At 44.2% G+C, this 70,408-nt stretch overlaps 4 protein-coding genes across 4 annotated transcripts; 1 reads left to right on the forward strand and 3 right to left on the reverse strand.

The window, feature by feature from the left end:
• Positions 1 to 7,824: 7,824 nt before the first annotated feature.
• Positions 7,825 to 25,659, reverse strand: actr1b (actin related protein 1B). Its single transcript, XM_083638651.1, has 11 exons — positions 25,490 to 25,659; positions 24,180 to 24,244; positions 23,983 to 24,058; positions 23,283 to 23,408; positions 23,038 to 23,162; positions 20,122 to 20,338; positions 19,903 to 19,995; positions 19,575 to 19,749; positions 11,543 to 11,604; positions 8,304 to 8,344; positions 7,825 to 8,165 (listed from the first exon to the last, which is right to left on the reverse strand). Exons 1-11 carry the CDS (start codon positions 25,535 to 25,537, stop codon positions 8,063 to 8,065), a joined length of 1,131 nt encoding a protein of 376 aa, XP_083494777.1. The 5' UTR covers positions 25,538 to 25,659; the 3' UTR covers positions 7,825 to 8,062.
• Positions 25,660 to 34,987: 9,328 nt separating this feature from the next.
• Positions 34,988 to 37,630, reverse strand: LOC310777746 (uncharacterized protein; the record flags this gene model as incomplete). Its single annotated transcript, XM_083638111.1, has 2 exons — positions 36,858 to 37,630; positions 34,988 to 36,096 (listed from the first exon to the last, which is right to left on the reverse strand). The coding sequence occupies exons 1-2, from the start codon at positions 37,537 to 37,539 to the stop codon at positions 34,988 to 34,990; spliced, it is 1,791 nt and encodes a 596-aa protein (XP_083494237.1). The 5' UTR covers positions 37,540 to 37,630.
• Positions 37,631 to 38,213: 583 nt separating this feature from the next.
• Positions 38,214 to 40,861, forward strand: LOC310778989 (uncharacterized protein). Its single transcript, XM_083639470.1, has 2 exons — positions 38,214 to 38,960; positions 39,415 to 40,861. The coding sequence occupies exons 1-2, from the start codon at positions 38,291 to 38,293 to the stop codon at positions 40,416 to 40,418; spliced, it is 1,674 nt and encodes a 557-aa protein (XP_083495596.1). The 5' UTR covers positions 38,214 to 38,290; the 3' UTR covers positions 40,419 to 40,861.
• On the reverse strand, positions 40,860 to 49,615 carry marchf5l (membrane-associated ring finger (C3HC4) 5, like). The gene is made up of 7 exons (XM_083639471.1): positions 49,533 to 49,615; positions 49,084 to 49,154; positions 48,267 to 48,469; positions 47,990 to 48,120; positions 47,336 to 47,510; positions 46,805 to 46,971; positions 40,860 to 44,543 (listed from the first exon to the last, which is right to left on the reverse strand). Exons 2-7 carry the CDS (start codon positions 49,140 to 49,142, stop codon positions 44,379 to 44,381), a joined length of 900 nt encoding a protein of 299 aa, XP_083495597.1. The 5' UTR covers positions 49,143 to 49,154; positions 49,533 to 49,615; the 3' UTR covers positions 40,860 to 44,378.
• Between the last annotated feature and the right edge of the window lie 20,793 nt (positions 49,616 to 70,408).

Consider the following 70,408-nt stretch of genomic DNA (forward strand, 5'->3'; position numbering starts at 1 on the left):
ATATTGGGCAGATCTGGTATTATAGGAATGCATTTCACTTGTTCTTACAACACCCTCCTTGAGATAACCAGGGCTAAGGCCGTTCAAAATGCGATATATGTGACACAATTTAAGTTGCTTCACCCTTAAATCAATCGGTAACCAACCAAGTTTACTAAACTCAGTAGCGCCAATATGAAACCTATTGTGAAGATTAAGCACACATCTTATGGTTTTATTCTGTGCAGTTTGGAGTTTCTGTTTGAGATTTGCCTTTAGGCCAGAGTACCATACACTGCAACCATAGTCATAATGGCATAAGATTAGACTGGAGGCAAGTAATTTCAGAGAACTAGCATTAAGAAACTTCTTGTTCCTATGTAAAAATTTTACTCTAGAGTTAACTTTACCAATAACAGATTTGCCTGTATTTTCAAAGCTGAGGGTACTGTCAAGTTCAAGTCCCAAATAACTGACAGATGTTTTGTTGATTATTACTTGGTTATTGCACATAACTTTCATAACTGGATGCAGCCGGAGTTTATTCATGATGCCACGAATCATGTTGGTTGAAAATGGCCTTCTCAGTGAACACAGAGAAACTTTCCGCTTTCAGCAGACGATTGTGAATACAGCCTTCTAGTGTCAAACTCTGCACAGACATCATTCTGCACAGTGAAGCTCAAAGATCCAATGAAAGAACAAGACGTTTTTTGTGTAGTTTTTTGTAACTTTAGAGGCTCTTTAAGTTGGTCGCCATCCACTTCTATTGTTTAGGAGAATTCTGCAACGGTGTTTTGCTGTGAAACTCCACAAATGTTTTGTGGACTAAAAAACTTCCCCCGACCGATGACTCAATTTTCATTTTTGGAGGAACTTATCCTTTAACACATTCAGTGCCACAGCGCTTCAGTAAAATTGTCTGGAGCCTGTGCCAGATTCACTTCCATTCAGTTGAAAACAGCTATAGAATTTTTTCTATTATGGCTATATTAACGGGGCTGGACTTTAATGAAAGATTGAACACTCCTGCTTCTTCCAAAGAAGAAATTTTGTTTCTAGACAGTTCCATTATGAAATTACAGCCTCTCCAAAAAGTGCACTTTCAAGGGTTTTCTGTCGTTTTTTTTTAGTTTCCAAGATACAGGCCCTTTTATGAATACCTTTTGCACTCTAATTTCGACAACATTCACTGACTCTGGCTGGTGTTTTCTGATGTGGTGGCGTGTGGTGTGGTTTCTGTGCAGCCTGTGTGTGTCACACACCCCTCTCCCCCCCCCCCCCCCCCCCCCTCCCCCCCCTCCCCCCTCTCCCCTCTCCCCTCTCCACCTCTGAGCTGCGGGCTCCTCCCACACGCACAGTTTGTTTTCTCGTTTTTGCCCCGGACAGATCCCAGCGCCCCGCCGCCCATCAAGGAAATGATGCGCGCTGGCAAACGCGACTGAACGAAAAGGCAGGCATGCTGGCTTTCTAGGAAATCGTGTGGAGATAGATAGAAGAGCTCAGTTGTGAGCGCGGATGCAGCCGAGCCCACTCTCCGCTGTAGACAGAGCAATATATACGGCTCTGGCAGAAATGGTCCAGAAAGCATGCATCGGTTTCCACTTTCTCCGCTGTCTCCTGTACAAAGTAAAGGATCTGAGGTGGGTGGAGCAGCTCCTGTGACGATGTTTAAGGTGGCGCCGTGTGATCCCTTGAAGGGATTCATGCTCACTGGCTGGGTACGACCTTAAACAGCAGAATTATGGAATAATATGAATTATGATTTTAGGACGTCCACAGACGTCCTTGGCACTGAACGTTACTTTTTTTTAGGACGTCCACAGACGTCCTTGGCACTGAATGTGTTGTTAAGGTTCCTTACTTATGTTTTCCCTGTAGATACAACTTTGTTCATCTGATGCTCTGTAAAATGTTTCAATACAAGAGTTTAAATGCAGTGCTCTTGGTGTGTGGGCTTCTTCTTTACTGATTCACAGGTGATGCAACACACACATGCACACGCACACACACACACGGTCTGTGATGTGTCAGTGCTCTACACGTCATGTGATCAACACGTCATGTGATCAACACACACTGCTACATAACTAATAACTCTTCGCTGCTTTTTCCCCCACACATCTTCACTCCATCCCTCTTCCTCTGTAGTTTTTCACCCCGAGTCATCGATGCTCTCTGATATCTTTCTGATAATTCATCCATAATTCATGTGCTTATTTTTTCCTTCAATAAAAAAACAAGACGTGCCAACTGCATATTTTATAAGGAAGGGAACTTTTCTACTGTTCGCTCACTGTGTATCTTCTTTACCAGAACTCTGCGTTGCAGGAACACTGCACCTCCTTTCCAAAAGTCAAACAGATTTCAGGGTTATTTTTGGTATTGATGACGGTTCTCTCTCGGCGGTGACAAACTGGAAGCTGCTATCCATTCAGGCAGTCATGCAGCCTCAATTCCAGTGGCGTGCACAGAGATTTTGGGGGGCAGGTGCTGGAGTGAAAAAAGGGCACCCCTCTCATAATTATTTATCAAAATAAATAAAGTGACATACAGTCAGGCCCGGATTAATACAGTGTGGTGCCCCTGGGTGACCACATATGTATATATATATATATATATATATATATATATATATATATATATATATATATATATATATATATATATATATATATATATATATATATATGTTATGGCAATAAAGACCACATATTTGCATGACCTTATTACTAAAGTACAGGCTCAACACACATACTACAGAAACATGTAAGACAATGTAGTACCTAAAAAAAATTCATTTTATACAGTGAGGTCAAGTTTGTATATATATATATATATATATATATATATATATATATATATATATATATATATATATATATATATACAGGTGCAGCTCAATGAATTAGAATATTGTGGAAAAGTTACTTGTTCCCCATAATTCCTTTCAAAAAGTGAAACTTTCATAGATTATACCAGGGGTGCCCACACTTTTTCAGCTTGGGAGCTACTTTTAAAATGACCAAGTCAAAGTGATCTACCAAACATATTTATTTATATATATATACAAACTTGGCTGCCACAGCAACGTCAATCAAGTGGCAAATGCCATAGTGAGGATGGATGATAGGCTGCTAACTTTTGCATGCGCAGTATAGATGAGATCTGACTGGCTACCTGTACGTCAATCAAGTGGCAAATGGGCCTATTAGCCTATCATCCATCCTCACTACAGCACTATGTAAAAAAAAAAAAAAATCTTTCCCTCAATGCCATGCGATCTACCACACTACGGTCGATCGCGATCGACGTTTTGGGCACCCCTGCATTACACACTAAGTAAATTATTTCAAGAATTTATTTGTTTAACTTTGCTTAAGTTTGGCTTCCAGCTCATAAACCCCCCAAGACAGTATTTCAACAAATTAAATATCACACACAAAAAACTATTTTCAAAATAGAAATGTCGATCTTCTGAAAAGTTATGTTCATGCCTGCACTCAATACTTGGTCGGGAATCATTTTACAATTACTGCCTAAAGAAATAACTTGTCCATGTTATTTCCACAATATTCTAATTTTATGAGCTGCACCTGTATATATATACTTATAAACTTATATATATATAAACTTATATACTTTAGTAATAAGGTCATGCAAATATGTGGTCTTTATTGCCATAATATATATATATACCACATATATATACCACATGTATATATATATATATATATATATATATATATATATATATATATATATATATATATATATATATATATATATATATATATATATATACACCTGGATGGGACCACCAGAACTTCTCCTATCTCCTCTTCTGTGTGATAACTTTGGTGGAGGATTGGATGGTCATGCCAGTCAGTACAAACACTCATGAAGAACGATAGGATCTTTAGATTTCACAGGTTTGCTTTCCCTTCCCAAGTCTGCTGACTGAAGCTTCACACATCACAACACTAAGCTGACACATTTTCACTCCATTTGAAGCACATAATGATGCCAAGATTTACAGACGAGCTTCTCTCCTTCTAGAGGAATGAATGGAGGCTGTCAATTGACAAGCTTTCAACACCTGACATGGAGGTGAGTAATGATCAAATCAGTGATGATGATGACATGTACAGACAGAGGCATGTACTGTATGCTCAAGCTAACATGCTGAGGAAGAAGTTTTATTTTTGCTCAGATGATGTAAAGGTTAACCTGTTTAGAGCCTACTGTACTCCTCTGTATACTGCCCCCCTGTGGGTCAAGTATAAGCAGGCTAGCATTAAAAAGCTCCAGGTTGCTTATAATGACTGCCTGAGGATCCTTCTTAGGAAGCTAAGGTGTAGTAGCGCCAGTGAAATGTTTTGTGGAGCAGGAGTGAGCACCTTTCATGCCCTGTTGAGAAACCTGATGTATAGGTTTATCTGTCGTCTGAATATGTCTCAGAATATGCTCATTATGTTGCGGTCTCAACCCAATCTCAGTGACACTAGATACCTGTCTTCCATCTGGAAACATTGGTACAGTGCCTTATTGTAGTATTGTTGATTTGCTAGTGTTCTTATTGTGTTGTTTACCTTGTTCTACATGTATTGTGTGTTTGTTATTGGACCTTGTATCTGACAATAAAGTGATGATGATGATGATGATGATAATGCATCACTGTCGACACGTTTGTTTTGCTCTGTACTTTCTGTTTTTATTAATTTCTTTGTAGAGATAGTAGCCTATTAGTGACAGCTTCCTGTTGTTGTTTTCTTCAATTTCTGAATTGGACCCTGATGAATATAAATGTGAGTGTAAAACAAACCAATAGAGTTCAACAGTCACGTGACTTTCTGTGATGTTTCCAGCCCCGGAAGTGAGTTCCCCATTCATTTTCTCCATAGACATTTCGAGAAATCCGTATACAACGAGTTTTAAGCCTTGATTCACACAGGACGCCTAACGTAAGCAGAGCTGAAGCTTGAGGCAGGCTCAAACTGAACTGACGCTTAACCGTTCAGACAAGAAGCCTTATTTTTTCCTCTCGGCGGCAGCGCCTCCTCGGCGCGCCTTGAACCCGCCCACAACTCTCATTGACTTCATGCCTGGCAGCACACTTGGAAAATAGAACTGAATCCTGAACGATCCTGTGAGCAAGGCTTGAGCATGCCTTGAACGTGACATGCGTGCGGCTGGTGTGAATGGCTTCGGCAGTTAACAAGGACGCATACATGAGACTTGAGGGTTCAGCGTAGGTTGAGCGTTGCTTCAGCATATGATGTGAACAGCCTGGCTGCAACAAAGCCAACCCGTAACCTACTGTATCGTGAGTGACCATAAAACATTTCACTTGGAGCAAAAACAAAAAATAACAGGGGGGGAGGATTTCCTATTTTTTGTTGTTGTTGTATGGTCACTCTCTCACGATTCAGTAGGTTCCGGATTGGCTTTGTTCCAGCCTTAAAACTCGTTATATAAGGATTTTTCAAAATGTCTATGGAGAAAATGAATGGGGAACTCACTTCCGGGGCAAGAAATATCATGTGACTGTTCAGCTCTATAGCCTTTACATTGATAAGACTGACATCTGGTGGTGAGCAAACATACTGCATGACACCTACCCTGCACCACTTACAGAATATATAATGCTTTAATTCTTCACAAGTCCCATCCCCCATCCTTTCAGGATCATGATGAGATGAGATATACTTTATTGTCCCCGGAGGGAAATTTGTCTTGGGCATAAAAGTGCACATTAGCCGCAACCCGGCGTTACAAAATGTCAAGGACAGAGACAGACAGGACATTAACATTGCACAACTCCACAGTAGAGAACCTGTTCATCACTACCACACCACTGTCTTATTGACAGCGTCATCTCGTTGTACCACGCTGTGTGGTCGGTCGCTTCCTGTTTGTGCTAGGGGCGTCACACGCCCCGCGTCACGCTGCGGCGCCGGTGTTTTGGGGTGCTTTAACAGCAATCGTACAAGCACAGGTTAAGCAAACCGAACAAAGCTGAGTGGAATGAGTCAAAAGTACAAGAGATATGAAAGGAAAGACGAGACACCGAAGCAGCAGCCATTAACTTATTTATTATATTGAATTTTACGAAAAGTAAAAGCAAACACTTGAACAGTATTGTACATTTTTAGTCTGTTATCCTAGCTTTTTTTTCTCGTGGTGGTGGTTGTTTTTGAAAAGCATTCCACTGTACAGAAGGCTGATGACGTTTACAACCTTTTTGTCTTTTTTAAAAACACCCAAAAACAGATGTGGACGCTCCGGCACAGACGCACAAGAGTAAGGCGGGCACAGGTTTGGACGCCACCCCTTCGCTGCCATCCAGATGCAGGGAAATCATAAAGACACGACCCCTTCACTGCCATCCAGATGCAGGGAAATCATAAAGACCCAGGCTTTTACTGGTACATGGGGGTAGGTAGGGGGGGTGGGAGGGCACGGTACAAAACACAAAATCTGATTGGCCGCCTTGAATTTCCGTGGCCATCTCCATTCGTGTTTCGCCATCCAGACTCCAGAGCCTGGTCTCTACACCCGGTCACTGCTGCTAACCAGAGCACAAACACCAGCCCAGGGAATAAGAGAACAATCAAATAAAAATAATTCACCATGTCTTTGTGGCTGACTGTGGGTATCTTAAACCTGTACACAACTAACTGACATGCAACTGAGTAAAGCAAACCGCTGATAATAGACGACTGGGGTAAAGTGGATAACCATTTTAGAATTTCAATTGAAGGTTGCACTCGACAAATGCAAATATTTAAAGGAACACTGCGCCGATTTTCAACCAGCGTCGTATCATTACAAAATCAGTAGCATATCACAAAACTGTAAACAGTTTTGCAGTCATTCATTTAGTTTGAAAGTTATTGAGATGATTGTGTATTGAGAGATTTGAGTTAGGGTGTGTGACCAGTGATGTCATTCATGCACAAAATGGTTAGGGTTAACTCAAATCAACTCAATAACTGTCAAACTAAATGAATGCCTGCAAAACTGTTTAGTTTTCTGACATACTACTGATTTTGTAATGATACAAAGCTGTGTGCATCTCAACGATTGTAAATGTGGAACCCCCGTAATGGATTTCAAGGGGAGATCCTATCAAAGCATTTCCTATACTTCATTTTAGTCCCGTCCACTGAGAGGAAACCACAGCGAACAAAATGGCCATACTGTACATCTTCCACATCAAAGGTGGAATGTCGAGTACACGTTAAAACATTTTCTTGGTAATGATAAACATTAATAGGAGATGAAATCGGTTAAATCAATTTGATGATTCGGTTCACTGCATAACATGGCGTCAAGATTGTAGCTCATTGTAGTGCGGTTTAGGCCACACATAATACAGTGGTTATCTTTGACTTTGAGCTAACTAGCACTATATATTGCTATAGCACTTACAACATTTGATCCATACAAGTTAATCCAACAACTGCAAAATGAAAACAAATCAGGAAAAACAAAGAAAAGAAAGTGACTAGAAAATGGACATGGCTACTTCAAAACTGCGACGGCAGCTTTAAAGAAGAAAAATCGATCTCTTCGGTTTGGAATGGAATTTTCTACAGTAGCAAAAGACGTTCACCTTCATGACAGCTGATGATATTCTACGCTGAACAGGGGCCTTCGTAGGCAAGAGAGCAATATGAATACTTCAAAGTGGACTAGATGACAGTATAGCGTAGCAGTAAGGGAAGTAGCAGTCCACGGCGCTGACGCTCTGAGATGCCCTGGCAGACCGCTCCATGTGAATGTTGGGGAGGTTGGCGGTAGGCCGTCGCCTCGCCCTACACCAGGGGAGAGGGGGGGGGGGGGGGGGGGGGGGGGGGGGGGGGGGGGGTTGGGGAAAACTCCCCCACCCAAACGTGTGTGCTTATCTGGGTGGTGGGATAAAGGAGTAGCCCAACAGTAGATCAGAAGCGGGTGGATTTAATTAGGGGCCCGGGGATGACTGGTGCAGGTATATGGGACTCTCCAACAGTATGACGGGGGAGATTTGAGGGCAGTTCTGGGGGGGGTGGGAGGGCGATTGCGCTGCACCCGCCCCCGATTAGAAGGTCTTCCTGTGGATGGCACGTGCTCGATCTTCCTCGTATTCCCTCTTGGACACCCAGATCTTTTTAAAGGTGTCGAGCGACGCCAGGATGGAGCCACTGCAGTCAAACAGGGGAGGGGAGGGGAGGGGAGGGGAGAGGAGGGCAGGGCAGAGGGATCCACTGAGTTACTACCACTGTTATCGAATGGCACATATCACAATATTACAAAAAACAAAAAACAGCAGAGGTTCTTACCCAATCCACGTGGAATAGAGCCTCTCTTGAGGAGCAGAAATCTGGACAGGAAACAACCGCAGGTCAGAGAGACATACTGTATAGGGATGCACCGATTGCAATTTTGTTGGCCGGTTCCGATTTCCGATTTTTGAATAGTCTGACTTGCCGATACCGATTTTTGCCGATTCCGATTTTCTTTCTAAGAACAATAATTGACAGCTTACACAAACATTTTTGTAACTTTGTTTGAAAATTAAGATTCATATAACAATTCTTATTGTCTGCATGAAGTAGGACCATCTCACTCAAACACATCTCAAAATAAAAGTGTTCCAGGTTACTGGACAGAGCTTTTTTGTGCAAATACAATGAATAACAAATTTAATAAAATCCAATAGCCTATATCCCACAGCTATCATGCATTTACTTTTCCAAAAGAAAACAGGTGCAACAGAACATCAAAATGTGATCCACAAGGAGTTTATAGCCTGGCTCCAGACCAGTCCTCTTGAGTAGTAGGGGAAATGAGTTTATGAGTTAAAGTAACGATCTTCAGTCTGAATATCAGGCGGAGTTTACACACAGTCCGAAATCCGCATTTTTTTTAAATCTGCCATCCGAAAAAAGATCGTCACGCACAGAAAACCTTGCACACTTGAGTCCGATGCATTTTTATTATTATGTCCGTCGTTCTATTTGCAATACGAAACAAATAGTCTCTCCTGTATCCACGTTACAACATGACTGACAGGCTGAGGCAGCAGCAGTGATGTAGAATGGAGAAGGCAGGTCTGGGAATCATACTAGACACAATGCTCAGGTTCACCTCGCCAAGCCGGCTGTGCGCGGTGGCGAAGCACCGCTTCCCGGGGAGAGAGAGAGCAGAGAGAGAGGGGGGACAGTGAGGTGAAGCGAGCCGCTCAGACTGGACTCCAGCTGAGCGGGACTCGGCCCATCTCTGTCTCCACGGCTTATTTTCGACTTGCATGTGTGACAAACTGCGAGCTTTGTCTTCTTCACCGACGGTGAAAAAATTCCACAATGAGGAAGGTATGCTGGCGTGTGTGTGGTGTGGTGGCTGCCTGTCTCGGTGCTTTGGTTGTGCGCGCACATCACGTGAAAAAGGGGGGGAGCCAACCGGCACACAGAATCGGCTATGTACTGTAGACTGACCGGCGCAGGTCACTGGTCACGGCCGATCAGCTGAAAATCGTCCATTTCCGGTCACGTGCCGATCGATCGGTGCATCTCTAGTATCTATACAGAGCTATCATCATAAGCAGGTGAATAGCGACATGCATGAAACTGAGCAGGACATAAGATACGTATCAGGGCTGTACAGTGCTACATATACTGTATGTAGCACATGCTACATACAGTATGTAGCACGTGTAGTCCTTTTTAAACACATGGTCAGGGTTGTCTGTAGCGAAGCCGTTTTATTGATCCAGTTCTTCTAGAGCGGAGCTTTCTGTTCTCTCTCTGTCTGGAATGAAACTAGGAATCGGATAAACTAGGATGAGACATGACGTCAGCGCCGTGTACGGATGAACGTGTTTGTGTCAAGTAATTCTCCTTTGAGGGAGAGCCTGGTGACGCGAGGTTTAGTGTCAAGTGTAAGCTGAGGGAACTCGCACTCCTGCTTTATTATGTTGTTACTGTGATTGGAGTTGTTGTGAGTTTAAAGTAAGTCTCCACAGCCGTATCTTGATCATGTGCCCAAGTCAGCACTAGATTGAGCATGTGTGTGTGTGTGTGTGTGTGTGTGTGTGTGTGTGTGTGACAGCCTGAGCCTATATACTTGTTTGCATGTGTACACACACACACACATACACACAGATCAACAACACTTTGCTTAATGTTAATAATGTCAATATGGAGTGAGACGTAATTTCTTTGCGAGGATCTTTGCTCCTTGTGTGGGAGGGAAAGTGAGATGACTGCTGTGTGAGCACCTTTATTCCCTGCAGGTGTGTTTGCAGTAGGGGATTGGCTGGCCAGTGGAGATTGGCTGATGACATCGTCGCTGGGGATTGGCCACTCCAGGGACAGGCCCCTATATAACTCCTGTGCTTTCAAGATGGCACTGGTGGGGATTGGTGTTAGCTGAGTAGTGCTAACACTGGCCCTCCATGTTGCCTCCTTGCTCCTCCAAACTGTGATTTTTGTGTTTATCTTTGTGCTTAAGACAACTGGGAAGCTGTGGTAGCTTGGTAGCTCTGTCTTAGCCACTTTGTCTTTGGGCTTAGACAACTGGGAAGCTGGGGTAGCTTGGTAGCTCTGTCTAGCCACATTGCAGTAATAATTTATTCTATTTATATTGTTAATCTGTTTGGTACATTTTGTCATGTGTTGTGATGCTGGACTCAACCTCCTGTATTAGCTGCTGCTTCCAATGCCTGCTCTAGCCTTGGCTTCGGCCTACTCCTCAGGCTTAAGTTAGCTTGTTCTGTTAGCGTGAGAGTAGAGAGTCCAGTGTCCCCGTTTATCTTTTTTATGTGTGAAAATAAAATCACACATACCTTTTCATTGTTGTCAGTGTCTAAGTTTATGTTGTGGTCAAAACCCCTAGACCGGGTCATAACAGTCAAGTAATTCTCCTTTGAGGGAGAGCCTGGTGACGCGAGGTTTAGTGTCAAGTGTAAGCTGAGGGAACTCGCACTCCTGCTTTATTATGTTGTTACTGTGATTGGAGTTGTTGTGAGTTTAAAGTAAGTCTCCACAGCCGTATCTTGATCATGTGCCCAAGTCAGCACTAGATTGAGTGTGTGTGTGTGTGTGTGTCAGCCTGAGCCTATATACTTGTTTGCATGTGTACACACACACACACACACAGATCAACAACACTTTGCTTAATGTTAATAATGTCAATATTTTCAATTAATATTGCAGTTGGATAAACTGAAGAAAATGCATTTCAACAACTGGTTGTCTTATTCTAAATATTGACACCAAGATTTTTATTTTTACTGCAAAGGTATATTGTTTCCAAATATTGGTTTTCAGTCTCTTTGATTACCAATAATCTATATCTGTATCGGCCGTGGGAAAAAAACATATTGGTCGATCCCTACTACTTGTGGTTTTATACATATACATTGTATACGTGTGCTACAATTTTATGGCCTGTGCTACAAAACTACCAACCTCTGTAGCGGCTGTGCAAACAGAGTTAACGTACAGCCCTGCATATAACAATAGGGAGGCTCTTTCAGTCCGGCCAAATTAACAACAACAACAAAACGAGCAGGACCTACCTTGATCTTCACGTCTTTGGGTGCGAGCTTCTTGACTTCAGTTAGTAGTCTTTCCCCGAAACCTGTGAGGAGCAAAACGGTTAAAGACAGGTTTCCCACACCTTCTCAAACATCAAATTCAATCACATGTCAATGACTTTCAGGGTTCCCACACATTTTCATGGATAACATTTCAAAAATGGTCCATCAAGGATCCAATAGGATTTGCATGTGACGTGAGGCGGTGGCTCTGAATCCAAACAGAGCTACGTTACGTCAACAGCTATATTTACATGGAAGGTTATCCAATGGAAGATTACTGTAACAATTTCATTAAGCACAACAAAGTTCCACGACTTTTCCAAAACTTTCAAGGATTTTACTAATTTCATGACTTTTCCAGGTCTGAAAAACAAGATTTTGAAAGTCCATGACTTTTCCAGGTTTTCCATGACCGTAGGAACTGCGGATTTTCTAGGCCCAATTCCCTCAAATTCAAGGACGCAACACGGCATAGCTTAAGACACGGATCAAGGTTTACAGAAGCGGATCAAGACTTTACAGAATCGCAGATAACAATTAAAAAGAGAGAGAGGCTTGAATGTTCAGTAAAACAAACAAACAAAAACCTAAAAAGAACTCCAATTTCTATTCTTGCACAAAATATATAAATTCAAGCACTTGACCCAGTAATATCACATGCACTTGACCCAGTAATATCACATGCACATGACCCAGTAATATCACAGGCACATGACCCAGTAATATCACATGCACATGATGACCCAGTAATATCACATGCACATGACCCAGTAATATCACAGGCACATGACCCAGTAATATCACAGGCACATGACCCAGTAATATCACAGGCACATGACCCAGTAATATCACAGGCACATGACCCAGTAATATCACAGGCACATGACCCAGTAATATCACAGGCACATGACCCAGTAATATCACAGGCACATGACCCAGTAATATCACATGCACATGACCCAGTAATATCACATGCACATGATGACCCAGTAATATCACAGGCACATGACCCAGTAATATCACAGGCACATGACCCAGTAATATCACAGGCACATGACCCAGTAATATCACATGCACATGACCCAGTAATATCACAGGCACATGACCCAGTAATATCACATGCACATGACCCAGTAATATCACAGGCACATGATGACCCAGTAATATCACATGCACATGACCCAGTAATATCACAGGCACATGACTCAGTAATATCACATGCACATGACCCAGTAATATCACAGGCACATGATGACCCAGTAATATCACAGGCACATGACCCAGTAATATCACAGGCACATGACCCAGTAATATCACAGGCACATGACCCAGTAATATCACAGGCACATGATGACCCAGTAATATCACAGGCACATGACCCAGTAATATCACAGGCACATGACCCAGTAATATCACAGGCACATGACCCAGTAATATCACATGCACATGACCCAGTAATATCACATGCACATGACCCAGTAATATCACATGCACATGACCCAGTAATATCACATGCACATGACCCAGTAATATCACAGGCACATGACCCAGTAATATCACAGGCACATGACCCAGTAATATCACATGCACATGACCCAGTAATATCACATGCACATGACCCAGTAATATCACATGCACATGACCCAGTAATATCACAGGCACATGACCCAGTAATATCACATGCACATAACCCAGTAATATCACATGCACATGACCCAGTAATATCACAGGCACATGACCCAGTAATATCACATGCACATGACCCAGTAATATCACAGGCACATGACCCAGTAATATCACATGCACATAACCCAGTAATATCACATGCACATAACCCAGTAATATCACATGCACATGATGACCCAGTAATATCACAGGCACATAACCCAGTAATATCACATGCACATAACCCAGTAATATCACATGCACATAACCCAGTAATATCACATGCACATGACCCAGTAATATCACATGCACATAACCCAGTAATATCACATGCACATGACCCAGTAATATCACATGCACATAACCCAGTAATATCACATGCACATAACCCAGTAATATCACATGCACATGACCCAGTAATATCACAGGCACATGACCCAGTAATATCACATGCACATAACCCAGTAATATCACAGGCACATAACCCAGTAATATCACAGGCACATGACCCAGTAATATCACAGGCACATGATGACCCAGTAATATCACAGGCACATGACCCAGTAATATCACAGGCACATGACCCAGTAATATCACAGGCACATGACCCAGTAATATCACAGGCACATGACCCAGTAATATCACATGCACATGACCCAGTAATATCACAGGCACATGACCCAGTAATATCACATGCACATGATGACCCAGTAATATCACAGGCACATGACCCAGTAATATCACAGGCACATGACCCAGTAATATCACATGCACATGACCCAGTAATATCACATGCACATAACCCAGTAATATCACATGCACATAACCCAGTAATATCACATGCACATGACCCAGTAATATCACATGCACATAACCCAGTAATATCACATGCACATGACCCAGTAATATCACATGCACATAACCCAGTAATATCACATGCACATAACCCAGTAATATCACATGCACATGACCCAGTAATATCACAGGCACATGACCCAGTAATATCACATGCACATAACCCAGTAATATCACAGGCACATAACCCAGTAATATCACAGGCACATGACCCAGTAATATCACAGGCACATGATGACCCAGTAATATCACAGGCACATGACCCAGTAATATCACAGGCACATGACCCAGTAATATCACAGGCACATGACCCAGTAATATCACAGGCACATGACCCAGTAATATCACATGCACATGACCCAGTAATATCACAGGCACATGACCCAGTAATATCACATGCACATGATGACCCAGTAATATCACAGGCACATGACCCAGTAATATCACAGGCACATGACCCAGTAATATCACATGCACATGACCCAGTAATATCACATGCACATGACCCAGTAATATCACAGGCACATGACCCAGTAATATCACATGCACATGACCCAGTAATATCACAGGCACATGACCCAGTAATATCACATGCACATGACCCAGTAATATCACATGCACATGACCCAGTAATATCACTGGCACATGACCCAGTAATATCACAGGCACATGACCCAGTAATATCACATGCACATGACCCAGTAATATCACATGCACATGACCCAGTAATATCACAGGCACATGACCCAGTAATATCACAGGCACATGACCCAGTAATATCACATGCACATGACCCAGTAATATCACATGCACATGACCCAGTAATATCACTGGCACATGACCCAGTAATATCACAGGCACATGACCCAGTAATATCACAGGCACATGACCCAGTAATATCACAGGCACATGACCCAGTAATATCACAGGCACATGACCCAGTAATATCACAGGCACATGACCCAGTAATATCACAGGCACATGACCCAGTAATATCACAGGCACATGACCCAGTAATATCACAGGCACATGACCCAGTAATATCACATGCACATGACCCAGTAATATCACTGGCACATGACCCAGTAATATCACATGCACATGACCCAGTAATATCACATGCACATGACCCAGTAATATCACTGGCACATGACCCAGTAATATCACATGCACATGACCCAGTAATATCACATGCACATGACCCAGTAATATCACAGGCACATGACCCAGTAATATCACTGGCACATGACCCAGTAATATCACAGGCACATGACCCAGTAATATCACAGGCACATGACCCAGTAATATCACAGGCACATGACCCAGTAATATCACAGGCACATGACCCAGTAATATCACATGCACATGATGACCCAGTAATATCACAGGCACATGACCCAGTAATATCGCAGGCACATGATAACCCAGTAATATCACAGGCACATGACCCAGTAATATCACAGGCACATGACCCAGTAATATCACAGGCACATGACCCAGTAATATCACAGGCACATGACCCAGTAATATCACAGGCACATGACCCAGTAATATCACAGGCACATGACCCAGTAATATCACAGGCACATGACCCAATAATATCACAGGCACATGACCCAGTAATATCACATGCACATAACCCAGTAATATCGCAGGCACATGATGACCCAGTAATATCACATGCACATAACCCAGTAATATCGCAGGCACATGATGACCCAGTAATATCACAGGCACATGACCCAGTAATATCGCAGGCACATGATGACCCAGTAATATCACAGGCACATGACCCAGTAATATCACATGCACATAACCCAGTAATATCGCAGGCACATGATGACCCAGTAATATCACAGGCACATGACCCAGTAATATCGCAGGCACATGATAACCCAGTAATATCACAGGCACATGACCCAGTAATATCACATGCACATAACCCAGTAATATCACAGGCACATAACCCAGTAATATCACAGGCACTTGACCCAGTAATATCACAGGCACATGACCCAGTAATATCACAGGCACATGACCCAGTAATATCACAGGCACATGACCCAGTAATATCACATGCACATAACCCAGTAATATCACAGGCACATGACCCAGTAATATCACAGGCACTTGACCCAGTAATATCACTGGCACATGACCCAGTAATATCACATGCACATAACCCAGTAATATCACAGGCACATAACCCAGTAATATCACATGCACATAACCCAGTAATATCACAGGTACATGACCCAGTAATATCACATGCACATAACCCAGTAATATCACAGGCACATAACCCAGTAATATCACAGGCACTTGACCCAGTAATATCACAGGCACATGACCCAGTAATATCACAGGCACATGACCCAGTAATATCACAGGCACATGACCCAGTAATATCACATGCACATAACCCAGTAATATCACAGGCACATGACCCAGTAATATCACAGGCACTTGACCCAGTAATATCACATGCACATAACCCAGTAATATCACAGGCACATAACCCAGTAATATCACATGCACATAACCCAGTAATATCACAGGCACATGACCCAGTAATATCACATGCACATGACCCAGTAATATCACAGGCACATAACCCAGTAATATCACAGGCACATGACCCAGTAATATCACAGGCACATGATGACCCAGTAATATCACAGGCACATGACCCAGTAATATCACAGGCACATGACCCAGTAATATCACAGGCACATGACCCAGTAATATCACAGGCACATGACCCAGTAATATCACATGCACATGACCCAGTAATATCACAGGCACATGACCCAGTAATATCACATGCACATGATGACCCAGTAATATCACAGGCACATGACCCAGTAATATCACAGGCACATGACCCAGTAATATCACATGCACATGACCCAGTAATATCACAGGCACATGACCCAGTAATATCACATGCACATGACCCAGTAATATCACAGGCACATGACCCAGTAATATCACATGCACATGACCCAGTAATATCACATGCACATGACCCAGTAATATCACTGGCACATGACCCAGTAATATCACTGGCACATGACCCAGTAATATCACAGGCACATGACCCAGTAATATCACTGGCACATGACCCAGTAATATCACATGCACATGACCCAGTAATATCACATGCACATGACCCAGTAATATCACTGGCACATGACCCAGTAATATCACATGCACATGACCCAGTAATATCACATGCACATGACCCAGTAATATCACTGGCACATGACCCAGTAATATCACATGCACATGACCCAGTAATATCACTGGCACATGACCCAGTAATATCACACGCACATGACCCAGTAATATCACAGGCACATGACCCAGTAATATCACTGGCACATGACCCAGTAATATCACAGGCACATGACCCAGTAATATCACAGGCACTTGACCCAGTAATATCACATGCACATGACCCAGTAATATCACATGCACATGACCCAGTAATATCACATGCACATGACCCAGTAATATCACAGGCACATGACCCAGTAATATCACAGGCACATGACCCAGTAATATCACATGCACATGACCCAGTAATATCACAGGCACATGACCCAGTAATATCACTGGCACATGACCCAGTAATATCACATGCACATGACCCAGTAATATCACTGGCACATGACCCAGTAATATCACAGGCACATGACCCAGTAATATCACTGGCACATGACCCAGTAATATCACAGGCACATGACCCAGTAATATCACATGCACATGACCCAGTAATATCACTGGCACATGACCCAGTAATATCACATGCACATGACCCAGTAATATCACATGCACATGACCCAGTAATATCACTGGCACATGACCCAGTAATATCACTGGCACATGACCCAGTAATATCACAGGCACATGACCCAGTAATATCACTGGCACATGACCCAGTAATATCACAGGCACATGACCCAGTAATATCACAGGCACATGACCCAGTAATATCACAGGCACATGACCCAGTAATATCACAGGCACATGACCCAGTAATATCACATGCACATGATGACCCAGTAATATCACAGGCACATGACCCAGTAATATCGCAGGCACATGATAACCCAGTAATATCACAGGCACATGACCCAGTAATATCACAGGCACATGACCCAGTAATATCACAGGCACATGACCCAGTAATATCACAGGCACATGACCCAGTAATATCACATGCACATGATGACCCAGTAATATCACAGGCACATGACCCAGTAATATCACAGGCACATGACCCAATAATATCACAGGCACATGACCCAGTAATATCACATGCACATAACCCAGTAATATCGCAGGCACATGATGACCCAGTAATATCACATGCACATAACCCAGTAATATCGCAGGCACATGATGACCCAGTAATATCACAGGCACATGACCCAGTAATATCGCAGGCACATGATGACCCAGTAATATCACAGGCACATGACCCAGTAATATCACATGCACATAACCCAGTAATATCGCAGGCACATGATGACCCAGTAATATCACAGGCACATGACCCAGTAATATCGCAGGCACATGATAACCCAGTAATATCACAGGCACATAACCCAGTAATATCACAGGCACATGACCCAGTAATATCACAGGCACATGACCCAGTAATATCACAGGCACATGACCCAGTAATATCACATGCACATAACCCAGTAATATCACAGGCACATGACCCAGTAATATCACAGGCACTTGACCCAGTAATATCACTGGCACATGACCCAGTAATATCACATGCACATAACCCAGTAATATCACAGGCACATAACCCAGTAATATCACATGCACATAACCCAGTAATATCACAGGTACATGACCCAGTAATATCACATGCACATAACCCAGTAATATCACAGGCACATAACCCAGTAATATCACAGGCACTTGACCCAGTAATATCACAGGCACATGACCCAGTAATATCACAGGCACATGACCCAGTAATATCACAGGCACATGACCCAGTAATATCACATGCACATAACCCAGTAATATCACAGGCACATGACCCAGTAATATCACAGGCACTTGACCCAGTAATATCACTGGCACATGACCCAGTAATATCACATGCACATAACCCAGTAATATCACAGGCACATAACCCAGTAATATCACATGCACATAACCCAGTAATATCACAGGCACATGACCCAGTAATATCACATGCACATAACCCAGTAATATCACAGGCACATAACCCAGTAATATCACATGCACATAACCCAGTAATATCACAGGCACATGACCCAGTAATATCACATGCACATAACCCAGTAATATCACAGGCACATGACCCAGTAATATCACTGGCACATGACCCAGTAATATCACAGGCACATAACCTAGTAATATCACAGGCACATGACCCAGTAATATCACAGCGATGTTAGGCGATTCATATTTGTAAGACGCGGCACTTCGCACCAACCTTTGATCAGCGTGGACCCCCCACACAGTACTATGGTGGAATAGAGTGTGCGTCGGAGGTCCATGTCGGACTTCTGGATAGCGTAGGCCAGGACCTCGTGGATGCCCGAACTCTCATCCCCTATCAAGTCTGGCCTGAACAGCAGCTCTGGGGCACGGAACCGGGCTGGACCAATCTGGTAAAGGGTAAAGATTCAGGGTTTGGAGTTCGGCCGGTGTCTCAGTATGTTAAAGAGGAATGACGGCATCAAAACAAAACGTTTTGGTTGCGGTCCATGTTTATATAAAGCAACGCATCAAAGACAATTCTCAGTGTTTGTCATACTCACATTTAATGTGCTTCCATCAGGGAGTACATACTGAGCCTTCTCTGTTTCTAAAGTCTCATCCTTTTGGGGATTGAGCGACAGGTAACAGGCCCTCTGCAGAGTTGGACACATAAACCCATTTCAGTAGATATTTAGGTCAAGGTTACCCATTTCGAAATGTCACCCTCATAAATCAAGTCAAACCCCCCCACACTCCCCTCGCTGTCACCCATTTCCCACCTCTTTGACGGTGCGGACGACCTCAAACTCTGCGGAGGTGTTGAAGTTGTAGCCTTCCTTGCGTAGCAGCAGGCGGAGGTATCGGGAAACATCTCTGCCGGCGATGTCCACGCGCATGATGGAGTGGGGGATGGCGAAGCCCTCGTAGATGGGCACCACGTGGGTCACGCCGTCGCCGGCATCCAACACGACACCGGTGGTGCGGCCTGTGGCATACCTGCAGGAGGAGAGAGGACTGTCACATCACACGCCTCCCTGAACGCAACTATACATTCAATATTCACTTCATTATGAGCAGGTACACCTGGCCACTGCCAGTTAAGACCCTTGTTTGCCTTCTGAACAGCCTCAATTCTTCAAGATATGGATTCAACAAGGTGCTGGCAATGTTCCATGGGGATCTTGGTCCAAAAGGTCCACCAGTCCAGAGTCCATGCGTTTGGATTCAGCAATCGTCATATTTCTCTGATTCATCCGATTGTGCTTCGCTGGCAGGAGTGAATCCTGGTATGGTTTTCTGCTGCCCGTCCAATTCAAGGTTTGATAAGTTGTGTGTTCTGAGATGCCCTTGCTATTCTCCTCTAACCTCATCCTCAGCAAAATGTGCTGACTGACTGAAAATATTTATAAAATATATTTTCGTGCTGAAAATATTTTAAAAATATATTTTTTGTGCTGAAAATGGTTTCTCCAAGTAGGGTCGGCCAGGGGTTTCAAAGTCTGAGACTGTGGGCCTCCCCTCCGACAAGGCTCTCCTCCTCTGGATGGTCTCACTCAAGTTGCAGCCAGTGAAGACACTGACTCAGTAAAGTTGACCTTATCCTTCAATGTATTTTGAGGAGGCATGGGTGGTATTGAGGTATACCAGGGTATTCAGAAATCCCCGACGTATGATTTTCAATACCGTCAAAAATACAAACGCTCCTCTTTCTATTAAACTGATGCAGAGATGCTGTATTGAGGTGATGTATTGTTGTGCAGAGCGCGCGCCAGCAGAGGTCAGTCTCTACTGGTGGAACAGGCAGCTGAGCTGAGAAAGATGGCGACTGCAAGTGGTGACAGTGTTTGGCCCTAGGATGGAGTGAGTTGTAGCAGCGGGGGTGAAGCACGCGCAGTGAGCGCACGTGCGAGAACTTTTTTGCACACAAAGATTATGTTGCTTGTAAAGCGCACCCTGCCTAGTCCTGTTCTGTCTAGTATGAGATACAGTCAATACATACTGTATGTATATCAATACAAATATATGTATTTGGCGGGGCACGGTGGCGCAGTGGTAAGCGCTGTCGCCTCACAGCTAGAAGGTCCTGGGTTCGATTCCCACCTGCGACACTGTGAGCGCTGAAGGAGTGCGTGACGGTCCGCATGTCCTCGAGTGCCCACCGCCCGGATGGGGTCGTCAAAAGGGCCTTTCTGTGTGGAGTTTGCATGTTCTCCCCGTGCCCCCTGGGGGTTTCCTTCATATAGGAACCTCACACCAAAACATGCAATATCCTGGTTGCTGAAGTGGTTCCTCCTCTGGTCGTTCGGGGCGCCTGTTGGGAGGGAGGGGAACTCGTTGGAATAGCGTGATCCTCCCACGTGCTATGTCCTACCGGTAAAGCTTCCCCTGTCAGGTGAAAAGAAGCGGCTGGCTAACTGCCCATGTCTCGGAGGAAGCATGGAGCCAGTTTCGGCTCTCCCCAGATCGGCAGAGGGTGGAGCAGCAACCAGGATAAATAAATTAAAATTAGCACTAATGGGGGATAATTTTTTTTAGATAAAATGGGGGTGGGGGAAAATACACATGTATTTGGCAATAGGGATCTACAGTATTCCTATAATATTCCTATAGTATTTTTTTTTTTACAATGTAATTCAGCAATGGGGGGGGGGGGCATATTTCAGCAGCAGGGGGCCATCGCTGCTGAATGCATATAGGGGAAACACTGGGTGAGGAGATACAGGACTAGTAAAAAATATAAATGCCTCTGTCTGCACCTGCTGTTTGGGACTATTTGGGGTTTAGTCCCAATGAAAAAGGAAGTTGTGTGCACTATTTGCCTCAACAAAGTTGTGGTTAAAGAGTATAAGGCCACGGCCACAGTGATCCGTTGCGTCTGTCCATCTCCGTTAATTTCAATTCATTTTCAATGAGAGCTGTCCGAGTACCCCAGCCATCAAACCCACGGACCCTATGCAACCAGCCAATGCCACCAACACTGTCATACAGAATATGTGTGGTGGCCTGCAAAAACCCTTCACATGGCGGGAATTTGACATTTTTTATTTATTGCTTTACATTTCCATAAATTAGAAACTCTCCCGTACTTTTTGAATGACTGAGATTAGCTCTCTAAGATCAAAAGTGACAAGTATTTTAACCTGTTACGTGTCTAAAAGTAAAATATGAGAAAAATGGCTTTAAACATTCCACATTCAACAATTCACCATGATGTACTACGGAGATGAGAGTAACCAAATCACTAGAAATCTCAAGAGCTGCAAAACTAGTTTTCAACCTTCTTTGGCTCATTGCCCACAATGTGCAGCAGTAGCAACATGTGAAGGCGTTCTGCACATATGGTATACCTGGTGGAATGTCAGCAAGGTATAAAGAAATAACAGACCACCCAAGCCTCATTTTGAGTATTCCTAACAGTAATGTCTGACTTGAGAACATTGTTTTGAAAGGGCGGGTGGCTCCAATACAACTGCATGTTACCACATTGAAAATGCCTTAAATCCCATCTTGCCCAATTTAGCCAAACAATATACTTAACAGATATGCTCATTAATTCACTTGTCTGGAGGAATATGGGACCTAATAAAGTGGATAGTGGATACTGAGTGAATACTAGAAAGTGTAGGTCATATACCCACTAATAGCCATTTTTCCATAAAGGTAGCTAGTGCTCAGAGAGCGTATGGTGCACTTACAGGCTAAGAACAGCTTGCATGGAGATGAAGAGAGCAGGGACGTTAAACGTCTCAAAGAACACCTCTGCCGCCTTCTCCCTGTTCTTGCTGGGGTTGAGAGGAGCCTCGGTCAGCAGCACAGGATGCTACAGACAAGAGGAAAGAGACAGAACATCACATCTGTAAGACACCGGACCTTATGACAGTGTGGCGTGAAGGAAAAAGACATGACCTCACCTCCTCAGAGGGAAAAGACGTGATCTCACCTCCTCAGAGAACGTCTGCAGCTGCTCCTTAGAGTAGACATACTGCCAGATCCGCTCCATGTCGTTCCAGTCGTTCACTATGCCATGCTCCATAGGATAGCGCACTGACAACAAGCCCCGGTGCTCCTGTTCAACACACAGAGAAGAGACAAGTCAAGTCAAGTCAAGTTTATTTGTATAGCCCTAATTCACAAGCATGTCCCAGAGGGCTTCACAGAAAATATGTCTAGCTAATTCTAGCTGACACAACAGTAGCAAATTACAGTAGTAATAATAGCACATTGAACAGTCATATGATAGAGAAATATAGAAAATATAGAAATATAGGATAGAATGGGTGCCATGCTTTAGGGTAGAATAGGTGTGATGCTTTAGAATAGTGGGGGAATAGTGGGGAGGAGAGATCAGGAAAGGGAGGAGGTGGGGAGGGTGCAGGGGAGGGAGGGCAGAGGGAATGTGAGAGAGGAGAGAGCAGGAAAGTGATGAGGTGGGGAGGGAATGGGAAATGTTGGGGAGTAGAGGAGGTGAGGAAGGAGCAGGGGAAGGGGGAAAGAGGAGAGAGCAGGAGAAGGGAGGGGGGGGAGACATTAATATGTCCTGTCCTGAGCGATGTGGGGGTCCTCTGAGCTCTGTTCGAAACATATATTCATCCATTCATATGAATATAGATGTGAATAAGAAAGAGAGCAGTGTGTGGTACCTCTGCTTTGGGTCCAATGAATAGGTCTCCCTCCAAGGCTCCCGCCATCACGCGCACATGCTTAGGACGACCCACACTGTTTCAAAGACGCCAACACAGAGCATCAGACACAAGCAAATAGCACATTTAGGCAAAGCACCACATGTCTAACATCCCCGTTATCTTTGTTCTGTGGGGAAACGTCAAGGAACACTTACTAGTTGGGGAAGCAATATTTGGGGATCTGGTCACCTGCAAAACCAGCCTTGATGACCCCCGAACCCTGAGGAGAGAAGGATAAGACAGTGGGCATAGGTTGAGGCCACGTCTCGTCATAGACGCTGGTTTAGCTGACTCAGCCTGGCTGGGGGCGTGGTCAGGGTGGGGTAAAAAAAACCATTCTATCCATTCAGCAAAGTTAGAATTTAGCTGATAGCCCAGCCCAGGCAGACACGATCGGGGATTTAACCACCTCAGTAAACGCACATCTGAGCAGACGTCTTGTGTTCTGCTCTAGAACCCCCAAACATGTAGTTTAGAGCCGCAGCGCCGTCTTTTGGTGAGTCAGCCCATGAGATACATTATATGGGTGGTTTTACCCCACTCGCTCGCCAGCCGTTTAACATTTTGTGGGCGTTCCCAGACATGCTGACTGTCTCTATGGTGCTTTTGGTTGGACTGTAATGCTTCACACTCTGAGTAGTGTGTATAACAAGGAGTGAGAGTGTGTGTGTGTGACACAGAGGGGAGGAGAGAGGGACTGGAGGTCACAAGACACAGCCCGAGGCCACCAGCAGCAGTCACCAGCCCTACTTCTTAACATTAATACTCGCTCCCTTGTCTCCTAGCAGAGTCACTGGGCCCTAGGTCTGCGCTCTCTCAATGTTGCCAACGTTAGCATCATGGCTGACATCAGATTAAAGCGGTCTGTATTAACGTCAGAAAAGTAATGGTGTGTTGATTCCATTCATTTGATTGTAGGCTACCAAATGAATGGAATGAACACACCATTCATTTTTGTAGCGCTACCCGTGTGGAGAAACGCACAGGTGCCAAATGCAAAACTAACGTTAGATGCTAACTGGAGGGAAATTAGTCGGTTTCCTGCAGAGGCAATCTGGTTCAGGATAACGCTTCCATCCCTGCACCTTCCCAGCACGCAACGTTAGCTAGTAGTTAGCATTGTGAGCAGACGCTTTATATTGGCAAGAACTAGCTTACATCAGCTGGCTAACGGCTAACCTCCTCCTAGCTACACCGGTCAATGGAAAGCCTTCGCTTGCTGCTGCTGGACAATGTAAGAGAACCTCGATGTTAGCATTAGTGCAATGCTAACGGCGCGTTTAATACCCACTGTGAAACATTTTATTGGTGGTTGTTGTTGTTGTTGTTGTTGTCGTCGTCGCCGTTTTTAGTGGGGTTGTTCGATTATCTCCATCTACTGTTAGCCATAATAACACAATAACTAAGCTAACAGTTAGCCAGCGGCCTCGAGTAGGGTGTGGATGAATGACATCATCATACTTACATTATCAATCACAACCGGCTGGTTAGCTAAAATGTCATAGGACTCCATGACGGACTGTCTACTTCAGATAGATTTCTATCAGTCGGTGTGTGTGTTCTCCCCCGTTTAGCGTTTTAACCATGTAAGATACCGCTCTGTCACACTCTCTCTCCAGCCGTCTGTCTGGTCGCCGCTCCTGTGCACTGTGGGCTGGGCAGCCTGTACCACAACAACCTCACCGTTTGACGGGTAGGAGAACCAACCAATCATGTTAACCCACAGGCAGTGACTGGCAGGGAAACTGACCAGTCCCGTCACTGACAGAAGAAACCAACTAATCACAATATCCGGAACAGGAACCCATGTGCACTGTCAAGTCCTGTGTGAGAATGGAGGAGGGCCAGTGTGAAGACTGTGAATTGTCTCTGACTCTGACTGCAGCTCAAACTTCAGCTTTCTTCAGACCAGCCAAGATGAAGAGGTCAATACATGATGCAGCTCCAGCTGTCTTTCACAAGTGATGATGAAGATGAGAGTTATACACACTCACTGGTCAAAACAATAGTTACAGTTTTCCTCTACAACATAACATGTTTGCAAAACCTCAACCTCTGTTCTTCTTAACCTGATTATCTATGATGTTTTGTGATTCTCAAGAGTGTAGATTTGAGACTTTGACTTGCTTTTTTAAATAGTATGTCAATTAATCATAATTGGCTGTTAATCATATTATTATCAAATACGGTAATTATATGTTCATTTTTTGCAAGTCCAAGTCAGGTTTCAAGTCTTTGACCTCAAGTCCAAGTCAAGTATGGATGAGTGTTTTATCATCTGCTGCATGTCATCTGGTCTGCTTGTACTGCATAGCTAAAACTAAAGAATTTAAAGCATGCACTGTATTATCCTCACTGCTTTATCTATTAGCATACACAGTGTCAACATTGATTAGATGACATTAGTAGACATTTCCTTAATGTTAATGCACCTAAAGTAATACGGTACGCTGGCTCAGTGGTAGAGCTGTCGCCACACAGTCAGAAGGTTCTGAGTTCGATTCTCGCCTGGGACACTGTGGGCGCTGTGGTTGTGTTCCCCCCCATATCTTCAGTGCCTACTGCCCAGGGGTCGTAAGGGCCTTTCTCTCTGTGTGGAGTTTGCATGTTCTCCCCGTGCTCCCCCCAGGGGGTTCCTCCATATATAACCCCCCCACTAAAAAACATGCAGAAGATCAGATCGTCATCGTCATCCGACCAGTGACGACAACATCCGAAGTTGGTCCCCGGGCGCTGTACGAGAAAGCGACCACTGCTCCTGGCCGGCCCCCCGGAGGAAAGGACATGCCTGGATGGGTTAAATGCAGAGGACACTTTTCACCGGCCACCGTCAGCATGAGTGTGTTGTGGCCGCATGCATGTATTGTGGTGTTCGTGTGACAATAAAAGACGGGCTTGTCCGTTACGAGAGTAATAATAATAATAACAAAAGATTGTTCACAAGTCCCAAACCTCAAGTCCAAGTCTTCTTCTTTTTTTATATATTTTTTGGGGGCATTTTGCCTTTATTTGATAGGACAGTATGTGCTGGACAGCGACAGGAAGGCAGGGAGAGAGAGGGGAGGACTAAGCCTTATGTTATGTGTTCTACCAGGTGAGCCACCTCTCTTGAGCCAAGTATCAAGTCTTTGAGGACAAGTCATTGTGTGTGCGACATGAATTGAATGCTGATATTTTGTCAAAAGTAAGCATACTCTCTAGCTAATCTAGCATAATAAGATCAGATGTAGGCCTAAACAAAAAAGCAAGTCATCATCTAAAATCTACACAAATAGAGAATCACAGCACAGATACGGTGCAGAAACTCACGTTAAGAACGGCAGGTGGAGACTTTGCCTAACATGTGGCGGCTATTTGATGTTTTATGGAAGACTGGTGTAGGCCCTACCTATTATTTTGGCCAATGAGTGTACAGCGATGCTGTATGCTAATTTAATTCTTACTAGATTGCCACTTTTCTGGAGAAGATCCAGTCTCCCATGCTGTTTGTTCAGCATCTAGTCCCATGGTGGATGCACAGCCAGGACTTCCAGGCTGGAGCAGGACTGATTGAAGGAACAGTGAGTGTTGACATCTTTGCTTTCTTTTTTGTAGTAGGGATTTTTGCCCACCCTTCTGTATAGGAAAACTCATGACGGCTTTGAAAATGAACTGCTAGTACCAGGTCTTAGTGCCAGACATGTTTGATAGACAAATTATTCACCAAATGAACTTCATGTAAGTATTGATTTTCAGTCTCCGGCTTTGCATCCCTGATTAATAGTCATTATCAATGATGTTATTCTCTTCTTTTCTTTGTGTTTCAGGAGAGCAGGGGATCGACATTACCAGTATGACTGATAATGGTGGCAATCAGGAGCCAGGGAGCGGATTTTTTTTTTTATCAAAGGAGGCTTTGTCAGTTCTGAACATCCCACTAACTGACATTTTGCCCAATGCAGAAGACCGCCTCAATCTACCTGTGTGAGATGAACGAGTCGTATGGACGGATCACGCTACGTCATATCTCTCCTTTAAAGCAGTTCTCAAACAATGTTAGTTGACATATTCCCCATATTACTACAGTATTCAGACATTATGCACAGAAGACAGAAATAACCCCTCTGGGAATCCTTGATAAATGTGAAATTGTCTGCTGATATGATTAGGGCACTAGGACACATCAATGAGCGATGTCCCTTACATACCTGGCTGTTACTGAGCAGTACTGAGCAGGAAACTAACGTCCTAAGGGGAGTTGTGAAAGTTATTGTAACCGGTGGGCAACTTACCAAACAAAGTGCTGATGCTGCAGAGGCAAGTCAGATGAAGACATTTGAGCCCTAAAAAGCACGATCGAGATTTTATTTTATTTTTGTATGTTTTTAGCAGGGGGTTCCTATCTTGAGGAAACCAAGGGGAGCACGGGGAGAAGAACATGCAAACTCCACACAGAAAGGCCCTTTTTGATGACCCCACCTGGGCAGAAGGCACCGAGGACATGGCCATGGGGACACACCCTCCGTGCCCACAGGGTCCCAGGCAGGAATTTAACCCAGGACCTTCTTGCTGAGGCGACAGTACCACTGCGCCAGCGTGCTCCCCCTGCCCCTAAGATCTTGGTAATTGTATTTTCATTCACTTCATTTAATTTCCATTTTTCCAGTTTGTTGTCACAGGCCATCACTCTGATGAACACCTAAAGCAGTCAAACACTTGGCTGATACACTTTCATCACTTGAGACCAGTGACTGAAACATCCCTGTGCAGCAACCTGTAGCACCTACCTCATGCACCCCCCTGACTGTTTACAATCCAGTGTGAGTGTGGTTTACATCAGTGATTCCCAACCTACACTTGTGCTACTGTGTTAAACTCATATTAACCTTTTAGTAGGCATCTCGAACAACCATTTGAATGACTCCCATTTAATACAATTCTTCCAATTTCAATTGGGGTAAAATGGGAAAAAACGAATCAGTTTTATCAAAATGGGCCTATGAAATTACTTGGAATATTGTTTTTATCATTTTGGAAATAAATTGTAATCCCCAATCGTTCCAAGTACCCCTAGGGGTACACGTACCCCTGGTTGGGAAGCACTGGTTTACATAATGCTAATGGTGCATTCCATTTAAACTGGGAGCTTGGATGTCACGGTTGAGTGACGTCACACCCGAGTTGTCAGTGTTCCATTTAAACAATCGGAAAACCAGCCAGGGTTAACTAGCCACTAGCCAGGCTAGCCATTGTTTTAGCAATAATAATAATAATAGCATTGTTAGCATGGTATTTTGCGCATACAAATACTTTAGCAACATGTCCAAACAGACAGAGGTTAGACAGCACTGTGTGTACAACTGATTTGAGACACAAAGTGCTAATAAACAGTATTTACTACGATTTACTGTTGAAGCGCGGAGCAGCCATCTTAGATTTTCGAGGTTGGGGCTGGTGTGTAGTCTCGCAGTGCCAGCCGTAGATGATATCTACGTCTGGAGCACAACTCTCAAAAGTGGTTTAGGCTCCCCCGAGTTTGGCAGAGAAAATCTGAGGAGAGGTCACAGGGGGAGCTCATGACCTTTGAACCATGAAATCCCCAGCTCTCCGTTTAAATGGAATGCAGCATTAAACTGCACTTTTCCCCCTACACAATGACAAATATGTGATATAAAAACTCATATTGTTGGAGAAAATAAATAAACAAAAAGATTTTTGTGTTTTTGTTTATTGCCGTCATTATGCACATGATTTACAATACAACATTTTCAATAAGACAAGAAAGGAAATCTGATGCATAGAATGAAATGGGATTTTTAATCATCCAGTTACAGACAAAAAATAATACATCCTACGACTAGTTTTCCATAAGACTAATTCACATAACTTTACACTTTGCCTACTGTTCATTTTTACAGAACATTAGAGCCACCTGTTTAGTGCACTAATGCTCACATTGTGGTCACACCATCTCATCATCATCATCGTCGTCGTCGTCGTCGTCATCATCATCATCTAGGTCATCGTCAGAATCACAGTCTCTCCAAAAAATGTCATCGTCATCATCATGATCACAGTCTCCAAAAATGTCCCTGATAGCTGTCAGGATGATTTGTGCCTGTCTAAACTCTGGGACTGGAACATGGCTCATGACATCATCGACTGTGAACAGAATTTCAATGGATCGCAGCGTCTCCATCACAACAGTGTTTGTTATTGAGGCCTTGCCTTGCCCTGTACAGTAAGGATGAATGCCACCGATCAGACATGCGTCCACAGAAATATCCAGAGTGTCTTGCAGCCTTTCGGAAAGTTCTGTTTTCTGTGCTTCAGTGACCGTTCGTTTCTTGACAGAATGGGTCTGCATTTCCAATCCACTGGCATTACCGTCACATGCTTCCTGGCACTGACAGGTCCTGGCGCAGACGTCACAACATGCGTGCTTCCACTCCAGCGGCTGCGCCCCCTCGCCGCCAAACGAGGACAGCAACCGTCTCCTCCTGCAGGTGTCCTCGTCGACAACATACCGACGCATTGCGTCAGAAATGCCTCAAAGTTGCTTCTCATGGTACAACACAAGCAAGTGGGACATACTACAGCCGTGCCTGCCTGCCCTCCCATAGGCCCGCATCAAGTCTTCAATGTCTTTCGGGGGGCCATAGCTCACAATGTGCGCCACACCTCTCAAATCAACTCCCGTGCCTAATGCCGATGTTGTAATCACCACGCGGAGAACCGAGTCTGGATCTGTGAGTGACTGCATGATGTGGCCTTTAACAGTGTCCGGTGTCTCTGAGTGGAACATGTCTACCACTCTGTTTGTGCACACATCCAGGGCCGTAGCTAGCTATGAGGACGGGGAGGTCCGGACCTCCCCTAATATTTCAGCCTGCCAAAAAAAAAAAAAAAAAAAAAATTTTTTTTTTTTGCAGGCCAGGCCAGGCCACTCACTGAACAGCAGGCCAGGCGCCGCCTACTGGTTTACTAGTGGTTTTATTACTTTATTCAGGTTTAAAGTGGGTGCATCTCATTGTAAAATTGGACTTGGCCCAAATTGGGCTTCAAACGGCCCAAATCAGGCTTCAAACGGCCCAAATCTGGCATTAAACGACCCAAATAGGGCTTCAAACGGCTCAAATCTGGCTTCAAACGGCTCAAATTGGGCTTCAAACGGCCCAAATTGAGCTTCAAACGCCCCAAATTTTTTCACGCGCGTCGGCCCGTATCGGCCTGGCCTGCTTGGTATCTAATGCCCGGCCTGAATTATGATCCCAGTCCGCCCCTGGTGGTGAGTGATGACTGTCTGTCTGCCTGGCGAGATAATTGAAGGTGAGCGAGCTGCGAGACAGTGAGCGAGTGAACGACAGACAGTGAGTGACACTGACAGATTTTTTAGCAACAACCAAGAAAGTGTCTAGTCTGTCTCTTAAGTAATGTTACCTGTGTGACACGTTGGGATGCTACTGGCTAATCATGCATGATGCCAATTGCCAAGCTCCCGAAGTCAGGTATGCAGGTGGCTATATGCATGGTTTCAGTTTCATGACCCAATAAGTAACAAAAAGAGGTGGTGTAAAGGTAAAAACAACATAATATATTTTATTTTATTTTTCAATCGTTCCTATCAGGAATAAATAAATGTCCCTCTGTATGTTTTTTTTTATTATCGATGATGACTTTGTGTGTTGTGTACGGCTTGGGTTGTGTACCTATGTTTGTAGGTGTCATTTTGATATGAATTTGGCTAAAACAGTTTGTGTTTGTTAGTTACAATTATGTTGACAGGAGAGCTGAGCAGGTGGTGACATGAAAGAGAATATACTGAATAATGACATCACAACAGTATAATCCTAATGTTGATTTAAAATGATATATTACTCTAAATATGGCTTAAAAAGGAAAAAAAAAAAGCTCAATTTTTTTTCGGGCGCCGCCGAATCCGCCTCCCCTTGCTGGACCTCCCCTATTTCGGAACCCTGGCTACGGCCCTGCACACATCTCTTGATCCAGGTGGATGAACGCGTTTGTCTCCGAGCCTGCTTCTAAACACATCCACATACAGCATTGAGCAATCATTTATACTTTGACAGTAAATCACTGTGCGTTCAGCATTTGGTCCCTTCTTCCTCAATTCACTGATCAGCCTAGAAAATGTCTTTTCGGCATTTGAGGAGACCTTCTTTACAGCCAGCCTGACGTTGCTCCAATCCGGGCTTCTGGCAACTTCCAACCAGTCGTGGAGCCCCAGGCTTTTGATCAGGCTCTTGCGTGTGGCGAGTGACGCTGTAGCGGTGAGGGCGAGCACAGGAACCGTCACAGGCAGGAGGGATCGCAGCTCACCCACCAAACCACACCACTTGCGAAATGGAGAGTCACTGCCACGGCGCTGCGGCTCTGCCCTAGACAAAGAAAAGTCAAGACTTTTGTCAGAATGGCTCCCATCCTTTCTTTCCGCCCCATATACAATGGAGCTACCTAGACCAGGGGTTTTCAAAAATCAGAGACCACAGGCCTCCCCTCAGACAAGACAAAACTCAGACGAAACAACAACACCCCCCCCCCTCCTTAGTTTATTTGATGTTTACCATGGCACCACAAATATTATTTTATCCCATCATAGATAATCAATAATTGCTAATAAAAGATAGCATGATATTGGATATTCAGACTACACCAAATAGCCTACATGGGTTAATAGACAGACAATAGGTCTGTCTGAAGTATTTGTTTTCTGACTCTGGGCCTCACTGAGCCTCCCCTGAATGTTTGGACCCCCCCTGGGGAGAGGCCCGCCTCCCATTTGAAAACCCCAGACAACCTCTGCATGATCATTATTAAAGCAACATGGGGCATTTAAACATTATTCCTCCTTCTGAATTAGCAACCTTATTTAGTTCTGTAAACACAATTTATTTGATCGAAAGATGAATGTTGTAAGCCTAAACATAGTTGTGTGTAATAGTCCTATAAGATTGCTATTATTCGCACATAACGTTACACCCAAAGCCATAGCCATTATGTAACAACAACTTACCATTTCACCACTGGGTGTACTTCATCGATAGCCAACCCCACCAGCCTTTCTCTGAATAGATCCGATTGCAGTGTGTCTCTCCATCTTCTTTTCCCAACAAGCAGTTCGGGCGAACCAAATACAACGCTCACACCTCCTGACTCAATTGCGGCGTCCGTCTCAGCGTCTTTGCCAGCGTAGGCTGCCGATATGCCCAGCTTGGTGAGGCTCTTCACCTGATCCTCCATGACCGACACAGACAGCAGCGGGCACACGACCACAACTATCGGGTTGTCGGGAAAGCCTGGCATCTCACGGCAAAGGGTTGGCCAAGCCTGAAAGACAAGGCTTTTGCCATAGCCAGTAGGTAGGCAAGCTAGCACATTTCTCTTCTCCTTAACCAACTGCAACAAACACAGTTGTTGCACGTCCTTGAGAGAATCGATGCTGTGGACCTGGCACACTTTCTGTAACGCAGTCGTTAAATTAACTTGACCACTCATTCTTCCTGCAAGATATCTTATCGCTACTTTTTTGCCGCTCTAGTTTCTGGTGCTTCACGGCTTTTTGGTTCCAGTCAGCGTTTCTTCTTCTTCTCTCGATTTATTGGCGGATCGCAAAACAACTTAGGTGCATACCGCCACCTACTGTATTACCCATGGATGTATTCGTATTACCTGAACATGTTGGTTTCCTTTCCTGCCGGACTGTAAATAATGGGTGCACGCTGTGGGACGTAAACTCATTGAGTTATAATATTATATTGTTATAATGTATTCTTTACTGCTAAACAAGGTTAATAAAATGGACTGTAGCTGACTTTCTTTTGTGTTTATTAGTTATACACACAGGGTTCCCACGGGTCCTTGAAATCCATGAAAGTTTGTGAGTTTGAAAAATCAAAATCAAGGCATTGAAAGTTTTTGAAAATAGTCATGGGTCATCTAAAGTGCTTGAATTTCGTGTTTTTGCTGCATAGGGAGTTACGAGGGGCCATCTCCGTCAGATTTAGCTCCACCTTCAGCTCTCAACATGTCAAAACTAAATATTTTCTTACAAGCGTTGCAGTCTGGGGAATTTGCAAGTGCAAAAAATAACAGCGCAGTTGAGATGTGTTCACACATTCAAACCTATCTTTTTAATTGTCTGTGAGCTTCTGCTAGTTTTCATTGTGAAAATTCTCAGTGTTGTAACAGTAATTAACCTTGATTCATGTCTGAAAACAGAGTGTGGGAACCCTGTATACATGATTCAATTCATCGGCTTAAGTCAGATGTTATTGTACTATGGTGGACATGGACTATGCACACACAGAGATTGTAAATATAAAAGCATTTAGTTGAAAACACACTTGTGTTTGCACTGCGCACATTTGAAACAAAAAGTGAAAACACAACATTATACACAAAATAAAGAAATTGCAGTTTGTGTTGCACAGCCAGCACACACCTCTGTTTAAACACATTTGAACCACAACCACAACATTTCCCTCAAATTCAAGGAGCCGGCACAGCATAGTTTGAGACACGGATCAAGGTGACTTACTGCTACAACACAGAGACTTTCATAATGAGAAATAGCAGGCTTTAGAAGAAGCTCATAGACAACAATTACAAAGAGGCTTGAATGTGTGAACACTTCTTAACCCATTGATACCTGATGCAGCATTTGTGTGTGTATCCCTTTAAGACCGCAAACCGCGTTAACGCGGTTCACGGTCTTAAAGGGATACGCACACAAAGGGATATACACGCAAATGCTGCATCAGGTATCAATGGGTTAACTGTGCTGTGCTACAGACAGTGATGGCAGACCACACGCAGACAGCTAAAACATATCCCATTTACAAATGGACAAAAAATACAATAATAAAATACAAAAAATACAAAATAGGAAAAAATTGTATACAAAAAAGGAGTAACCATTCCCTGTTTCTGTAAACGTAGCAACTTGGTTATCACAGTAAATGTTTTATTTTGGGATCGGAAATTCGGTTGCCTCCTTGTACAACACCTGGTACACTTTGTGTTGTACAGTCAGCCTGTGATCCGGGTGGACTCGCTCCAGCATGTCCCTGATGACGGCCGCAAACCGAGCCTCTGGACTGCCCTGTTCAGCGACGGCGCTGGCTCTGTCCAACTCCCTCTGTCTCTCTTCCCTGCTTTGGCTCAGCTGCAGCAATCTGTCCATAAGCACATCCACTTTGACGCACCTCTTCTTTCGTGGGGGACTGGTAGGGTGGGCTGGGGCACTGGGAGTGGCAGGGCAGGCCTGGGGACTGGGAGTGACAGGGCGGGCCTGGGCACTGGGAATGGTAGGGCGGGCTGGGGTACTGGAAGTGGCAGTGCAGGCTGGGGTACTGGGAGTCGCAGGGCAGGCTGGGGCACTGGGAGTGGCAGGGCAGGCTGGGGTACTGGGAGTCGCAGGGCAGGCTGGGGCACTGGGAGTGGCAGGGCAGGCTGGGGTACTGGGAGTCGCAGGGCAGGCTGGGGTACTGGGAGTGGCAGGGCAGGCCTGGGCACTGGGAGTGGTAGGGCAGGCCTGGGCACTGGAAGTGGCAGGGCAGGCTGGGGCACTGGAAGTGGCAGGGCAGGCTGGGGTACTGGGACTGGTAGGGCAGGCCTGGGCACTGGGAGTCGCAGGGCAGGCCGGGGCAGTGGAGGCCACAGGATGGGGCAGTGGAGATGTCTGGAAGTACGCCTTCAGGTCATTTCGGACTACCATCGCATGCCGCGATGTCCTTGCTGTGGAGAGCCGACCCGCCGACAGCAGGTTGCTGTCACTAGCAACCAGCCCCCTCCATTCGCCTGGCAGAAGCTCCCCTGATGCAGCTATGCCATCTGCAAATGACGGTGGGATGTATCTGGCTGTAGGGGAGGCTGCAGCATCTGTGCTGGTGAGCATGTTGTGCAGGGCGATGCAGGCTTTCACCATAATGACAGCTTTACCAGGGTGGCACTCGATGGGCCGTCCCAGAACTCTCCAGCGGGCAGCAAGGATACCAAAAGCGTTCTCGGTCACTCTCCTGGCCCGTGAGTGGCGGTAGTTGTACGTTCTCTGCCCGTCGTCAAGGTTTCCACCTACAACAAAAACACACAAAAACACAAATGTGAACAAACTAGACCATGTTTACAGTCCCCTATTACAAGATTCAAAAAATGTTCTGACAGAGAGGGGGGCTATAATTTAAGGGGGGGAGACAAATTTCAAAACACAAGGCTCACGGACAAGATTAAAGTGCTTCTGTATCACAATATATGGTGTGAAGCTATGGAACAGTATGAATGTGGATCTCAAGCCATGTCATGCCATGTCCAAGCATAAACCAGTTTAAAAAAGGTATAAACAACAGATTTTTAAAGGGTACAGGGACGAAGGAGGACAGTAACGAATATACAATTGGTGACAGAGTTATGTGTAATGCTTTTTTTATTTTTATTAAATTATCTATGGTGTAAAACTTGGTGTCAACTAGACTAGTTGAGATACTATTAACTTAAGTTTGACAAATGATGAAGAGGGGGTAGGACTAGATTAAGTGTTTACTTCTTCCTACTCCTTTTTGGACAAATTGTACATTGAATGTTGCCCTTGGGGCTTAATTATTTTATGTTATTTTAAGTATGGGAAAACAAACATATATATATGATATATGTTTAATTTGTTTTGTATTTGTTTGTGACTTTTTGTTTTTAACATGTTAAAAATAAAGTATTCATTCATTCATTCAAGACAACAAGAGAGGCAGAAGAGTTTACATGGCACACAGACACATGAAATATTGTGTGTGTGTGTGTGTGTGTGAGGGAATAGCAAATTAGTTTGTGTATGGTAAGGTTACCTGGATACGGCCGCATCAGATTGGAATCCAGAGGGAATGCTGCATCACCCAGGAACACGTGGGGTACTGGGAGGTCAGTGCAAGGCAGGATGGCTGGTGGTGGCAAATCTAGGGTCCTCTGCAGGAGGCTTGACACAAACTCACTCTCCGCGAAGATCCCACCGTCGCTCTCTCGCCCATAAGCACCTATGTCCACCATGGTGAAACGGTACTTCGCATCACAGACTGCCATGAGCACTATGGAGTGATTTCCTTTGTAATTAAAGTAGTCACTCCCTGCGTTTGGTGGCTGTTTCACCTGCACATGCTTGCCATCGATGGAACCAACGCAGTTCGGAAAGTTCCACACTCTCCAGAACTCACGGGCAATTTCTGTCCAGTCTCTGGATGTAGGCACAGACACAAAGTCATTTTTCAGTGCCTTCCAGATTGCCTTGCTCACCTCGGACACAATGCCATACACCGTTGACTTTCCCAACTGGTAGCTAGCAGCCACACTTGTTGGGCTACTACCAGACGCAAGGATCCTCAACGTGACGGCCAGTCTCTCCTGCAAACTGACCGGGGTGCTGTGGGTCTGTGCATGTTTGATATACGGCTGTATGCGATGCAGCAGGTCATCAAAACGGTGGACGGACATACGAAAATAGCCGAAGTGCATCTCCTCGTCCATAGTACGCATCGGCCTCACTATACGGTTGTACTCCCCATCGTGACGTCTATCAGCATGGAGCGGACGGACATTCCATCTCCTGTTGCGTCGCCTTGGTTGGTTAAATAATAATTGCCACAATAGCATTAATTCTTCCTCTCTCATGCCAGCGACGAGCCCGCGGCGGTGTGCTCTGGAGGTCGCCATGTTGGATAATGACGGTCTTTGCGGGAGACTCTTCTTCTTCTTCTTCTTCTTCTTTCTATTTCCGGCAGTTTAAACGCAACATGGCGTATTACTGCCCTCCTCAGTTCTATACTTCAACTACTCCCACAATTGGAAAAAAAATAAATAAAAAATAAATAAATAAATAAACACTATATCCTCTGATACAACTCTGATTCATGCAGAAATGTCAGCACTGCCTCTGTGATCAGCTGGTGGTTCTTATTCTTCAGGCCAAAGAAAGATTTTAGAGAGAAAGAAGAAATCCTTTATATTTGTCTATGTGCCAGACGCCCAGACAACCTCAGTAGGTGGCGGTAATGCATAAATACGTTTGCCAACCGCCATAAAACACTAGAAGAAGAAGAAGTCATCATTATCCGACATGGCTGCCACCAGTAAACACCACAGCTCCCTGGATGAAATCGATGAGGAGGAAGAATGTACAATCTTATTGCTATTAAATGGGCGAAGGCGACGCAACAGGAGATGGTCTGTCCGTCCACTGCATGCAGATAGACGCCACGGTGGAGAATACAGCCGTGTTGTGAGGCCGATGCGTGCTATGGACGAGGCAATGCACTTCAACTATTTCCGCATGTCCGCCCAGCGTTTTGACGACCTGCTGCATCGCATACAGCCATATATCAAACATGGACGGAACCACAGCAGCCCGGTCAGTCTGCAAGAGAGGCTGGCTGTCACTTTGAGGATCCTTGCGTCTGGTAGTAGCCAACACAGTGTCGCTGCTAGCTACCAGTTGGGAAAGGCGACGGTGTCTTTGATTGTGTCCGAGGTGTGCCAGGCGATCTGGAAGGCACTGAAAAATGACTTCGTGTTTGTGCTTACAGCCAAGGACTGGACCGACATTGCCGACGAGTTCTGGAGAGTGTGGAACTTTCCAAACTGCGTGGGTTCCATCGATGGGAAACACGTGCAGGTCAAACCACCAAATGCAGGGAAGGGAAAGTCCCTGCACGGGCACATTGTGCTTTTGGCTGTCTGCGATGCCAAGTACCGCTTCACCATGGTGGACATCGGTGCATATGGTCGGGAGAGCGAGGGTGGAATTTTCCAGGAGAGTGAATTTGGTTCACGACTTCTTCAGAGGGACCTAGATCTTCCACCACCAGCCAGCCTGCCTGGCACCGAGGTGACAGTACCACATGTGTTCCTGGGCGATGCAGCGTTCCCTCTGGACTCAAATGTGATGCGGCCCTATCCAGGTAATCCACACTGACACTAATTCATTAACTATTTGCTGTTTTCCCTTAACATACAGCATAACAACACCACAACAACATCACACACACACACACACACACACACACACACACACAGAGCACCATGTAAACTCTTCTGCCTCTCTTGTTACGTGGTCTAGTGCACTGGTTCTCAAATGGGGGTCCAGGGACCCCCAGGGGTCCTTGAGGGGGTTCCAGGGGGTCCCCAGCCAAAAGGGAGGTAATTTATTTTAGCTATAATTCCATTCATAAGTAACACAATGACTATTTTGGTCATGGGTTTTATACACTTTCTGTAATAAAACATCTAAAAGCATCAATCTTATTATCATATGGGGGTCCGTGGTCTAATTTTTTTTCAGTTTAGGGGTCCTTCATGTGAACACATTTGAGAACCACTGGTCTAGTGTATTCACATTTGTCTTTGTGCTTGTAGGTGTCAACCTTGACGACGGACAGAAAACCTACAATGACCGCCACTCACGGGCCAGGAGTGTGATTGAGAATGCGTTTGGCATCCTGGCTGCCCGCTGGAGGATTCTGGGACGGCCCATAGAGTTCCACCCTGACAAGGCTGTGGCTGTGGTGAAAACCTGCGTCGCCCTGCATAACCTGCTCACCTGCACGGATGCTGCAGCCTCTCCAACAGCCAGATACATCCCATCTGCATTTGCAGATGGGACAGGAGCATCAGGGGAGCTTCTGCCAGGTGAATGGAGGGAGCTGGTTGCTGGAGACACCAACCTGCTGAAGCCGGCACGGCTCTCCAAAACAAGGCCAACGCGGCATGCGATGGTAGTCCGAAATGACCTGAAGGCGTACTTCCAGACATCTCCACTGCCCCATCCTGTGGCCTCCACTGCCCCGGCCTGCCCTGCGACTCCCAGTGCCCCGGCCTGCCCTACCATTCCCAGTGCCCAGGCCTGCCCTACCACTCCCAGTGCCCAGGCCTGCCCTGCCACTCCCAGTACCCCAGCCTGCCCTGCGACTCCCAGTACCCCAGCCTGCCCTGCCACTCCCAGTGCCCCAGCCTGCCCTGCGACTCCCAGTACCCCAGCCTGCACTGCCACTTCCAGTACCCCAGCCCGCCCTACCATTCCCAGTGCCCAGGCCCGCCCTGTCACTCCCAGTCCCCAGGCCTGCCCTGCCACTCCCAGTGCCCCAGCCCACCCTACCAGTCCCCCACGAAAGAAGAGGTGCGTCAAAGTGGATGTGCTTATGGACAGATTGCTGCAGCTGAGCCAAAGCAGGGAAGAGAGACAGAGGGAGTTGGACAGAGCCAGCGCCGTCGCTGAACAGGGCAGTCCAGAGGCTCGGTTTGCGGCCGTCATCAGGGACATGCTGGAGCGAGTCCACCCGGATCACAGGCTGACTGTACAGCACAAAGTCTACCAGGTGTTGTACAAGGAGGCAACCGAATTTCCGATCCCAAAAGACTAAAACATTTACTGTGATAACCAAGTTGCTACGTTTACAGAAACAGGGAATGGTTACTCCTTTTTTTTGTATAATATTTTTTGCCTATTTTGGGTTTTTTTTTAGGGTTCCCACGGGTCCTTGAAATCCCTGAAAGTTTGTGAATTTGAAAAAAAAAGAAAAATCCACAGACTTGAAAGTTTGTTAAAATAGACAGAGGTCATTGACATCGAATAGACATCGAAACTATTTTGATTGCTTTTCCATTTGTAAATGTTTTAGCTGTCTGTGTGTGGTCTGCCATCACTCTGTAGCACAGCACAGTTAACCCATTGATACCTGATGCAGCATTTGCGTGTATATCCCTTTGTGTGCGTATTCCTTTAAGACCGTGAACCGCGTTAACGCGGTTCGCGGTCTTAAAGGGATACACACAAATGCTGCACCAGGTATCAATGGGTTAAGAAGTGTTCACACATTCAAGCCTCTTTGTAATTGTTGTCTATTAGCTTCTTCTAAAGCCTGCTATTTCTCTTTATGAAAGTCTCTGTGTTGTAGCAGTAAGTCACCTTGATCCGTGTCTCAAACTATGTTTAGGCTTACATTCATCTTTCGATCAAATAAATTGTGTCGAGACATTACAGAACTAAATAAGGCTGCTAATTCAGGAGGAATAATGTTTAAATGGCCCATGTTGCTTTAATAATGATCATGCAATGACGACCATTGATACGGTCTTCTTCATTTGATTTGATAGGCGGTTGGCAACCAGCTTAGAGGTGCATTACCGCCACCTACCGGACTGGAGTGTGGAACGTTGACAGAAAAAAAAACAATTAAATCCTATCGATTAATAATTAAGTTTCTTTCAAATACTTAATTAACTGATGGTATACTCTTGCTGCATTTGTGAAAATTTGTTGCAATTGTGAGGAGAAATAAGAGATAGAACACATGTTCAACAAAGAGCTTTATTCAACAAATCATTCATTCATCAATACATTAAAATCAAATAAGAGTTCTGCACAAGCACAACATACACTCACTTGATTGAATGGCAATTGTGCATTAAAGTCAGAGCATTTTCAAGTGGCAAAAAGCAGAGAAATACAAACATACCTACAGTAGCAGTGTGCCACATGAAGAAACGCTACAAGTGAGAGAAAAAAGTCACTCTGCAATAAAATATCCAATATACCAAATAGGCTTAACCAGCATCCTGTATGGTACTCACTGCTGTGCGCATTCATTTCTGTGATCAATCAGCAGATCAGGTCGAAACTATGGAAGACAAATAACACGCAGGCAGTATTTTGTTATGAATAGAACTACTGATACTGGATATGCTGGCATCATCCTAATGCTGGTATATACACAGATATGCTCGCATCATCCTAATGCTGGTATATACACAGATATGCTGGCATCATCCTAATGCTGGTATATACACAGATATGCTGGCATCATCCCAGAACAGGATGCAAAGTTTGATTTGTTTTTCCCAAGGCAGCACTTCCTGTATACAGATCTCTTCAAACAGACTTTCCCCAAGTTATATAAGATAAACAGACCCGCTTCAATACTGCTTCACTCTGAAAAGTTCCTATTGTTTGATTTTAAAACAATCAAAAATAGAGGAAAACCCCAACCAACCATTTAAAATTCACTTGCTAGCACAATCATAGTTAACTCATTGAGTGCCAAGGACGTCGATCGACGTCAAAGTAAATAGTGACGTAGAGTGCCAAGGACGTCGATCGACGTCAAATGCGTTTTTTGACGGTGGGACATGGATCAAAGCCTCCTGCATCTCCTATACAAATATTGTAGCTATTGAAGGTGTATAACCTATTTTACGGACTCATTAGGTGGCGACAGTGCTCTCCAGATTAGAGAAAGGTCCGGAAAACAGCAGGAAAAAGCCCCGTGATGAAAAAGAAACCGCTCATGCTGCAGCCAGAGCCATATAGATGGCTCTGGCTGCAGCTGACGTTGGCTGCGAACAGCAGTCAATCCGCGCCCACAACTGAGCCCCTCTGTCTCTGCTGTATAGTTTCTCCACACGATTAGCCGCCAGAAAGGCAGCACCCGACGCCGAAGGGCCAAACCTTTCCCTGCAGTCCGGTTTGGCATTTCCGAGCCGGCGCACAAAAACGGAGCGCTCCGAAAATAGACTGGGTGCGTGTTAGGCTGTGTGTTAGTGTGGGGAGGAGTTTGCAGCTGAGGGGGGGAGAGGGGGGTGGGGCACGCAGTGCACCACACAACTACACCACGTCACCACATCAGAAAATATTAGCTTCAGACTCAGTGAATGTGCTTGAAATGCTGCATTTCACAAAAGGCGGAATATCTCAGCTAATTTGAAATGTGTCTTTTTGCTCAAAACAGCCTATCTTCTCCGGCTCATAACTAAAGAACGGAAAATGGTATCAATAAACTTTTTTTTGCAGATGATAGAAGAGAGTCTCCTCGTTCTTTGTGCATGTTCGGTTACATAGTAATATCACACAATATTCTGTGGGCCTCGAGAAATCACTGAAAACGCTCTGAAACTCTGGCACTGGGAGCGTCCGTTCTCCAAAAGTGGCTGGCACTCAATGAGTTAATGAGCAAAAACTGTCAAATCAATGTCATAGTCAAAATTAAGATATTGTTTAATGCATTTAATTGAATGTTTACTTTATTTTTTATATTTTGCCAAACGCCTGTCAACTATAGTAGTCTGATCGAGCCACTTCAGCATTGAAAGCTATTTGGGGTCAATCAGTGGCCCCAAATAAGAAGGGCACCAAGCTCACGGTATAGAGAGGGTTGACGGGTAAAGTTCGCTGGCCCGCACAAGCAACACCACGGCCCTTTTCTGAGCCAGGAAAACCCCTGCAAGGTCAATACACTTGGACCCTAACCAAGTGTTCAAATGTTCTGGCAGCAGCAGTTCAGAGGAAAACAGATAGGATCGGACCATCGAGAGAAAACACTGCATCAAATTGACTTTTTACTTGAAAGAAAACAGACCAGAAATTAAAGGCTGACCAAGGAATTATTACCGAGTGGGCAAGTCAGGGCACCAGAGAGTCTGCACAAGCCTAAAACCTGATCTGTGGTCAGTTTATAGAGCTCGCTCTCTTACGGAAACTGCATGAGATGAGCCATATGAAAAGAAGAAGCTAAAGTAAGTTAACAGTGAGTACTATGCAGAGTTTGATAATGAGGACTGAAGCCAACTTGGGCCAGCTGATTGGTCAGTCACTTTCTCACTGTGCCAGCTGATTGGTCAGTCACTTCTTCTGGGCCAGCTGATTGGTCAGTCACTTCTTTCTCACTGGTCAGCCGATTGGTCAGTCACCCAGAGAGTGTGTGGCTAAATCACAAAGTAAAAGTATGTTTCTTTCATTGTGGAAGAAACAGTTTCCTTGGGTTGAAAATGATGAACCGATCCCATACTGTTTATCAGTGATTTCCAACTAGGGCAGATGAACCTAGCTACGTTTTTTTAATCACTGACATACCCACACTTAGCCACAACTCTCTCGTCATTCAAGTTCTTGTCTACTTAAGCACTCAGCTTAGTTTAATAGCTCAATGTTAAATTACACTGCCTATGTGCTCTCTATATGTTGGGGATGGGGGTGTCTTTGCACCTTCATCTCTGGTTCCCCTCATGCTTAAATGTATCAGTACTCAAATAACCCAGTACCAAGTAGTATCTAAACTTCTCCAGTCAAGAAATACCTGCAAAATCCTTTTTGTACACAGAACTAGAAACAAATTACTTTGTATGGTTTTGCTTGCAGTGTTGGAGATGCCACCAAAAGGCTCAAAAGTATGGCAAAAAAAAGGAAAAGTATTGAATGATGCACTCTATTGTTATGACTTGAGGGTACTGGTGTTGGTACTGGTATCATCCTTTCTCAACGATACCCAGCCCTACAGTAATCACACCCCAGTCTTTTCCCTGCCTGGCCTCTCTTCACGTTTGGGTAATTATTCATTGCCACTGTCTTCTGTGTCCTCGTCTCCTCCTTCAGTTTGTCCGTCTCGCTCTCGTTCGGGGTAGTTGAGGATCTGCCGGTTAGCCTGAATGAAGCACTGCTGCTGTTTGAAATACACCTTCAACACGCCCTTGATCACCACAAATGCGATGCCACCCTGTAGAGAAAGAGGAGGGGAGACTGGGGTCAGCTGCACAAATTTGAATTGCAGACCTGTCCTGCACAGAAGCAATAGAAAATGTAAGCAGCCTAAATGTGTGAATCTGACTAATTTACTTTTATTCCAAATGAACTGATCTCAGAGAACCACCCCAAATTGTATTTGTTTCCTAACTAGAGGGTTCCCACACCTTCTTCAACATCAAAATCAAGGACTTTCAAGGCCAAATTCCCCAAACTCAAGGACCCAACACGGCATAGTAGGCTAAAGGAAACCACCAAAATGATTTGTTTGTGTGTGAGATAATTGGGGCACAAGACTGTGTTGAACTAAACAGCTAGAAGAATGTTCTTTATAGTTCAGTCCAGTTCCCTCAGTTCAGTTTATAAAGGAACAAAAATATTCTACTTCGGGATTTCCATGTTACCAGTTTAATGCAGTTCAGTTCACTCAACAAAAATACTCCATTCCGGGATTTCCCTGTTACACAAGAAAAATAACTTCGACCCAAGGAAACTATTTTATAGATTTATAAGCTAAAGCAGCTAAAGCTAACCGGCGCTATTAACGTTACAAGGATACACGCAAATATGGATCAAATGCAGACTTAACACCACGCAAATGCCTCGGTAGGCGGGAGGACTGGAAGTAACTTCTCTCTGCTTCACTCACCGGCTGATTTGTGTGATTCAAAAGCCGTTTTCCCACATGCGCTTTGTACCGCTAAATGACCGGAACGTGGTCTAATCCCTGCATGTGTGAAAGTTGTTGTCCCGGTATAAGCGCGACCCCGTCATCGCGGACATTTCACCAGTTTCGAGCCAGTCAGAAGAGCGGTATGCGTGATAACGGGTGCAAGTATAGGGGGGGGCACGGGGCTCAGTGGTAGAGCTGTCGCCTCACAGTCAGAAGGTCCTGAGTTCGATTCTCGCCTGGGACACTGTGAGCGCTGTGGTTGTGTTCCCCCCCATATCTTCAGTGCCCACTGCCCAGGTGGGGTATCTCGTCGTAAGGGCCCTTCTCTCTGTGTGGAGTTTGCATGTTCTCCCCGTGCTCCCCCAGGGGGTTCCTCCGTATATAACCCCCCCACTAAAAACATGCAGAAGATCAGATCGTCATCGTCATCCGACCAGTGACGACAACATCCGAAGTTGGTCCCCGGGCGCTGTACGAGAAAGCGACCACTGCTCCTGGCCTGCCCCCCGGAGGAAAAGGACATGCCTGGATGGGTTAAATGCAGAGGACACTTTTCACCGGCCACCGTCAGCATGAGTGTGTTGTGGCCGCATGCATGTATTGTGGTGTTCGTGTGACAATAAAAGACAGGCTTGTCCGTTACGAGAGTTTTTTTTTATTTTATAGAACGGGTCCAGTCATTTGCCGGCATGGGCGAGGTGTACACACGTTGCTTAATGTTCCAGCGGGCATAATCTGGTAATCATTGGCGCACATTAAAGCAAACTGGCGAAATGATCTTGTGATCATTTCGCCACAGTCCTCCTCCAGTCCTCCGCCACAGTCCTCCTCCTGCTTCAGTCACAGCCCGACAGGGACACAGACGAAGCAAATGCACGAAGCGAAATGTGGAAGTATTTTGCTTATGTTGCCGACAGCGAAGGCAAGCCCGGACACATCAAACGAAGCCAGTCTGTAAAAAGTGCTTCAACGCGACGCAGGTGAACGGATAAACAAGCAAACTTATTTCACCGTCAAGAGTTTTGCCGACACGTCACTCCCCACCCGCTCTGCAGTGCCGCCCCACCCCCCAACATACAGGCAATTTCGCTGCTAGATTCCCATATGCGAGAGCAGAAGTGTGAAGGGAAATGTCCGATATTGACTTACAGGTAATTTTCCGGTACGCATGTGGGAAAACGGCTAAAGATACGAGGGCCGTGTTGACAGAGTCTGCCTGGTGCAGTGTGGAGGTGAGTAACACTGACTGACGAACTCTGCGGAGAAATGGACTGCCTCATGTTTCTCATGTGCAGCATGATCGGCTATGCAATCGACAACAATAAAGAAATATCTGCAATCAGCCGATTGCATATTTGAGGTCAAAATCGGCCGATACAGATTGCATGCAGATCGATCGGAGCACTTCTAATCAGGATTGTACCTGCTAATACTGCCGTTCAGCAGCGTAGCCACTAGCCAGTATGTAATCATAGTCAGAAATGCACCATGCATACTCACCAGTATAGTGCGCTGTAGACCGGATGTAGCCAGTATGTAATCAATGCACCATGCATACTCACCAGTATAGTGCGCTGTAGACTGGATGACACCCGCCGAAACAGCAGTCGTCCGACCAGACTGGCGATGGAGGGGAAGATGAGAGCTCCACAGAGAGTCCGGGACACAGAGACTTGATCCCCCGTGCCGGGGCCCTCAGCGGGCAGACGAGGCTGAGAGCGACCTGGACCTATGGTGCAACAGGTAGCTGGCTTAGGCTCCTGTATCAGTTTGTCAATATAATGGCCTTGTCAGATAATGTTGATATAAAGATTTGATATTGTACTGTATTCCACAATGATGATGATTATGAATTATTACATCATTATTAGGTCTTTTCCAACCTGCCAAGAATGTTTTTTTTCCCATGAAAAGGGTCAAACCCAAAGACAATGGATATCATCAAACAATTCCAGCTATCAGCACTTTAATTTAAGAAGAGCGGTAACAATAAAGGTTAATCTATTCCATTGTTTTCGTCTAGCATTTCCCTTGGCAGGGTGGAAATGTAATATTTTGTGTGTGTGTGTGTGTGTGTGTGTGTGTGTGTGTACCTAGTCCCAGTAGATGGCGTTTGTAGCAGTGTCTCTGCCACAGCCTCACTAGATAGTCCTCCCAGCGAATCATCTTGCCAAGGACCAACATGACGGGGATGGTGGGCAGACCCATCAACAGGAACAGAGGATCGGCTCGCTCCATCACATACAGTCCTTTCTTATGACCCACAACCTGGATATAATAAGAAAATACCAAAATGTTAAAGCTGCAGTATGTAACTTTTGTAGTGCATAACCTTTATCCCCCCCTTCTGGCATGGAAGGAACATGCATGCATCAACAATTCACGTGGAGTCGGAAAAATTAGTTCCAGACAGTGTCCTTTGCTCTTCGTTGCCACGTAAAAACAGCTATCAAAGCTCTGAGCAATAACATGCATGAAACACGTCTTCTTTGTAGAGTCCATGTTGTTTCCACATTACAATTTAGAAGCACGTGTACACACACCGAGGAAGAACGACTGCCCAACTCGGGAAATGGGACAAATCGAGCAGCACATGAATGCAGCATTTGCCATAGCCTAGCCGTAGCCTATCCCATTGGGGCTGTACAAGGGCGGATACATAGTTTTGAGTGTCACACAGCCCCTGCAAAATGACTTGTTTCACTTCAGAATTTAATACATTCGGTCCGATAACATGCGCTCTGTACCTGCATGACAGTCACCGCTCCATATGTGACAGCTGACCAATATACAGTCCCAACCACGACCCCGACTGCAGCGAATGGACTGGCCCGGGACAGCGCCCTGTCTACCTGCTGAAGGAAGTATACCACCGGACCTGAGGAAGGACAGCAAGTACAATGTGACTTAACTAAACATGTAGTCCTCTGTACTGCACTTTGAAAACTACTTAATTGCTTTGTTTCTTATCGAACAAATTGCTTCAGTGGTTTTAGTTTGCATGATCTTGTGGGTTTCACTTACCCATCTTGGGAAATACAATACGGTACTCAGTGCCACATTGTGGACAGCTGACTGCTCCTCCACTGTTTCCCTTCTGCTTCTCGTCGAGCCAGCGCTGCAGACAGGACTGGTGGATCCATTTGGTACAGCCTTTACACCTGCAGGGGCTCACCCACTCGGCCACACGGTCCTCTCTCTCAGTGGCAAAGCACACCCAACAGTGTCTGGCCAACACACACACACACACACACACACACACACACACACAATTATATTCTTGTATTTTTCATTATTTTATTTTTTATTTGTTTTCAATTTAGTTTAATTTCACTTCCAGAGTGGTTTTGCTCATTTCAGTTTAGATTTTATCATTTAAAAACGTTTAGTTTGTATTAGTTGAGTATTATTTATTTATGGGGGGAGGTATTTGATCGGGACAAGATTCAAGTTGAAAATAGGTATTTACAATACAAACGACACTTTGTTAAGGCAATTGACTCACAGTCACGTCCCTCAATATAAACAGATGAACTAATGAACTCCCCATGCTTGTTGTGTGGACAAATTTAACAAATCTAAAGACATTTTCTGGAGATTTATTTTATTTCAGTTCATTTTGTAAGTACACAATACTGTTTCAGTTAGTCCCCCCCACTAAAGACTAGTTTTTGTTTTTATTTCAGTTAACTAAAATGTTTTCCCCCCTTTATTTTTACTTTAGTTATAATACTTGACACATACAGAGTTATACTTCCTTGTCTTTTTAGAACACACAGCCTGTGGTGAAGCATGTCATTCAGGTTACATAGAAGCATGAGAGGAAGCGCTCTTAACTTACTTCTCAGGCAGCTCCTCTGCACAGGCCCCGGCGGGCTCTGCTCTCTGGGCTGTTATCATGGAACACACGGGCTGCAGCCAACACACAAACAAACATACCTGCTATTGAAACTGAAACCTAGGTTAGCTAACGCTAAGGCAAACTTCCAACTAAAGAAGATAAAACACATTGTTACCTGCCTCAACTGTTTAATATTATTTTCCCAATTAGCTAGCTAATAATTTGGGTTTGTCTGGAAGCAGCTCATATCAAACAACTTGTCACCTGACCTGACAAAGTTTTTACCTCTCATGCTAAAAGCTAACGGAGGCTAGCTAACAAGTATTTTGAGGCTCAAGAAAAGGAAACAACTACGCTAACCAACCAACGACACCGCGGAGCTCTCATACTCTCACCTGAGCAACGTTAAACGGCTATGTTGTAATAACAAAATATGACATAGGGCCTACCTGAATTATATTATTAAGCGTTTAAAAATAGCAAATCTTCAGCACTCGACCCCTGCGTGTTGTCGTGTGGTTCAGACTTCAGAGTTGTAGTTGGACAGTTTTCTGGTAAGACCCGCCTATGTTACAATCAGAAGCTGTGTGATTGGTCAGCGGTGAAGGCTCGGGATGCCGCTCTACTGCTGCGTTCAGAGTCCTAGTGGAAAAATGGATTCCAAGAAGTTCCCACACACAAAATATACACACAAAATACTACTGAACAAAGTAGTGTTTGTGTGTGTGTGTGTGTGTGTGTGTGTGTGTGTGTGTGTGTGTGTGTGTGTGTGTGTGTGTGTGTGTGTGTGTGTGTGTGTGTGTGTGTGTGTGTGTGTGTGTGTGTGTGTGTGTGTGTGTGTGTGTGTGTGTGCGCACCTTTGCACGATGGCACCATGGGATGGCACCAAGGTGGGTCGGTGTCTGTCTGTCTGTCAGTCATGATTTTGGGAGCCCGTGGAGCCGGCGATTTCCATAACTGCAGCCATGGCACATCATCTCCAGGGATACTGTTATGATGTCAGATATCTAGGGCTAACATGGTCAAAGTTCCAAAACTTGAGGTTAAAATGTAGAAATGCTGCCTGTAAGTCAAACGCCCTCACAGAAGTGATTAACAGCTGAAGTGAGGGAGAAATTAGCTGTGCTGAAAAACAGCTGAAACTGAAATGAAAGAATTGTAATCTGTTAGCTTATATTTGTGGGTGTATAAACGTGGGGGTGCAGGTTTGAGAGAATGTCATTTGAATGCACTTTCCTAAGTTAGCTGTCATATAAGTGAGGAGGCGGGGGGTGAGATGACTGTGCAAGGCTGTGCTCAGCAGCCACCTGGGTAACAGCCCCAGCCAGTGCTGGATCACAGTCCCCTCCTCCAGCATAAACACCAGGCACTGACACAGCTCCTGCACCAACTGCTTACACGCATGAAAAACCAGCGGGACCACAGAAGGCACAGGACACAACACCACCATCATGGACAGGTTGCTGAGGCAGTCATATCGCAGGATGAGTTTGGCCATTCTCATCAAAGACTTCAAATCAAATTGATTTGTCAATAAAAAGAAAATAAGAACTACAATTATATATATCAAAACCGAAGAAATGCATGTTTTTCTCCCAACAATATAATTTATTATATTCTATATTATATTTAATTTTTCAATTTAGCACTGTTGTAGAAATGGTATTTATACCAATAACACCATTCCGCATGATCAGACAGTGTCTCTAGCCAAAATGATAAGACCGCTGACCAGACATTTAAAATAACAGAAGCCACGAGTCCAGGACGTGTCTTATGAAAGTACAGTATATTAAAAGCCATTACAACTCCTCTAAACATCATTAGAGAAGGACTGCAAACATCTCAATATTGATTACATGAGGATTTATGGAATGCAGTGAAAATCTCACATCTGACATAATGCTTTATAGAGAGGAGAGAGAGAGGGGAGGGTGGTGACTTTTATCATTGTGTTGATTAGCTTTTGGAGAGAAAAAACCTTATTCAAACTTTAATCGTTAAATAGCTACTTTATAGAGCATGCAAGAAAATAACAGTTGTGTAACAATACAAGCATTTTCCATTGGCTTTCATTTATTTTAATGTCAGAAACATACTGCACAATTATTTCTTTTAAGCTTCTCTTTACTAATTGTAATAATCATAAACCTTATATAGGACGAATCAGCGTGATGTCACTTGCCACCCAGAAATGTGGAAGCCCCCGGCAGTTATTAGTATGAGTTGTGCCAAACAATTAAAACTATACATCATATCGCTTATATTTTGACATTTTGAGTGAGATCAGAAGTAGCTCAAGAGTTTGATGTAGCCTATAATATATGCATGTCATGTTAAAGTTGTGTGAACTGTCGCAGTTTTTAAAATGTAAACAACATAACCGGGGCTAGAGTGAGAGACTCACGGCTGACTCCATAGGGTCTACCGTTGCCACCCAGTGACGCGGTTTGTTTACCAAAATGCTACTCGGCTGATCCCTCGTACAGCACTTTTCAAAAACACAGTTACAAAGTCATTTACAATAAAAACAACATAATTAAAATGCAAAAAGAATAAAGCAGACTAAATGTCATATAACCAAACACATTATTAAAACAAAATAAATGAACAGAAGCCATGAAAACAAATCACAATAATGTTGCCAAGAAGAAAGGAGACATGAAACATAAGTAGTTAGCCTGTGCTTTTTGCATCGGCAGGATGTTTGTTCTGTCATTCTTTTCTCAGTGGACAGCTCCATTGAAAGAACATATTCATCTTCAAAATGTGCTCAAGATAAGTCTGTGAAATTTGTCTTTTCTCTTTTTTGACAGTTGACACTTTTATGACAGTTCTTCAACATTAAACAGGTACCAAAAGAGTATATCCATTGTCATGGAACATGTCAAGTCAAGTCAAGTTTATTTGTATAGCCCTAATTCACAAGCATGTCTCAGAGGGCTTCATAGAAAATATGTCTAGCTAAATCTAGCTGACACAACAGTAGCAATTACAGTAGTAATAATAACAGATTGAACAATCATATGATAGAGAAAGGAGAGAGAAGGGGAGAAAAAGGGGGGTGGAATGTAGGGGAGGAGAGAACAGGGAAAGGAGGAGATGACAGAAGAGTGGGTAGAGTTTCCCAGTGAAGATGGCGCCAGTATTTAAGCTGATAAGAGCTACACCTTCTACATCATAAAGGAAGAGCAGACCCTCCTCATAATCCACAAAGACCCCCACCGTTGACATTGTTGGACTATGTAGGGCTGCAGACCAGAAGCCTTTAATTTGACACAGTGTGTCTCTGTCCCTGCAGATCTTTTCTTTGGACACTCCCAAAATAACCCAAAAGAACCCTGGAACCTCAACCTCGACCTCATAGTAAAATCGTCCTGAAGAGAAGCTTTGCTTTCCTAACATACAGGTACAGGGAGGACCAACGTTTTTCTTCTTCTTTACACCACCACACTTTACCTCCCCATCATCAGGCAGGATGACAAGAGAATCCCAAGTCACATTCACTGCATACTGCTGGACCCTCTTCAGCGAGGGCACAAGTAGACGGTCATCATCAGACAGGATGTAATGAGAATCCCAAATCTCATTCGCTGCACACTGCTGGGCCCTCTTCAGCGAGGGCACAAGTAGACGGTCATCATCAGACAGGATGTAATGAGAATCCCAAATCTCATTCGCTGCACACTGCTGGGCCCTCTTCTGCTCAGCCACAAGTAGACTGCCGTCATATGGCAGGATGTAATGAGAATCCCAAGGCACATTCACTCCAGACTGCTGGACCCTCTTCAGCGCAGGCACAAGTAGACCGATCACGATCATGATCACAATCACCATGCTTATTATCTGGCAGGTGCTGGCTTTGAATTGAGCGGACTTTCTCAACTGAGTAGCCATCTCTTTCCTCAGAGTCTCCTCCAGCTGAGCCACAGCTCTCCTCACAGAGCCCTCATATGAGGAGTGGACACTGACCTCTGTCCAGTCCTTGATGTGTGGAGGAATGTTCAGGGATGGGAAACTTTTGAGGAGGTGGAAGTGGTCTTCAGTGCGTGAGAGCTGCTGCATCTCAGCGGTTCTCTTTTCCAGCTCAGAGATTTCCTTTTTCAGCTCTTTGATGAAGCCTTCAGCCTGTTCCTCCGTTGTTTTCTGCTTCTTTTTAATCGTCTCAATGAGCTCATCCCGGTCCCTCCTCACAGACTGCATCAGAGCAGTCTGTGAGGAGAGGCCTGTCTGCACAGACTGTATCAGATCCAGGCATGACTCGAGCCATTTTGGTTGCACAATTATTTATTTTAAGCTTCTCTTTACTAATTGTAATAATCATAATAATAAACCTTATATAGCACTTTTTTTTAAACACAGTTACAAAATCATTTACAATAAAAACAACATAATTAAATTGCAAAAAGAATAGAGCAGACTAAATGCCAGACTAAATGCCATAAAACAAATCACAATAATTTCCATTTTAATAATTCCCAAGAAGAGGGAGGTACGGTGGTGCAGTGGTTAGCACTATCGCCTCACAGCTCGAAGGTCGTGGGTTCGATTCCCGCCTGGGACGAGGTAAGCGCTGAAGGAATGCGTGCCCGTCCGCATGTCCTCGAGTGCCCACCGCCCGGGTGGGGGTTGGCAAAAGGACCTTTCTGTGTGGAGTTTGCATGTTCTCCCCGTGCCTCCCGGGGGTTTCCTTCATACAGGAACCCCCTTCACAAAAACATGCAATATCCTGGTTGCTAGTGTGGTTCCTCCTCTGGCCGTTAAGGGCGCCTGTTCAGGGGGAGGGGAACTGGTTGGAATAGCGTGAACCTCCCACGTGCTATGTCCTACCGGTGAAGCTTCCCCTGTCAGGTGAAAAGAAGTGGCTGACCGACTGCCCATGTCTCGGAGGAAACATGGTATCAGTCTCGGCTCTCCCTGATCGACAGAGGACGAAGTAGCAACCAGGATAAATCAATTAAAAAAATTAGCACTAATGGGGGATAAAATGGGATAAAAAATCGGGAAAAAATAAATTAAAAATAAATAAATAATAATAATTCCCAAGAAGAAAGGAGACATGAAACATAAGTAGTTAGGCTACTGTGCTTTTTTCATCAACAGGATGTTTGTTCTGTAATTCTTTTCTCACTGGACAGCTCCATTGAAAGAACATGTTCATCTTCAAAATGTGCTCAAGTCTGTGAAGTTTTTCTTTTCTCTTTTTTGACAGTTGACACTTTTATGACAGTTCTTCAACATTAAACAGGTACCAAAAGAGTATATCCATTGTCATGGAACATGATCTGTTCTCACACTACTGTCTGGAGAAATGACAGTTCAATCTAAGCAGAGGTGGAGCTTTCAAACTGCCAAATTGTTTCATAAAATGTCACATTTGTTATCTGAACAGAGGTAAGTATCTTGATATTTTAATACGACAGAATTACAATTAGGGCTGCACAATTAATCATATTTTCAGCTAGAGTCAGTGTGTATTTCATTTATTTTTTCAGTGGGCATAGGCTATGTTTGGGGTCTATGTTTGCATTATTAAAGCAGAAAGACATAGGAACTGGATAGCTAATATGCATACTTTAATATGTGTTTATCGCAAGTCGTATCGTCATTGCTATATTGAACAATGTTATCGCACATCACAGATTTTCCTCATATCGTGCAGGCCTACATACAACATCATGTTGTTGAATACATTTAATAGAAATACAGAATTTAATAGAAATGGTAGTAAGACATGGAGTAAGTAATTTGACAGTCTCTCTGGTTGATTTTGGGATGTCCATGTCTCCATTAGAGGCATGCAGGTGAGTGGCATTTCTCTAACTCCCACCCAGTGCTGGTGTCATTGTTTTCTCTGCTCTCCTCATCTTGCTCATCTGATTTGAAAATGATTGTTTCTACCACCACGTCTTGGTCCACTCGGTGGCGGTTGGCACAGACCTCATCCTGCTGCCTCTGTGCCTCGTGCAGTGACTGGGACTTATTCTCCATCTCCTCAGCTCCTGAGCCTCCTGCTTCTCCTACTGGGTCTTCAGGATGTAGGCTGATACTAGCCTGCCCCTCCTGCAGGGACATCAGGGTCTTCTCCTCCTCAGCCAGCAACCTGGAGCAGAGAGCATAGGAATATTGCCTTATAAAATACTGATACATGACCTGCTTTCAACAGCAGATGATTAGCTTCACAGTCACTCTTAACATCTGCTGTCTGTGCAGAAAAGCACCCCCCCCAAGAGAGACACAGTTAATGGAACAATGTATTCCACTATTTTATCCTACATTTTGAACTCTACCTTTTTCACTTTGGGATCTTTTTACTTCCGCATGCTTTTTTATTTGTATCTATTTTATGTAGATTATTTTGAATTGCCTGCATATGAAATGTGCTATACAAATAAACTTGTCTTAGTGTGAAGTGTGTGTGTGTGTGTGTGTGTGTGTGTGTGTGTGTGTGTGTGTGTGTGTGTGTGTGTGTGTGTGTGTGTGTGTGTGTGTGTGTGTGTGTGTGTGTGTGTGTGTGTGTGTGTGTGTGTGTGTGTGTGTGTGTGTGTGTGTGTGCGTGCGTGCGTGCGTGCGCATGATAGGGGTGGTTATACCCATCCTTACCCAGCTGAGTGTAGCAGAAGCTACACTCTCATCTTTGATCTCTTGCTCCTGCTCTCCAGATGTTTACCTCACGGATCCTCTGCCTCTTTCCGTCATCTCTGTAACTGCTGACTCATGCCTGGAGTGACATAACATGAAGCAACGGAACATCTATTCGTCTGCCTCAAATCCATTATACACAAATGACCAAAGATGCTAAATCAAATGGATCACATCACATTAGCATTAATCTATAAAATAAATTAAGTATTTACCGTAAACTGAAGTCTCCTGTTTTTCGTTGCTGCATAGGCCTACTTCTCGATGACTCTGTCAAACTTGATTTCCTGGGCCTTTTCTATTTGCAGTATTCCCAGATTGGAGACCCTTATGTCACCCATTGTGGTCCTCAAGTAAGTGTTTAGTTGCTTCAGTGTCGACGTTCAGCTGATGCAGATGTGACTGGTATGGTAAGATAGTTTATATAGCTCGTTCAGTCTCACAAATGCATCTTGCAGTCCCTCTTCTTCCCCAAAATATTTCAGCCTCCTTTCAAAGAGTGTCAGCTTGTCATCTTTGTGCTCCTCATCTTTGTACATGGCGTTAAACAGTCTGATCTCATTGTCTACGGCCTCTGGATCCATATTGTACGTCTGGCACACAGTTTTTAGACTTGTGTCTCGTGGCTTACGGGGGGACTTTAGTACATCAGCAAGGCACTGTAGAATATGCATGTCATTCTCTGAGAATTGATCCTGGAGCTGTTGTGTGAGTGTGTCAAGCGTTCTGTACAGTCTCTCACACCTGTAATAGTCCTCTGCTCTCTCAAACGTGGTCTTTCCACCTCCACCCAGTCTTGCAGGTATGCCTTTGCGTGGCACAGTGGGACCAGCAAACCCGTTCTTGTCACATATCTGGCGGACATAGTCAAATGTTTTTTGTGCAAAAGCTTCTCCTCTCATCTCTTGTACAGTCTTCGCTGTGGCTTTGACCATGTGCTGCGCTGTGTCAAACCTGAAGCTTTTCTTTTGTAGCAGTCTGGACAGCGTATCAGTAACCACCAACACTCTGCGCATGAAAACTAGACAATAAATGAAGCTGAAATCTTGCATACTCTTCAGCAGCTGATTTGCCTCAAAGCCCACTTTGGCACCTGACTGCTATTTCTGCCAGAGCAGCTATAATCTCATCAAAGTTTTGAAGCACATGCCTTGATCGCTTCCACCCGACATGTCCAACGTGTGTCACTGAGAGACTTGAGGGTTTTCGCTTCACCCGCAAACTCTTTGTCAGCCAAAACAGCATGGCGTTTAGCACTTCCCTCAATGAAATTTCTAAGTGCCTGTAATGTTCCAAAGGTGTTACGGACCATTAGCCACAGTGGATGATATCAACTATGCACAAATTCAATATATGTGCATGACAGTGTACATAATAGGCGAGTGGGTTCTCCTTTAGAATCCGTGAAGCGACCCCCTTGTATGGACCTCTCATTATATCAAGAATCTCATTTTGTGATTCACTATTTATGTGTGTGTAGAATTTCTCTCTTCTGATTAAGAAACGTCTGATTTGATCGTTATCTTTGGCACGGAGTTTCATAAGTTCTCTCAGATTTCCTTGGTTTGTAGAGTCGTACAGAATGGGTGCTATGCTTTAGAATAGAATGGGTGCCATGCTTTAGGATAGAATGGGTGCCATGCTTTAGAATAGTGGGGGAGGATAGATCAGGAAAGGGAGGAGGTGGGGAGGGAGAGCAGGGGGATTGTGAGAGAGGAGAGAGCAGGAAAAGGGGGGAGGTGGGGAGGGAATGGGAAATGTGGGGGAGGATATACTGAACAGATAGGATCTACTGTGGGGGAGGAGAGAACAGGGAAAGGAGGAGATGCCAAGCTTTAGAATAGAATGGGTGCCATGCTTTAGAATAGTGGGGGATTCATACTTACATTCTATTGAAACAGAAGAATGGGTAGAGTTTCCCAGTGAAGTTGTATTCAGATACAGTATAGGAGCCGATAAGAGCTGCACCTTCTACATCGTAAAAGACGAGCAGACCCTCCTCATAATCCACAAACACCCCCCATGTTGACATTGTTGGACTAGCGGTATGTAGGGTTGCAGACCAGTGGTCTTTAAATCGACACAGTTTGTTCGTGCACATCAGATTGCACACTCCCCAAAGAACCATTGCACCCTTGACCTCGTAGTAAAATCGTACTGAGTCGACGCTTTGCTTTCCTAACACACAGGCAGTGGGGAAAATGCTAGGTTGCCAAGTCACATTCACTGCATACTGCTGAGCCCTCTTCAGCGAGGGCACAAGTAGACGGCCATAATCAGACAGGATGTAATGAGAATCCCAAATCTTATTCACTGCACACTGCTGGGCCCTCTTCTGCTCAGCCACACGTAGACGGCAATGATCAGGCAGGCTGTAATAAGAATCCCAAGGCACATTCGCTGCAGACTGCTGGACCCTCTTCAGCACAGGCACAAGTAGACAGCCACGTATGATGATGACGACGATGACGATGACGATGACGATGACGATGCTTATTATCTGGCAGGTGCTGGCTTTGATTTGAGCTGACTTTCTCAACTGAGTAGCCATCTCTTTCCTCAGAGTCTCCTCCAGCTGAGCCACAGCTCTCCTCACAGAGCCCTCATATGAGGAGTGGACACTGACCTCTGTCCAGTCCTTGATGTGTGGAGGAATGTTCAGGGATGGGAAACTTTTGAGGAGGTGGAAGTAGTCTTCAGTGCGTGAGAGCTGCTGCATCTCAGCGGTTCTCTTTTCCAGCTCAGAGATTTCCTTTTTCAGCTCTTTTATGTAGCCTTCAGCCTGTTCCTCCGTTGTTTTCTGCTTCTTTTTAATCGTCTCAATGAGCTCAGCCTGGCCTCTCCTCACAGAACGCATCAGAGCAGTCTGTGAAGAGAGGCCTGTCTGCACAGACTGTATCAGATCCAGGAACGACTCGAGCCATTTTGGTCTCTTAGGCGACTGCCTATACGGCCTACGCCTTGAGCCGGCCTTGACCAGAGCGTCGAAGACCTGCACACTCTCTGCTCTCTCTCTGTCTGCACCTTTGTTGCTGAGATTTACTGAGTCGTTGAACTCCTGGATCTTCACTTGTCTCTCATGGATCTTCTGGAGAAATTCAGCCAGCATTTTCTCCACATTAGCCTTCTTTTCTTCGTATTCTTCTTCCAGAGAAACAATATCATGTTGCTTGTGGAGTTTAGTGCAGAGTGGACACACGCAGATCTGGTCAGTCTTGCAAAACAGCTGGAACAGTCTGGCATGCTCTTTACATAGCCTGTCTTCCCAACTGTTCTTAACAGGATCGATCAGCGTGTGTTCTTTCATTTGTTTGATTCTCTGATGACGCTCCAGGTGAGTCTTACAGTAGGAGGCCAGACACACCAGGCAGGACTTCAGTGCCTTCAGTTTGGTCCCAGTGCAGAAGTCACAGGGAACTTCTCCTGCTGTGGCTGTCAGCTCAGCTAACTTCCTGGCCTTAGCAGCCTCCTCATTTATCAAAGTATTGACATAGAGCTCAGGTCTTGTCTGGAAATGGTGATTACACAAGGGACACTGACACTGGACATGAAGATCCCAGTGCTGTGTGATGCAGGCTTTGCAGAAGGTGTGTCCACATGGTATTGTCACTGGAGCAGTGAACACATCCAGACAGATGCAACACAGATACTGGTCTTCGGATTGGAGACTGCTGGCAGCAAACATCTCTAGACACAAAGAGAGACCTGAAGTGGAAGTGGAACATGTCAGCAGTGTAAATACAATTCTTGAATATTACAATATAAAAACATCAAAGTTAGATCATTGGAATACTAGCAGTTAAATTTGTCAATTGCACTTAATGTAAACCTTCATTTGACTATCAGTTCAAAATTAAAACGGGGAAACATCCTATCTCTGCTTAAACACAATCAATATTATTTGCGGTACTCACCTGTGTAACCCTAGTTTTTTTTTTCAAGAGAAAGAAAGAGTCTTCTGCATCAGCTGACAGAGGGTGACGGAGGGTAATGAAGTGTTCAGGCCTGCTGAAAAAAAACAGAAAGAGAGAGCAGTGTTACTTTCAAGGTCCACTTCAGAAATGTGACGTTGAAACTGCTCTGCCGGTTGTCACGATACTAGAATTTCTAACTTTGATAGCGATATTCAGGAAAACATCGATACTCTATACCGGTTCACAAACCTTTCCATTAAGGCCCCCCAAATAAAAAGGTCTGATGAAGGTCTAAGGCCATGTTCAGACTAGGAGGCCAAATCCGATGTGTGAACTTTAGTGACCTATTAATGACTTTATCCAGATTGGTTTTATGAGTCTGGACGCTCCAAGTCTGATTTGTGTCACTTTGTCCCAAACCACATATGGAGGTAGTTTCCAATCTGCTTCAAATGTGCTTTCGACTGATGTGTCTTCAGTCCGGACGAGCAGATCCACCAAATCTGATTTGAATGTCACTCACAACTTGTCATCAAATGCTTCTGCGCATGAAAACCACGTCACCAACGTACGTATTTACTGACATAGCAACCCATGCAGATAGGCTGTTTAGGTCTGGACACACAGATCCGACTTGAGAATCAGATTTGTGGCAGTGCGGACACACTCCCAAATCAGATTTGGGAAACCAATCAAGATAATGATGATTAATGACTTTAGCAGCAAATCGGATTTGCCTGTAATGTGAACATGGCCTAAGAGACTGAAAGCTCACCAAATAAAAGTGAGTCTTTTGCACAAATTTAATTTTCTTTTTATTACTTATTGCTTCCACCTTAACAAAGACTAAGGCGGGTGGAGCGGTAGTTTTTCCCTGCATTAGCCTACAGGGGATTTTTAACAGGTTTAGTTGTTTTTGTCTTTTTTTAGGGATCAAAGTAATTGAATGTGTTGGGTAGGCTATAGATCCAGTTTTGAATGCCTCTAAATATACTTCAGTCAATATATAGGGGAGATTATGTTAATGTATTTCTATTTTTCATAATATTTAATTGGAAAACCATCTACACCTGTAGGCCACGGGGACACCTCGGCATTCCGAAATGTCGGCACTCCGAAATACCGGCATTCCGACAAAATTCTAACCCTAACCTCGCCATTGCGAAAGAACCCTCCCCCAGACCCTAACCCTAAACCTAACCTCTCCCACCCCCCACGCCTAAGCCTAACCTAACCTCTCGGCGAAACATTTTTTGGAGATAAAAAAAGGGCCGCCTCTCCGAAAGCATAGAAGTCAATGATCGGAATGCCGACACTTCGGAATGGCGAGGTGTCCCCGTAGGCCACAAGGTGAACCCGTTTTTCGTTTCATCCCGTTCCGACCCATGTGTTAAGCTCTCAAATGCTTTTTATTTAATGTTGAAAGCTACTATAGATGCTGAGGAGGGCTACACCTGATTGGGAATCCATTATTTAAAACGCATGAAATATCTTTAGTATAAAAACACAATCATTATCATCATCAACACCATCATCATCGTCGTTGAGATACGGAGGCCGTCACTTACATGCAAGGTGCACCCTGGGTCATAATGTAAATTGGTTGCACTCGAGAGGTGAGCTGGCGCGCGCTGCTGCTGCTACAGCTAAGCGGACTGATCTGTCATGTGATACATCCAAACTTGACTGATTGGAGACAGATTGCTGATTAAACTCCAGTGTGTCAATCGCAATATTTGATTTTTCTGCAGCACCATGTAGTTTAAGAGGACAGGAAACATTACATTTTGATCATATGAGTCCAGTCTACTTCATTGGCATTTCACCTCAGACGAGAGAGGACACTGCTGTCAATTATGAAATGTACCTCGATTTGCTAGAAAGTTTAACAACATTCCAGCTTTCCCCCAACTAGGGAGCTGCTAGATGATGTCACTACTAGGTTGATTGTACAGGACATTAATAAGGACTTTGAAGATTTCTATCAAATCTAAGTAAACGGCAGACTTGAAAGCGGTGTCCTGTGTTTGATGAAGTGAAATGCAGATGAACTAGTCGTACAATAATAAATGTTTCATGTCCTCTTTAACACGTTCACTGCCGTGGACGAGATATCTCGTCAAACAAAATCCAACGGTTGACTGCCGTGGACGAGATATCTCGTCAAAAAAAAAAAAAAAATTTGACGGTGGGTTGTTGATCAAAGCCCCCTACATCTCCTATATAAATATGGGAGCCACCGAACGTGTACAACCCATTCCACCGACCCACTAAGTGGCGACAGTGCTCTCCAGACTAGAGGAAGCCAAGCAAAAACTGCAGCGTGAGGAAGCCATTCTCATGAAAATGGATTGGCGAAAACGCTTTCGCTTTCGCGCTGGGAGCTGGCGGTGGGGGATTGCAAATTTGCATAATAGATTATGGGTGCAACACACTTTGAAACACCAGCAGAAAGCCCTGAATCGCACGCAGCTTCATTCCAGCTGAGCTCACAACCGAAAACCCAGAAACGAACGAGCCTCATTCTCATACTGTAGGCGAAAACGCTTTCGCGCTGGTGCACAACGGTGGCGCACAACGGTGGGGGGTTCCATAAATAGACTGGGTGCAAAACACACTTTGAAACACGCAGCATAAAGCCTAGAATCGCACAAAGCTTCATCAAAGCTCTCAACCGAAAACCCAAGAAACGAGCGAGCCCCATCCAGACTCGCCGACGAGGGGGCCGCCAGGGAGAGAGGCTGCTCAGACAGGCAGCAGAAACTCGCTTGTGACAAACGCTGCTGAAAGCCACCAGAGACACGCCCACGGAGGGAGGAGTTTGAAGGAGAGGGGGTTCAGAACTATATTGTTTAGATGTCTGATGTCTCACTGATGCCAAAAATAAATGGTTAAAGTGACTGTTCTGCCTGTTTGATTGAATTTCACAAAACTGCGATTATCTCAGCTTTCTGTCTCAGACGCTGAAACCATGCTGTACTCAACGGCTAATATCTACATAACTACTAACTCTACAAACTAACTATTTTAGACAGAGAAAGCACACATTCTATTAGTACTTTTGAGATATTTTGTGTTCACAAAGTCCAAGCAGAAAATAATCCTAGGCTCTTGTAAGATGAGCCAGAATCCTCAAAAACCCTTTGGCAGAAGCTACCTACAGTAAAAAAAAAACGGCTGGCAGTGAATGTGTTAAGAAGCTGAGCAAGATTATTTTACTCTTTTTTTTTTCTTTTTTTTCTTAAAAATGTGATTAAATGATTAACCGATTCTGAAGTAGTATGGGATTAATTTTCTTTCAATCGATTCAATGAGTAATAGTTGCATCTCTAATGTACATTTACAGTAATGTCTTCGATATTGTCCTCCTTGCTTACGTTGCGCTCGGGTTCAAATAAGAATAGGTGAAATGAAGACGAGCCGAGGCAGCGGCTCAAGGCTGGTGCAACCAGAGCACGAGAGCAACCATTTGACGTCATTACCCAGACTGCATTGTGACATAAACAGAAATGGCGGTCTATGAGTTTGGAGATTTTTACTACATGTATATAAACTAAGACATCAACTGTTTTTCATCTCTAATTTCTATAGGTGTACCTGCTGCCAACGCCCTTCGTTGTCGAGGTACCTTTTTATAATTAGCTGGGTTGCAACTACTCATACAATGAAAAGCATTCAACCTAAATATGTTTATTGTCTGTTATATCACAGATGCAGCTGCCGTGTTTTGCCGGGCCAAAGAACTCTCAAAACCCGTCAAAAAATGCCAGTTTCCACTCAGAAAAACTAGAAAACCCTTATTGAAGGTTAGTTTAAGTATAACAGTTGTTCTGACACTCTAACTCATTGCTTTCTCAATGAAAGCATTCAAGTTTGTGAATCAATCTGATTTTATTTGTATTTATCATTTGAAATTTCACGAAAAGTCTCTACCTCCCATACCTGTCGAATCCTAGTTTTAAAAAGTTAATAATGCTTTTACCATTGGCAATCCTATTTGTATTTTTCATTTTACAAGATCAAAATGGCGCCCATGGAGTGGAAAGCCAGGACTAAAACAAAACCAGGGAAGTATCACAAGATCATTCTTGATGAGACCCCACCACGGATCCTACTACAAGGCACAGAGGGTTATGATGATCTCATAGTGCATGGGATGCATGCATTCTGGACAGCGGGCCAGATAGAAGGGAGCACATTTACTCTCTGCCAATCGGATGGATCACGGTGGACAAAGGAGCAGTTTCACCAGGAATATGGATCTGTTTCAGACATCCCAGGCCCCTGGAAACCTACGTTTTACATTGGACGGAGATTCGAGGGTATTATAGGTTTTGGGAATTGATGGAATGTGTTAATGTGTCAAGCTTTTTGTTGTTCTTATAATAACATTGTTTTATATTTGCAGAAGTCATCTGCGTGAGTGATGCGGACTCGGAACAGGTAAAATAACTAAAAGAAAACCTTAAGAACCAATGGATTAAGGGTTAACATACTTTACATTGTATAGGAATGTACATATTGCAGTGTTTCCAGTGATGGGAAAGCCACCGTCACTTTCTTTTCTGCGTCCATTTAGGCTATTTGCTAAAAACGTTAACGCATAAACACTGCATAAAAGACGTCAACTCGTCGGACAACAACAGTGAGAAATTACTGGAAAGTCGCGGTGCAAGTTGCTATTTAGAGTTTAGACTAAACAGTGGACCACAGACGCGGAAAAGGAAGTGACGGTGGCAGGAGAGGCGCGCTGTACAGGAAGCCGGGAGAAATGGTAGGGCTGTCCCCGAGTCTTATTTTTCAAAGAAAAATAGACAGGGTTCTCCGATTGCATTTAGAATAATAGTAAATTAGGTAAAATAATAATAATTATGCTGTGACCGAATACAGTCAAACAAATCAAAGCTGTTAGATTTTATATTATTTAAAATACAGTAGTCGCTTATGACATTTTTTAAGACACTTCATACTATGTTGAAGCAATGGGGGCCACAATTTTGCAGCTAGCGGTAAAACCCTGGATTGTTGATGAAAACTAGCAAAAAATAATGTAAAATGATATATATTATAAAAATAAAACATCACTCTAGTTCTGGGGTTTTCAAAGTCTGACACTGTGGGCCGGCCCTCGGACAAAGCCTGTAAGTGCACCCCACACCAAACACCCCCCCCCCCCCCCCCCCCTGGCCTTACTTGCTTAGTTTGGCTTAATTCCTACAAGCCCATGGGATCGTATGTTCTTTGATCCCACAGATACTCAATGATTGAGCCAAGATAGCCTGATATTGCTGTTTAACTTGAGACTACATCAAAAGGTCTGTCTGAAGGCATTTATTTGTTTCTGACTTTGGGACTCGCACACATTTAGACTGATCTCCTTTTGATAACTAATGTAATGACGAGCATTAAAAAAAACACTTCCATTCACTGAGCTTCCCCTGAAACTGTTTTGAGTCACAAACACCCCCCGCCCCACACTTTGAAAACCTCTGCTCTAGTACAAAATCAGTGTTTCTGAATATTAGGCTTAATTGTATGGTGTTGGTGACTGTTTGTAGGATTTCAAGCCTGTGAGACGCCGTAATCTAAGTCCCACTCCTGGCGCCTTGAGAGCTGCCAAAGCAGCAGGTGCAGGGAGAGCCCAAAGTCTTGGTGCCTGGAGACCTGGAAGTGCTGTTGCAAGCGCAGGGAGAGCCATGGATGGAGGCAAGGGGAAAAAAATGGGAGGGGGGAGCTAAAGCAAAGTAGACGCTTTCCTGAGATTTGATATTGTGCTGTCTTATGATTGTGTGATCTTTTTAAATTATTTTTCATTATTCTCATCTAGAATTTCTTGTGTGCTATAGGTTTTTAATTTAGTTATGTAAATTTTGTTTCTATTAGGTGGACACTGTACTATCAATGGTGGACACTGAGCAATAGATAAACTCTACTCTGTTATCACTTTAAAGGTAGAGAGTAAAATTTGTATGTCTTGTCTCCACACAGGCCACAGCACAGGAACATCCAGAGATGCAGGAGCTTGTGGACAGGAGGGGTTGTTTGGTATGTTCCCAGCATGTAAGTGAAGCAAGTGATTCGGGTTGGGAATCAAGTGTCAAAGTCTTTCTGAAATCAATAAAGTACTTATTGAAGGGTTATTTTGTAGGCCTTAGAGTACCAGTCAAATATATTGGCCCAGAATCCCATTAGTGAAGGGCAGAACCAAAAGGCATGGAGATAGTGTGCCCTCCGACACTTGACACCTGTCACACACAGTGGTGAAACAGTAGGGAAGATCCTGTGTAATTTCTGCTTGGGAGTAGTGACGGTGAGTGGCTTGCCATGCTTCTCTAATCCTCTCAGTAGAGGCCATGGTGCATTTGTCAAATAGACAAAAATCTAGAGATGAGGTGCTTGGAGTGAGGAGGGCTCAGCAAAACAAAAGAAAACATCACTTGATAGCGCTTCGAAGGGATGAATCTTGGATCGATCATAATTTCTGATTTGCAGGAATCTGAGCCAGTTCGTGTCAGGCAACTCAAACTTCCTTTTCAGTAGATCAAAGGATGCAAAATGACCATCTGTGTACAAGTCTTTGATGGAAGCCAGACCCTTATTTAGAAATAAATTGAAGAAAAATGAAGCTTTCGAATACTGATTTGGAAATCAATTACCAATGCATCGATTGAAGCTTCGAAGCATTTAGGTCAGCCTTACTGCCTCCATGGGCAGACTTACCACTACTCAATGTTTTATTGTATGTTTTCACTTTACAGGTATAATGAGAGTCAAATTGGTCTGTCTTGGTTCCTAGGCACAGAAACATCCAGAGGTGCAGGAGCTCGTGGACAGGACTCTCGTAACGGGACAAGCCCCGTCAGGTCAGGAGGGGATGTTTGCTCAGCCTCGTCAGAACAGGAGGGGATGTTTGCTCAGCCGCTGTCAATCAATCCTCGAGGTTAGGAGAAAATTCTGAGCATGCAACATGGCTGCCGGCCTACATGGGCAGACTTACCACTACTCAATGTTTTATCGTATGTTTTCACTTTACAGGTATAATGAGAGTAAAATTGGTCTGTCTTGGTTCCTAGGCACAGAAACATCCAGAGGTGCACGAGCTGGTGGACAGGAGGGGATGTTTGCTCAGCTCCCATCATGTAAGTGAAGCAAGTGATTCGGTTTGGAATCAAATGTTTAAGTCAAGCTGAAATGAATAAATTACTTTTGAACTATTTCAGATCATATCCCTCGTTATAAAGTGCACCTATTTTACAATGTCTGCCAAAAATAAATCACAAAAATCCAATTTCTTTGGTTTTTCACATGAAAAATGAACCATGCTGAGTTCATTCATAACGATATCTACAGTGTGCTGACGTAAGGTAGTACTATCAAATTTGAACCCAATTTCAACCAATAATATCGTGACATGACCGCTGTCAATCAATCCTCGAGGTTAGGGGAAAATTCTGAGCATGCAACATGGCTGCCGGCCTACATGGGCAGACTTACCACTACTCAATGTTTTATCGTATGTTTTCACTTTACAGGTATAATGAGAGTAAAATTGGTCTGTCTTGGTTCCTAGGCACAGAAACATCCAGAGGTGCACGAGCTGGTGGACAGGAGGGGATATTTGCTCAGCTCCCATCATGTAAGTGAAGCAAGTGATTCGGTTTGGAATCAAATGTTTAAGTCAAGCTGAAATCAATAAATTACTTTTGAACTATTTCAGATCATATCCCTCGTTATAAAGTGCACCTATTTTACAATGTCTGCCAAAAATAAATCACAAAAATCCAATTTCTTTGGTTTTTCACATGAAAAGTGAACCATGCCGAGTTCATTCATAACGATATCTACAGTGTGCTGACGTAAGGTAGTACTATCAAATTTGAACCCAATTTCAACCAATAATATCGTGACATGACCGCTGTCAATCTTCAACGTTAGGAGAAAATTCTGAGCACGCAACATGGCTGCCGGCCTCCATGGGCAATCTTTTCTAGCCCATAAATTTTAGCGGGTGGTTCACATAATGCCCATGTTGTTTTTTACTTCAAATATTGCATATGAAAATGATAAAGTTGTGAAGTACTCTTACTTGGATAGATACAAGATACTTTTATTAGTGTGTTGTATCAAATGTATCAAACTTTTCCACACGCCATGTCCCGTAGGGCTGTGGCGATTCACTTATCTCCCGATTCGATACTATCACGATTCTTGGGTGCCGATTCGATTTATATTGCGATTCTTAAGTATTGCGATTCTACGATTATTGCTATTCGATATTACGATTTATTGCGATTTTTGTTTCTTTTCTTTTTTCAGTTTGTTTGCTTTTTTACTCTAGAACATTGGAAAAGTTGAATCATACGCTTCTAGAGACTGTATATTATATCATGAGTAGGGCTGGGCGATATAGTTAAAAAGTATATCGATATAATATCTTTCATATCAGTCGATATCGATAATTATTGATAATTTTAATTACCAGTTTTTATTAATAAAAACATGAGAAGAAAAAGGTTGCATTTAGCCACTTTATTTTGAACCACCTTTTCAGAGTACAACACAAACTGTCTATTTTGCTGCAACTCGACAGTGCTGCTTATCCAGGAGATGTCGGGAGTGGGACTCTCATCTCTGGATCAAACCATCGCGTCACTAGCAATTCCACCATTGTCTAGGGATATGATTAGCTGTGTGAGTCGGGGTGGGTCATGGGGCGGGTGCACTCGGAGTTTGTCTGTTAAATGATTGGCTGTTTCCGTGTCACTTGTACTAACAAGGTACATGATTGGCTGTAGCCTATGAGCCATGGAGCAGAGGGAAGCGCTCTATAATGTACTGGATGAAAGTGGTAACATTTCATACATAAACAAACAGAAAAAAATGACGCAATTATCGATTCTGGAATAAAAGATAGATTAAAAAAATCATGACATTAAAAATCGCGATACTTAAGTGAATCGATTTTTTCCCCCACCCCTAATGTCCCGTCTCGCTAGCCTGTTTCAGTTGGAATATGTGACGATAAGGAATCAGATACCCAGGGAATCACATTTCAGCTCGAGCATAACGTGATAATGTCGCTGGATACATTTTAATGTTTGTCGTTGTTGCATGCATCACTTTAATCTCACGGTACATTTGGACTCAAATTTGTCATTTAATGTCCCCTAGTGTATCTTCCACGGCTGCCATATGTGGACCAGTCCCTCATCACCTACAGTTCAGAGAACCTGCTGGGTGAAGGTTCATTTGGGAAAGTCTATGCTGGGTACTTTCAAGGAACTCCAGCCGCGATCAAAAAGATTGCGTTCGGCAACGCGATATCGGATGAGGAAGATATCCAACATGAGATAAACGTTTCACTGTAAGACTATTTTACTTGTACAAAATGTCATGATATTATTTATGATGTACTGTTGTGCTGAAAATGAGGGAAGATGTGACACTGTGCAAAGTGTGTGGATGGATAGCCTGCTAAATGCCTCCGTTATGGTTTGTCTCCTACTTTTCAGGCAACTGAGCCATCCCAACATCGTGCGGCTTATGGCTGCTGCCCGCTTGGACAAAGCCTTCCTTCTGGCCAATGAGTACATACATGGTGACACACTGGATAATGCAATACACAGTGCCAGCTGTTGTGTCAAGGTAGCAATATAACCATTGCTGTTACAGAACATTCATGAAAATATTGTGAAATGTTAGAAACCATTATAAGTTCACCCAAACATGAACATTCATTTATCTACTCACCCCCATGCTGATGGAAAGACGGGTGACGTTTTTTAGGCCACCTAACAGTCCTGGAGTTTCACAACAAAACAACATTGCAGCATTCCCCTAAACAATGAATGCATCACAGATGTTTAGGGCCCTTGGATATATTTTATTAAATACGTTGTTTGATTGTTGTTTGCATTTCTCTTAGCTTGAAGAGCATGACCATCACTTCATAGCCCTCGATTTGTCAATGGCTGTCGAGTACATCCACAACAAGAATATAATACACCAAGATCTCAAGCCAGCAAATGTTTTGGTAATTCATGCCCATTTTTTGTCACACCTTTTTAAAGCACTGCACATTTGAGTAAAATGCTCAAAATTGCGTTATTGTGTTGTCCCTCCCAACAGATTGATAAATTCTCAAAGAAGGCGATGCTTGCTGACTGGGGCCTCGCCAACATCCGAGACACCATTCTGGTGCGACGAGGAAGCCGAATGACTGGAAAAAGGGTGGGGCCAACGGGAGGAACGTTTCTATACATGGCTCCAGAATGTCTCACTCGATATGAGCAGGCAGAAAATAGTTCAGACATCTGGTCCCTCGGGGCCACATACGTCGAGCTTTTCACATCTTCATTCCCATGGAGTGTAAAAAGTGAAAAACAACTGTGTGGTCTCATGGTTAAACAGACACCACCACATGGTCTGGAGCACCTGCCTAACCCTTACACTTTTGTTGCCCGCATGCTTAGCTATGACAAAGCATTAAGGCCATCAGCTTCCTCTGTTGTTAAGTCATTAAAAGGAGTAGATGGACCTGATCTTCTGAACCGCTATGGTGTAATTTGCTAAAGTGAGTGTTTTGAATTGAAGTGTAGAGAAGTGAAAGCAAGCCTCTCCCATGAGTACATCTTTGCAGCTTCATTCAGTTATACTCATACTGTTAAGAGAACGAGGACATTATAGGTAGGGGGGGTGTCAAGATTATCTCTTTTTATTAAATTTTTCATGCCAGGTGTGAAAGCTTAGTGCATGTTCAGTGTGTTCAT

This window comes from Poromitra crassiceps (genome assembly GCF_964638095.1).
Source record: "Poromitra crassiceps genome assembly, chromosome: 6".
NCBI lineage: Eukaryota > Metazoa > Chordata > Actinopteri > Beryciformes > Melamphaidae > Poromitra > Poromitra crassiceps.

Excerpts from the sequence above, each read along its gene's own strand:
- actr1b (XM_083638651.1), bottom strand. The coding sequence starts at position 25,537 with ATGGAGTCCTATGACATTTTAGCTAACCAGCCGGTTGTGATTGATAAT. Across the intron at positions 20,339-23,037 it reads ATGCAAGCTGTTCTTAGCCT|GTATGCCACAGGCCGCACCA; the intron begins GTAAGTGCACCA and ends CTCCTCCTGCAG. Across the intron at positions 19,750-19,902 it reads CTGATGGAAGCACATTAAAT|ATTGGTCCAGCCCGGTTCCG; the intron begins GTGAGTATGACA and ends ACCCTTTACCAG.
- LOC310778989 (XM_083639470.1), top strand. The coding sequence starts at position 38,291 with ATGCGTGCTATGGACGAGGCAATGCACTTCAACTATTTCCGCATGTCC. Across the intron at positions 38,961-39,414 it reads TGTGATGCGGCCCTATCCAG|GTGTCAACCTTGACGACGGA; the intron begins GTAATCCACACT and ends TTGTGCTTGTAG.
- marchf5l (XM_083639471.1), bottom strand. The coding sequence starts at position 49,142 with ATGATAACAGCCCAGAGAGCAGAGCCCGCCGGGGCCTGTGCAGAGGAG. Across the intron at positions 48,470-49,083 it reads GCAGAGGAGCTGCCTGAGAA|ACACTGTTGGGTGTGCTTTG; the intron begins GTAAGTTAAGAG and ends TGTGTTGGCCAG. Across the intron at positions 44,544-46,804 it reads GTCTACAGCGCACTATACTG|GGTGGCATCGCATTTGTGGT; the intron begins GTGAGTATGCAT and ends CTTTCTCTACAG.